The sequence below is a fragment of the Phocoena phocoena genome, chromosome 3 (assembly GCF_963924675.1).
Source record: "Phocoena phocoena chromosome 3, mPhoPho1.1, whole genome shotgun sequence".
Taxonomy (NCBI): Eukaryota; Metazoa; Chordata; class Mammalia; order Artiodactyla; family Phocoenidae; genus Phocoena; species Phocoena phocoena.
Window position 1 is genome coordinate 28,721,344 of NC_089221.1, and position 62,965 is coordinate 28,784,308.

General features: G+C 43.3%; 1 protein-coding gene across 1 annotated transcript; it reads left to right on the forward strand.

The window, feature by feature from the left end:
- Nucleotides 1-3,842: 3,842 nt before the first annotated feature.
- On the forward strand, nt 3,843-55,107 carry RAI14 (retinoic acid induced 14). The gene is made up of 15 exons (XM_065875453.1): nt 3,843-3,967; nt 22,986-23,074; nt 32,247-32,311; nt 35,970-36,027; nt 36,756-36,826; nt 38,380-38,486; nt 39,446-39,624; nt 39,884-39,912; nt 42,135-42,221; nt 44,647-44,701; nt 47,594-47,712; nt 48,376-49,911; nt 51,108-51,236; nt 54,131-54,196; nt 55,030-55,107. Exons 2-15 carry the CDS (start codon nt 23,032-23,034, stop codon nt 55,105-55,107), a joined length of 2,622 nt encoding a protein of 873 aa, XP_065731525.1. The 5' UTR covers nt 3,843-3,967; nt 22,986-23,031.
- The last annotated feature ends 7,858 nt before the right edge of the window (nt 55,108-62,965 follow it).

The window sequence follows — 62,965 nt, forward strand, 5'->3', positions numbered from 1 at the left end:
TCTCCGGGGACCCCCTAACCTGTCTGCTTACAGCCCCGGATGCGGGCCGGGGTGGAGGGTTCTGTCATACCAACACCCAGCTCTTCAACTTCCCTGACAAAGTGGGTGTCCAGCGATGCACTTCAGCTCTGACCCTAACGCCCTGGAGTTAGCGTCTGACCCCGCAGGTTAAGGTCTCAGTCCCACAAGAGTGCTCCCACTTCAGATGCCAGTTTCAGGTCCTGGGCCAACCATGCTTCTCACTGGCCAGCTATAAGGTCCAAGGGTCCCACAACCCCCCTCCTCAGGTTTTTTGTTTGTTTGTTTAAAATATTTATTTATTTCGTTGCACCTGGTCTTAGTTGTGGCAGGCAGGCAGTGTCGCTGGCTCCTTAGTTGAGGCATGCAGACTCTTTAGTTGCGGCATGTGGGATCTAGTTCCCGGACCGGGGATCGAACCTGGGGCCCCTGCATTGGGAGCGCAGAGTCTTAGCCATTGCACCACCAGGGAAGTCCCGCCCTCCTCAGGTTTGATGATTTGCTTGAACAGCTCACAGAACTCAGGAGGGCACTTCCCTTACTATTGTCAGTTTATTATAAAGGATACCATTCAGGAGCAGCCAAATGGAAGAAACGCATAGGGCAAGGTATGGGGTGTGTGTGCGCATGCGTGTGGGAGCTCAAGGCTCCCATGCCCTGTCCTGCGAAACCACCCTCCCGGCACCTTTGTAGCCGAGCGGGGACCCTGGACCCTCCCCGCGACAGACCCCTCTCCCGTATCCTCTGCTGTAGCTCCTCTCTGAAGTACTCAGATAATGGTATCTCCTACACATTGCCTGGGCTTTTCAGATGCTAAGAAACCACCACCAAATGGAAGAACTACTGGATGATCTTGAGCACATAGCCCCCCCAGACCTTCTGGTGCCTAAGCCGCCCATCGTCCAATCAGAGAATTGTGCCCGAGCTGATCACATACCCTGGGACGCCACCCCCCACCCCACCCCGCCTTTAAAAATGCTTTGCTGTCCGGGGTTTTGGGGGGCACGAGCCACCCTTTCTCCTTGCATGGCCCTGCAATAAACCTTTCTCTGCTCCAAACTCCCGACATTTTGGTTTGCTGGGCACACGAACTTGTGTCCGGTAACAGATCCACGTGTAACTAATTTTAGAGAGCCCCTGCAATCAGATTTTTCTCTGCCCGAGTTGAGGGCCTTAGCGGCACTGAGAAGGAAAATCCTTTCATGTGGCCTTTCTTTGCTTAGGTAGTTTCAGTCAGTCCTCTGAGATTTAATATCCTTTTGATCTGCCCAATCCAGTTTTAATTTGGTCAGTTTAAATTAGGGAAGGATTTTAAAAGACAACACTAATAATAATGCTGCGTTTGGGATAATGTAGGTAGGAGTAACTGGTCCGAAATGTACTTCAGTAAACTTTTTTCGTTTTGTCGTGGCTAGTAAAATGCAATGGGGGGAAATAAGCTGACCTGTTTCTTGGTGTTTGCTACGTTTTGTTGTTAAGTAAAGCTTGCTATTCCACTAACAAACGCTTGTGCCTTGGGCAGTATGTTTGTTTCTCCCCCTTCAATAGGAAGCCCGATTTGTAATTGAAGAGAAAACCTAATGTCTTCTTTGTGAGTAAATTGATTGTTGTAGGAGAATTGGGGATGATTTGGCCCAGACACACTGTTTCTTTGTTAAACAGTATTTAGAGAGCCTTCGTGTGAAGCTGTGCTGTTCTATATGGTAGCCCCTAGCTACTGGCACTTGGAGTTTAAAATTAAAATTAAAAATCCAGTTCCTCAGTCGCATTGGCCACATTTCCACGCCTCAATAGCCACGTGTGGCTAATTCGAGACTGGCGTTTGGGGCCGGATAATTCTTGGTTGGCGGGAGGGAGCCATCCCATGCATTGTAGGGTGTTTAGCAGCACCCCAGGCTCTACCTACTGGATGCCAGGAGCATTCTCTAGTCATGACAGTCGAAACTGTCTGTAGAGATTGCTAAATGTCCCTTGAGGGGCAGAGTCACCCCTGGTTGAGACTCACTGGCCGAGTGGCTACAGTTTTGGACAGTGCAGATATAGAACATTTCCATTATCACAGACAGTACTGTTCTCGCATAATTCCTAGCACTGTTTGGTGTGGGACATTTTATAGATTAAACCTTTTAAGCTTTAGAGGAATCGCAGTGGTCATCCAGTTCAAAGCTTTGGGAAACTGAGGCAGAGAGGCGTTTTTTTTCCAGGTGACTTTAGATCCATAGCATGTAGGTGTCCATCTAAAGTTCTGGACTTCACGCAGCCTAGAGGACAGACTTGTGATTTTCATTCAAACCTACCTCATGCTTGCTGTGTGCTTGCACTCAGTGATGGCAAGAAGAAGGAGGACTTCCTCCTTCATGCGGGAAGGAGGGAGTCCTGAGAAATGGAAGATACCCCGCCCTGAGCCTCTCAGAGAAGCAAATTCCTGACTTGAACCCTGGGTTATACCTGTTGCACTCCTCCCCGGCCTGTGGCATAAAGCCCTGCCTCTAGGCTAGGGTGGGAGGGGTGCTGCGGACATCTGGTGGCCTCGCCCTTGCTCTATGAGAGGGCACAGTCCTGTTGGGTTTCCCAGTTCCATGCGTACAGAGAGATGTGGACACACTTCTGGCCCGTGGAAGACTGCGGTCCTTTAAAAGAGTCCCTCTTGTTAGCTTTTAAATCTCCAGAGTCTCCTTGTGTCTTCCTGGAAGTGGTCCGTGGCAAAGCCTTTAATATGAATTACTTGGAGATTCTTATTTTTGGTGTCACAGGGAAGCAGCCAGCCCTAGAGACCTGTCTACAGAAAGCGCTGGGGAGGGAAGAAGTTTCTCTTTCAGGGTGGTGGTGTCCACAGCTGGAGAGGCCAGAAAGTAGGCTTAGCAAGGGCTGGGGTGGGGATGTGTCTGGAGGGCAGGCTGGGCCTGCAAAGTTTCCCAGGATCTCCTCCCCCTCGATGAACACCCCCCCCATGCTTCACATACCTCCCATTGACTCTTCTTCCATCGCCGAGTTTATTGTCTCCTCTGCTCTAAAATCTTCAATGGCTCACTGCTGCCTTTTCACGTTGGACAATTCTTAGTACTCAAGACTCTTTTTGCTCTTATCTTCTTTCCCGTCTAAGAGTAGAAACTAGTTTTTGTACAGCTGAAAGCTTTACTGTTACTGCGGTTTGCAGAATTGTTCTCTTGGGGCTGAGGGTCCGTGGTGGCGGACACTTTGCTCAGAGCTATTTGATGTGGAATAGTTTGCTCAGGAGGAAGTTTAGTTTCTGGTGATACTCTGTTGAGTCGGAGGCCTAGACCACTACTTAAAAGCAGCATACAACTCAAAATTCCAAGTCCAGTAAACAGGCCAGAAGCAGCAACTACCAAAGCAGATGGAGGCTCGCATGTGTAAATCCTCAGGTAACCTTGGGCTGGTGGCTGGTTGGTCCTGTAACATCAGGAGCCCAGTGAGCTGCTGACCAGGTCCAAGGTCAGTGTTCTGCGGCGCCAGCTGTCAGGTTTAGCTAGAAATAAGCTAATGTGTAAACTGGCCTCTTGGTCTTTTTAAGTTGCTTCATCTTCCCCATTTCAGTTGAAAGAAGTTGCTTTTCTTTCAGAGTGTGGTGACTGGCCGCTCTTTCATCGAGTTGTGGATGTTTTCTTTTGGGAAACCGGTCTTTTTGGGTGTGTCCATGGTGAAGGGAAAGGTATTTTTAAAGTCGTGCATTTGGGGGCAGGTTCTGATCTGAGCGATGGGAGGCTTGGGGAGTGGGGAGGACCAAGGTCCCGCCGGCTGCATGGCCGCGGCCGCTATATTGCTCACTGGCTCTGTGTCTCCCTTTTGCTCCACAGACCAACGAGTGGAACAAGAATGATGACCGGCTGCTGCAGGCCGTGGAGAATGGAGACGCAGAGAAGGTGGCCTCGCTGCTGGGCAAGAAGGGGGCCAGCGCCACCAAACATGACAGCGAGGGCAAGACCGCGTAAGCTAAAGAGATTGGCTTCTGACGGCCGCCTCTGGGTTCTCAACCCGTTCTCTGGAATTCCCGGGGTCCCTGGGGGAACTTTGCCAGTGCATCTGTGGGGACTTTGTGAAATTACTGCCCCTACCGCACCCCGCATGTTAAAATGTATAAGAGGATATTTTAATCCAGTTCCTTTCTCTTCAAGGTCCAAATTACATATTTGGGCTTTACCTTGAATGGCCACATTTGCTCCCAGGTGTGACCGGAGATTTTGCCAGAGAAGACATAGCACCAGGCTCGCAGTCAGTTAACTGATAGGTGGGAAAAGAGTTCTGCCCCAGATTAGAAACAGCGTAAAAGAGAAAGTAATTTTTTCATAACCCTCAAATCTTATTATTTATAGTATTATTTCTTATGAAACCCCTTCCTTCACATAGATCTGTAATTTTGTATGAATTTTGCTTTATGATTTGCCATATGTGGTACTTTTGTCCACCATAATTAAAACTATATATTTAAGTATTTGTGTGTGTGTGTGTATGTGTGTTTGCTTGTTTGTTTGTTTGTTTGTTTGTATCCATCCTTACTCTGGTCGTACTGTAGAGAGATCTTTAGACTTCTAATCTGGACTCTATCACTTAGGAGTTGTGTAGTCCTTGAATTTCAATTTCTTCATTGTACAGTGGAGATGACAGTATTCAACTGCTAGGGCAGTTATAAGAATAAAACAAGATACTGACTTTGGTTGGGTGCCCCCAGGAGCAGGCTGTGAGGTGAGGATTTGAGTGTAAGTAGTTTTTATAGCCCGTGATCCCGGGAAGTGCACGGTAAGGGAATGAAGCCTCTATAGCATGTTATTGACACGGTACTGCTCGGGGCAACTGAGACTCATTCCCGCTAAGGACCTCTGGGAAGCTGTTCAGATTTAGAGCAGGGTGTGGCCCACTGTCTTTTTAAATCAAGTTTTATTAGAATGCAGCCACACCCATTCATTCAGCATTGTCCGTGGCTGCTTCTGCACCCCAAAGGCAGATTTGAGTGGTAAGACAAGGACTGTATGGCCCACAAAGCCTGACATATTAACTAGTTTGCTTACCCCAGGCTTAAAGTATGCCTCAGAGCTATCCCACCTGAGGGGTAAGGAGACTGGGGTATCTATTCCTGATCTCCTGTCCCTCCCAGGGTTGAGTGCCTCTCCTAGGGGCCGTAATGCTCGTGGCCAGAACACTTCCAAGACGTTGAGGTAGGGGCACCTACAGCCATAGACACCGTATGTAAAGAGCTGCACAGTGCCCAGCCCACAGTAGACACTTGATAAAGCCAGCTCCCTTCCTTTCTTGTCCTAGATGAGTGGTTCTCAATCCTGGCAGCCCCTGCATTAGACTCTCCTGGGATGCTTTTCAAACATGTTGATGCCATGCCCACCCCAGATGTTCTGAGTCATTTGGTCTAGGGAGAGGCCCAGGAATCAATATTTTTTTAAAGTATCCCATGTAGGTTCAACCAGAGAGAACCATTCTCTGGAAGCTAAACTAGATTGACTCTAGATTGAAGGGTAAGTATCAGGCACGACTGGCAAATGGTCAGGAGAAAATGGTCACATTTTAGCATACTTTGCCAGTTAACCCTCTTCCCAGCACCCAGTGGATCCCGTAGTGTAGACACCGACCCTGTTGTTTTGGGAGCCGCAAGAGAGCTCAAGGGGCTGAGCTTTGTGTAGAGACCAGGCTAGTTGGTACACAAAGAGAAGAGGGACGCGTTGTCACGCAAGTCGGAGTCTGGTCCTCTAGGAGCTGGGCTTGTCCTCCGTGCCCGTCACGCCAGGTTGAGCTCCACCTCACAGCCTCAGTTTGACTTCCTCCTTGGCCTGTCTCAGGTGTGAGGACAGGGCCATATCCTCGTGAGCTCTGACTCGTTAGGATGCCCAGTAGTAGGTGGGCTTTGGGTGTTGGCTAATATTTTGTTGCATCAGTTGCCTACTCGGCCTTACGTAAATTTAGTTATCTCTCTTGCACTCTAGATTGTAATTTCCTTGCTAGAAGGGACTGTGACCTTGTAGTTCATGGCTATAATTATATCATCTAGCCAGCAGCTTGGTTTGTAGTAGATAGTCAATAAATATTTGTTGGATGAGTCAGTTAACCTTTTCCTGTGATGCCACATTTGGAGTCCTTGCTCTCTGAGCTACAGTGGCAGAGGCCATACTCCTAAGCCCGTCCTGAGGCTTTTGGCTGTAGGCATGGTGCTTTCGCATTACCCTTTGTACCACTCTACAGCTTCCCTGGCTCCCGTCCTCCTCCCAGTCTGGCTCTGCAGGTGTCTGCACGAGATGAACTTTGTAGCCATCTGAGAGAAAGGGGAGGGAACTGTTCATGATAGTTTTGTCCAAGACAGTACTCACTAAAAGAAGATAAAAAAATTTAGCTCAGTGGTTTCGCCACAATTGTGATCACCTTGATCCATTTGTGTCTTCTGTTAATAAGACATTTATTATGTATAGAATAGATGGCCAGACTGTTATTTTCGATCCCCTCTCTTTTTTAATTGTAAAATATACACATCATAAAATTTACCATTTTAACCATTTTAGAGTATACAGTTCAGTGACATTAAATACCTTCATAATGTTGTACAGCCATCATCATCTAGTTCCAGAAATTTTTCATCACCCCAGAAGGAAACCCATACGCATTAAACAGTGACAGTCCTCAACTTCCCCTCCCGCTCTCCCTGGCAACCATTAATTGGCTTTCTGTCTTTATGAATTTGCCTATTATGGATATTTCACGTAAATGGAATCATACTATACATACGGGGCCCTTTGTCTCTGGCTTCTTTCACTTAGCGTAATGTTTTCAAGTTTCATCCTTATTGTAGCATGAATCGGTAGTTTATTCTATTTTTTTCAACTGTAGAACTGCACACAGCAGTTATAAAAAATCACCACCTCCATTTGGAAGATGATAAAACTAAGGCCCACATGATACATCTCTCCCTGAATTAACCCTAGAACCAGTTCTCACATCTCTACCTTTGCACTTACAAGCCACCGTCTTTCCCTTCAGTGACACTTGGGTAGAAAACTAGAGGAACTCTATGGAAAAGGAAGAGAGGAGGTAATTAATTTTTCTGTGCAAGATTTTCCATAAGTCATCATCTGCTAACGTTTAACTTTTCTACTTGGGCTATTCCTTTTGATGATTAAAGTTACTAACTGATAACTATGAGAATTTAATTTTCAAAGGCACCGTGGAATTAAATCTATCTGGCTTCATATTTTCATTCACATCTAATGGCCCTAGTATTGAGAAGGAGGGGTGTGCTGCGACGTTGGAAACCATCTCTCCTGTCCCTTTTGGACCTCGTCATTCTGCACAGCCAAGCGCTCTGTTGTGAGCCCCAAGCAGTGTTGTTCCCTTGGCTTCTCACCTTGGAAGTCTGCACTTTGGGATTTGGGTTAGTCTAATCTGTGCGTTCCTGCCCGAGTGTACACGTGTCTCCCTCAAGCTGCGGAGACTTTGCAGTTCGTGCTCCTGTTCTTTCGCACGGGCATTTGGTTTGGTAGCAGGTGAATTGGGAACCTCCTAGGAGCAGTTCTAAATTCACGGCGGGCCAATGCAGTGTGTCCCTCCTGCCAGAGGTCTTGGCTTCACCAGCCCCGCGGAGCTCGCAGGGCCAGCATTTGTCGGTGGACGCGTATGGAATGTATTGCATTTATCTCCGAAGGGTGAGACTAAATCACACACCTAAAGTTAGGTCCTTGGCAGGACTTGGCCTCATTCTCTGCCCGCTCATTAGGGTTTACCCTTTGATTTATATATACCTCCATATCAAAATTAATTTGGAGGCCTATTTTCTAGGTAGCTTTTGTGATAACCCGTTTTGTCATCTTGCTTAGTGATACACCACGTTTTCCTGTTGCCTGACAGCCTAGAGTCCTGATTTTGGCTTTCAAGGGCCTCCCAGTGGCCCTGCCCTTACTTAGCTAACTGTTTTCTCACACATTCCTTCTGCTGGAGGTGGCGCTGTCTGCTTCCTGCCCTCCCCTCCTATAAGACCATCCAGGTGTTTGTCCCAGGTTTTCTGGTCCAGAATGCCTTCCTCCCTGATATTCTCAGTCCTTTTTTTTTTTTTTTTTGATTCTTCTTCTCTTTGAAATACTAGAATCTTGCTTTAGAACTTGATGTTGTTACAACAATAGAAAAGTCTCTACAGCTTAAATAAGAGCTGTGTTTTCTGAACGACTTGAATCCCTTACAACAGGGGTCCCCAACCGAGGACCCCCGGGCCGGGGACCAGTAGCGCTCCGTGGGCCTGTCGGGAACCGGCCGCACAGCAGGTGAGGCTTCATCTGCCGCTCCCGGTCGCTCGCGTTACCCCCTGACCATCCCCACACCCTGTCCTGTGGAAAAATTGGCTTCCATGAGACCGGTCCCTGCTGCCAAAAAGGTTGGGGACCGCTTCCTCACAACACAGAAGGTCCCTGAGGACAAGGATCGTATGATTTTAGTGTTTGTGTTGGTCTCTCCCACTGTTCCAGGCATAGAAGAGGCATTTGGCTGGTGTTTGTGGATGTGAACTTTTCAGCATGGTTCTAATGGAGAAAACACTCTCTTTCTGCTGATACTGTCTCACGGGTAAAGTTATTAGGGGCGAGTTAACTTGGGGGTTCGAGAGGCAAAAAGCTATCCTGGTGAATGTCACAACTTGACACTTGTCTCTCTCAGCTTCCAGTGAACTTTCAGTAGGGAAATACTCAGCCTTCATTACCTAGAGAACCAGACGACCCAGAAAGTCCCAAGAATGAGGCAGCCATCTCGGCAGACATTCTCCAGAAGCCTCCATAACCCAAGGTCAATAACCAGATGGGTGGTTTGGTAATTCTTCAGACTTTTCAGTTCTTGCTGGAATATTTCCTTTAGGGAGAGATAAGAAACCTTGTCTGAAAATTTTCTCCCTCTAAAACCGATCAAAGAGGGGTTAAAAAAAAAAAAATGTGAAAGCAGTCGAACGACTGGAATTCACTTTGCGAAGAGTAAAAGCAGGGTGGTGTCTGGGGTCAGAAGAGAACCAAATAGAGCAGGGCAGAGAGCCACGGCTGCAGGCTGTGTTTGTGGAGTCAGGCTTGGCTTCCTGCGACCCCTCCATTCTCTTTCCACCGTGGAGGTGAGGAAGGGGGAGGATGCCATTGCCCTAAAACCTCTCACCATAGAGCAGTCTAATTGTTTCAGGATGGTTTCCCCTACATTTGGATGTGCATTTCATTAAAGTTATGTGTGTTTGTTTTAGGAACAACCAGACTAAATAAAATCACTGCTGGGACTGTAGTATTTGAAGAAATACCACCCAGCCATGTGTATATATATATATATAATGTATATATATTGTCTGTATCCATAGCCCGCGTTTCAGAAACCTGATCTTTTTGGCTTTGAAAACAAGAACTTGTGCTAGTATTTTTAGATGACTCTGTGGAACTTACATGTAAAATAGGGGAGGTCGTCCTTGAATTCTGCAAGTCAGGACAAGAAGGGGCTCCTCTGGTGGGTGGCTTGTTGTACTTTTGACTCTTCCTGTTTTCGCAGAATAGGGATGGATACAGGCTTTCCTCAGTTCAGTCTTGGAAATCAAGTCGTACCACCTGGTCACCTTCCTCCAGTTCTTCCCACACAGCTGCCAAATTCATTTACCTAAAACTGCTGTATATTTTATGTCATTGCAGCCTCCTTCCCAGCAAAGTGACCTTCCAGACAAAACCACCCTGTGTCTTATCTAAATCTTGTTAATGTTTGGCAGAGGGATGAACTGAACGCTATAATTTCTATACAGCATATCTGCTCTGCTTTTGGTCAGGTAGATTTTCGAAGGTGACATAACGTCTGTCGCTGTCTTGCAAATGTGCCCAGATATTTGCTTCTAGTTGGGAGTTACTAAAATGTGCCAAACTCTGTTGTCTAAAATGCTCCAAACTCTATCGTAAGCACGTACGAAAGAAGGAGAAAATGTGCTCCTTGCCTACAAGGTGCATAGCATCTAGCCGAGAAGACAAGACCAGTGGATGTACTGGAGAATAATTAAGTGCTGAATCATAAAATACTAACTTGTAAGGGGTTCAAGATGGGAAGAGGTGATTAGGGGACAGTGTGGGTGCTGGTAACAGCGTGGTGGAGATACCTATGTAATTGGTGTGGGGTGCAGTCAGGGCGTGGGGTTGTTTAAAGCACCCAGGATACTTGAATGGTCAGTCCAAACTGAGAACCACAGCTCTGGACACTCTGCAGTGAGACCCCAGGCTTCTTAGCCCAAGGCTTCTCAACAGGTTTTCCCCATGATAGCTTACAGGTAGACTGAGGAAGGCCCACGGAGCCCAGGTGGAATTTTTCCTAGCATACACACACACACATATATGTATATATAACGCTTGTGCACAGAATAAAATTAAAACGAAAGGTCAATTTTGGCATAACGTAAATTATGTTAAACTAATTCACAAGGGTTTTAAAGGGGAAAATGGTGTAGGTTAAAGCTGAACAGATCATGTTGCAAAATTGTGCTTTGGAAGGAACACTTGTAACCAGGGAAGTGGTGCAAATTGATGAGAATAGATTTGGGGATTAAGAACTGCACTGATTAAAATATTGGAGGGATCACAGGATTTTTCATTTTAAAACTGTTTGCAAAGCAGGATTAAGTATATTGAGAAGGAAGGATTTTAAACACTCAGTTGGCTCACTGTTGCCCGGGGTTGCAGCAATCTGGCTCTTCCATGCCCTCCGCCGGCCCGGACCTGCCCCCGCATGCGGAGGTCAGGAGAGCCTGGGAAACCCCAGCCGACTGTGTTAGAGGGCGGAGCAGGGGCGGGTGGCCGGGAGCACAGGCAGGCAGTGACCTCCACTCAGCCTAACCCCGCGAGAGGAGGGGGCACCTGGGGCGGGAGGTTCTCAGGCTGGCAGTCACCAGACAGTTCAAGGGTGGAGGCGCATGAAATCACTCGACACGTGCCTGTCCTTTAGAAATACTCCTGCTTCCCTGAAATACACGCCTTCCAAAACGCTGCCACCGCCGCCCCACCATGCTGCTGGGTCGTTCGAGGTCCAGTTTTCCGTCTCCTTCATGAAGCCTTTTCTAAATTCCTAAGGGGGTGAGCTCGATCTCAACCACTGCCTCTCTTAAAACACCTAGGATTTGATGAGTCTCGGTTACCTCTGTACTTAATCTTATCCCTGTTATTAGACTATCGGGGTTAGAGCCCAATCTTATCCAGTTAATAAGAAAGGAATTGTTATTAATCGTGTTAATATTGGGTGCCCAACACTGGGCTAGGGGCTTTCATATGTGTCATTCATTCAACAGATCGTTGATTCTCTCACCCATTTTAAAGACCATGTCAGTTTCCCTCAGGTATTTCTTAGCTGATGCTCTCAATTACCCTGGAGTAATTTGTGAAGAGGAAAGTGTGGGTCAGAAAGGTTTGGAAATTGGTACAAATCACCCATTCTGGGTGGTGGAGTCTGGGGGTCTATTCTGAGCACAAGAGGCGAATCATTTGCCCTAAAGAGATTTCATACTGCCCAAGGGCTGTTTTTCCTACTGCATTTGTGAAGCCAAACAATCCCGAAGAAAAAGAGTTAGCAGAAAAAGAGCTAACTCTCAGCTTAAGTGTCACGGGGTTTCTTAGCTCTGAGTATGTGATCTTTCGTCTCAGCCTCTCCTCCTCCTGTCCCCAGGAGATCTCTGTCCCCAGAAGCACGGCTGATTCCATTAGCACATCGTGGGCACTTAAAGGACAGGAATCCTATTTTTACAGCCTTTATTTCTTTTATGCTAGTCACCATTTATTATATCTATCCGAAACGTTTAGCAGGAGAAGGCCACCAGTGTTCCCATTTCTCAAACTGTCTGCCCCCTCAGTCCCTAACAGGGGCAGTGATCAAAGTCCCTGTTGCAGCTGCCTTTGCAATAGCTGAAGGCCTGGCAGCCCTATTACTTCTCGGCCAGAGGCGATTTCTCTTAGGCCCATAGGGTTGATCCCAACTAGCAGAGTAGGATTCGTTTTTCAATGCGTTTTTGACTATAAGCTATTAGACAGTGATGCCTTCCTTACCCTCGGATTATAATCTGAAATGGGAATCCAGGTCTTTTAGGATTAAGGTTTGTCCCGCTGAAATACTCGGTGTGTGCTAAGCCTCTTTTGAGCTCAGTGACCTCATTAGAATTTAGATGTTGCGGCAAGTAAGTGCCAGGAAACAGTTGGTAGGCTGGGTTGGAATCATAGACTTGAGAGCTGAAAAAGGCTTCGGTGGTCACGTGGACCAGATGAATAAACTGAGGCCAGTGAAAGTGAGCGACCTTATCGTTCCGTACTTGGGGATGGCAGAACTGAGACCAAAACCAAAGAATACTGAATTTTAGTCCATGCTTCTGCCTCCTATGCCAGTGGTCCTAAAAATGGGACGTGTATGAGAATCACCTAGGGGGCTTGTTAAAACACAGATTGCTGGGCCCCTCCCCTGTGTCTGGGCAGGATCCTCAGAATCTGCATTTCTAACAAGCTCCCAGTGATACTGATGCTGCTGGCCCAAGGGCCACACTGTGAAAACCACCACGTGACATGATGTTGGGAAGCAAAATAAAGCTTGTAATAATGACATAAAGGACACAGCCTCTCCCTTAAGAACTTATAGTACAACCTGAAGAAAACATGGGTGTGCCTTGGCTGAAGGAAATGCAAAACAGAAACTTCAGATGGAAAAGGCAAATTCAAAACTGAAGACTTGCATTCTCCCCCCGCCCACCCCAGACCACTTCTCTGTGCTAGGAAAATTGCAATAGGCAAGGCAAAATCTCTGCCCTCATGGAACGTATGGAAGGTATAGTCTTAACGGGGCACTCAGACAATAACCACATGCCTCTTTCATGTAATATCAGGTGCGTTGGAGAAAAAGCAGCAGCCAGGGGCCACTTTGAATAAACCTGGGCAAGAAAGGCCTCTCTGAGCAGACACCTTCATTCGAGCAGATTCCTGAATTAGAATGAGGTGCCAAAGCTGCTCTTTTCTAGGACTGCTGTCCTGGTGGAGGGAACAGCAAGGCGAATGCTCTGAGGCGGGAAGGTACTCAATGTGCCCTCAGCGAACCGGGAAAGAGCTAGAAGGTGAGATCACAGTGGGAGCCGGGACCTCCTCATATAGAGCCTGGCGAGCCACACGAAGGCTTTTGGATTAAATCCTAATTCCAAATACTTAATTTCTCTGATTCATTTTTATATGATTTAATATCATTTTTCCCCCTCCAGAAAGATTGTCTTACAAAAGCAATGCAACTAAAGTATAGGCGATTATAGGTATTGGGAAATGCTGAAGCTCTCAAGGGATTATGAAAAGTTGGTTATTACCGTGAAGTATTTCTGAGTCACACCAACCATGGTGATCCCTCTTGTAAATAAAGGGCTTTCAAAGGAAAGAAGGAAGATGTGGGTTTCCCAGGGAGGAACTGCTCTTAGAGTCAGGGCAGTGAGCTCAAGTCCTGATCTTCTGCACATTTCCTAACCTCTCTGAGCCTCAGTGTCTTCATCTGTGAAGTGAGGATGTTGGGCCAGCTTATCCTTCTGGAACCTTCTAACACGCTGGGATTCTGGGTGTGTCTTGTGCTGGTAGGGTTTGGTGTATGGGTGTTTCTTTGTGGCTTGATTGACTTGGGGAGTGAAAAGTTGGTTGCCGAGGCTGCCAGTGGCCAGCCTGTTGCGTTCCCGACCTCACCCGGCCGGCCAGCTCCTTTGGTATCGGGAGCTGGGGTGCTCGTAAAGGGCGCAAGAAAGAGTTTGGTTTGAGTGAAATCTTCTGTGAATGAATATGCCTAAAAAATCCAAGTCTTCTGAAAGTAGCCTTGTGAGTTTGTGTTTCCTCCAAGTATGTGCTTCAGCTGGCAGTCAGAAACCAGAAGAACTCTGTTTGTTGTTACTCTGAAAGATGGAAGGAACTTTCCCAGCCATCAGTCATGGGCTTTTAAATAGTAATAGTTCAAATCCGCTTCGGGTTAAGGGCCTTGAGAAACATCCCGGCCTTGTCTCGAGGCATTGAAGGCTTGTACAACTTGCTGAGCGGTTTTGTAATAAACGAAACCTCTGTCGCAGGCTCTGTTTGCTGCAGTGCTTGGGTTACATTTCTTTCCATTGGAGACCACTGGCGACCCTAATCAGCCCCAATGAGAAGCCTGTGTTTGCTTTTTGGCCAAATACTTAGTTTTTTGTAGTTTAAACTTTGTTTATTAAAGAGCCGTACAGCTAGTAAGTTATATTATGTGGTATTTCACAATTTGCAGAGTGATCTAACAAATAGTGCAGTTTCTCAGCATGGTGTTGAAGGGCCAACTCTGCAGGCAGAATGCTGAAGTCAAATCCAGGCTCCCCTACTTACTGGTTCTGGGACTTCGGGCAAGCTTACTGGACTCCTCTGTGTCTCAGTTTCCTCCTCTGTAAAATGGGGATGATGATAATTACCCCTCCCAAGGCTGGTTGGGGGGTATAATGAGTTAAAACGTAACTAGTGCATTGTATTTCAACAGATAAGCTGCTATTATTATTGATGCCGATGTTTCTTAGTTGCCCAAACATGGTTTAGAGGTGAGGGAACCGAAGTTAGGTACCTCAGCCATGATGACACAACAACAACGCAGCAAACCCAGCCGTGGTATCCCGGCCTCCTCACTGGGTTTCTGCTGGTTCTTCCTCTGCACCTTCAGGATGCCATCCAGCTGCTGTCCTGGGGCACTCAAGGTCATCTTGGTCTTCTCTTGGGAGTGGGAGGGAGGGAGGAGGAAGAAGAAGGGGGGTGGTTAGTGGGGGAGAGATCGGGAGCCGCAAAACTCTGAAGCACAGAAACCTTGGGAACTTTCCAAGTGACAAAAACAGAGAAATTCCAAATATCAATAAGCAGCAGAGGCATCAAAGGATCATGATGTAAATCTTCAGGCCATTCTGCCTTTTAGTTACCCCTCTGTGAAAGGGCCAAGCTGAGTTTTATAAGCAAAGCTAAACATTGCCTATTATAATGAAACTTAAAACAGCATCGATTCCTTTTTTGTGGGATATATCCACAAGATTGCTTTCAAGGCTTAAGGGGATTATGTTTTCAGAAGCGGTTTGAAACAATAGGTACCTTGGTAAAAAGGATGGTGTGAGGTTCTTAACTCATCCTCCGTTTAGAGCAGCGCTTTGCAAACAGTTATGTGCACGGGAGTCAGCTGGGAAACTTGTAAAACACAGCTTTTGGGGCAGTGATGGGGGGGTGGGGTCTGAGAGCCTCCATTTCTAACAGCTTCTGGTCTGTGGTTCACTCTGTGAGTATCCAAGACTTTTAGGCTATTGAAGTGCGCTCACTTCGGCTGCACTAGAATCTGGACAGCCACCCTGCTGTATCCCTGGGCAGTGACAAGTGTCCTTGTCGCTGGGCCTGGAGTTAGAGGAGTGGATAAAGGATTTTATATCCCTTCCTCCTCCACTGAATTCTGAGACCTGTCCAAATGAAGAGGTAAACAAGCCAGTAGAACCTCTCATAAAATATATTGCTATTGACTCTTGAATGACATTTCTTGTCTTTGAGAGGAAGGGCCACACTTTTTAATTAGGTGTAAAAGCCTGCAGAGACAAAGCCAAAGGATGTTCTGAATTTGTTTTGCATTCACTCTTCTGTTCCTCTAAGGGGAAATTTCAGCTGACGATTAGTTGAAATAGCTACCTCAAAGCGTTCATTAAGAAAGACTTAAATGTTTCTTCTGTGGAAAATTTAGGTGCAATTAAAATTCTCATCGCTTAAAATTTGGCAGACAGTACCAAGTCCTGGCTAGGATGTGGACAGATTGGAGCCCTCATGTCGTTGATGGGGATGTAAAATGGTGCAGCAGCTTTAGAAAACAATCTAACATTTCCTTAAAGCCGTCAACATGGTTACCATATGGTTCAGCAATTCCACTCCTAGGTCTGTACCCACTAGAATTGAAAACAGGTGACCACGCAAACACTTGTACAGAAATGTTTTAGCAGCATTATTTGCAATAACCAAAAAGTAGAAACAACCCAAGTGTCCATAACCAACGAATGGATAAACAAAATGTGATATATCCACCCAATGGAAGGAATAACGTACTGGTACGTGCTACAACGTGGCTGAACCTTGAAAACAGGCCAAATGAAAGAAGCCAAGCACAAAAGACCACATGTTGTATGATTCGATCTTGATGACATGTCCAGAATAGGCGAATCCATAGGTACAGAAAGTAGGTTAATGATGGCCAAGGGTAGGCATGGGAATGGAGAGTGAATACTAATGGGTACAAGGATTTTTTTTAAGCTGATGAAAGTGTTCTGGAATTAGATAGTGATGTTGGTTGCACAACTTTGTGAATATCCTAAAAACAACTGAATTGTGCATTTTAAAATGGTGAATTTACGTACCTTAAAATATATCTCAATAAAAAGACTGAGATCTGCTCATGATGTTTTTTCAGCCTTTGTTTAATTTGTCTTGATAGAATTATATCGCAGCACCATGCATTTGTATTAAATGGTTTATCCCGGAGATCCTCAACCTGGGCACTACTGACATTTTGATATGTTGATATTATTGACATTTTAGACTAGTCAGATAATTGTTTATTGTGGGGCCTGTACATTGTAGGATGTTTAGCAGCATCTCTGGTCTTTACACGTTAGACACCAGGAGAATCTACCCACCCCCAACCCTGTGAATAATCAAGAATGTCTCCGGCTGTTGCCAGACGTCCCCTGGGTGGGGCAAAAATCACCCCCAGTTGAGAACCACTGGTTTATCTTTAGTCTTCCTACTAAAAGCTTAGATCCATGAGGGCTTTTTTTTTTTATTCACCATGTGTTTCTCAGTGCTTAGGACAGTGTCTGGCACGTAAATACCGTAGTATAGTAAGTATACGAGTGAATTAATATATTTAGCTATAGCAATTTATAAAAATATACAACTATAGAAATATCAAAATTATCCCATGCTTGGGTTAGGTCTAATGCCCTAGAATTAACATTGTCAAGAACAGTCTCTGTTTGGGGGCGAGGGGGGGCCTGTTAATGAGCCTACTACTTTGCCTGCCCGCCTCACCCCAGTCTGCAAACTGTCTTTATCTAGAGGTGTGTTGTTCTACCAGCTATCCAGGGCACGGGCCATTAAAGGCCACCAGCCATGCTCTTCATTAGTGGTGTGCTGACCTGGGGCGCCATCTGCTCCCTAAGCCTGAGGTAGCCCCACAGATGCCCATCTGCAGTCCAGACCAGCACCCACCAGTCCCAGGGTCTGCTGCCTTGAGGGGACTGCTGCCCTGAGGGGACTGCATTTGTCACTGCAGAGGAAGGGAAACCTACTCGCTATCATTTACAAACCTAGGTTCTGTCAGTGACTAATCATGTTTTCCCACCCAACTGAACCCAAGTTTCCACTTGAGTATCTTATTAAAAGTTGGCTCTGCTTCTCGTTCACATTCAGAGGCTAAATGCTAATGACTTGTTGCTGCCAAACCCTGCTTTGGGGATTATCACTTCTATGGAAGGCGCTGGAATGTTAGCAGCTCAAGTGTGAGCATTAGACAAGGCTGGTCTCAGATGGCTTTCTTTTTGGTCATCTGTGACTGTCTACAAGTCTCTTCTTCTTGCTTTCCTCTTCCTCCTTTCTTTCCTTCTTTCTTCATTTCTTAAGCAATGACGGTTCTGACCTAATTTCTGCTAACCTGTCTTTTCTGAACACTGAGACAAATCCTTTTATTAAGCAACATGTCTCAGACTCTGTGCCTTGTCTTGCGTTGATGAGGCTCTGATAATTGGTGGTATTTTCTTGGGTGTTTACTACATGCTTCACGTTTTGCTAGTGCTTTTACACAGACCTCATTGATTCCTCACAGCACATTTAACAGGTGTGATGATGGTACTGTTAGCACATTTTTGTAAAGAGCTATTTTATTTTAGAAATACATATTGAAGTATTTATGAATGAAATGATATGACATGAGATTTGCTTCAAAATAATGGTAAGGGTGTAGATGAAACAAGGTTGTTTCGCATTCAAGTTAGACATGGTATTGGATACAAAGGATTTCATTGCGTTATTATTTCTCCTTTGTAAAGTGCGTATCTTTTAAGTGTATGTGTAGACAAGTTCAGAGACAAAAAGTTAATGAAATTTGCCTCAAAATAATCCAGTTGTGGCAGGGGAGGAGGTAGAGTGGATGAGTTTATAGATAAAGTAAGATCTGTGACTTTGAGTCATTGTTGTTGGTTTTCTGTTTGTTTTCTTTTTGTTTTAGCTTTATAAAAGGTACTGTTTAATTCTTATCCTCTACTCATAAATAGGTCTTTTGCCTTGGCCAATATTTTAATAAACTTCTTTATGATGTTATTATGCCTGGCCTGAATTAAATAAAAAATCATAGGAATAAAGCAACTAAGAAGTAAAAATATCTAGTTGTCACTTTTTTAATACATTTTTAAAAAACTGGATGTTTGTACCTTTTGACTGCCTTCATCTAGTTCCCCTTCCCCCGATCCCCTCACCTCTGGTAACCATAAATCTGATCTCTTTTTCTATGAGGTGGTTGGTTGGTTGGTTGGTTTTTGAAGTATAATTGACCTACGACACTGTTAGTTCCTATTACACAACATAGTGATTTGATGTTTCTGTACATTCCAAAATGATCACAGTGATAAGTCTAGTTACCATCTGTCACCATACAAAGATATTACATAGTTATTGACTATATTCCCCACGGTGTACACTTCATACCCCTGACTCATTTATTTTGCCACTGGAAGTTTGTACCTCTTAATCTCCCTCACTTATTTCTTTCCTCCCTCCACCCCGCTCCCCTCTGGCAACCACCTGTATCTATAACTGTTTCTGTTTTGTTATGTTTGTTCATTTGTTTTTTAGATTCCACGTGTAAGTGAAATCATACAGTATTTGTCTCTGCCTGACTTATTTCACTTAGTGTTAATACCCTCTAGGTTCATCCATGTTGAAACAAATGGCAAGATTTCATTCTTTTTTATGGCTGAGTAGTAGTCCATAATATATATACACACCACATCTTTATCCATTCGTCTGTTGACGGATAGTTATGATGCTTTCATATCTTGGCTATTGTATATAATGCTGCAGTGAACACTGAGGTGCATATATCTTTTCTAATTAGTGTTTTCATTTTCTTCAGATAAATACCCAGGAGTGGAACTGCTAGGTCATATGGTAGTTCTATTTTTAATTTTCTGAGGAATCTCCATACTGTTTTCCATAGAGTCTGCACCAATTAATATTCCCGCCAGAGGTGTGCCAAGATTCCTTTCCGTCCCATCCTTGCCAGCACTTGTTACTTGTTATCTTTTTGATAATAACCATTCTGACAGGTGTGAAGTGATATCTCATTGTGGTTTTGATTTCTATTTCCCTGATGAGTGATGCTGAGCATCTTTTCGTGTGCATGTTGGCCATCTGTATATCTTCTTTGGAAAAATGTCTGTTCAGATCCTCTGCCCATTTTTTTTTTTTTTTTTTTTTTTGCGGTACGCGGGCCTCTCACTGTTGTGGCCTCTCCCGCTGCGGAGCACAGGCTCCGGACGCGCAGGCTCAGAGGCCATGGCTCACGGGCCCAGCCGCTCCGTGGCACGTGGGATCTTCCCGGACCGGGGCACAAACCCGTGTCCCCTGCATCGGCAGGCGGACTCTCAACCACTGCACCACCAGGGAAGCCCCTAGCATGTGAGATTTTGTGTGAACCTTTTAAGAGTGGAGTCTCTATTCCCACAGCCCTCTGGCTCTCCCGAAAGTAAGCCCAGCTGACCTTCAAAGCCAAACATTCTAGGGGCTCATCTTCCTGGTGCAGGGCCACTGGGCCAGGGAACCCAGTGTGGGGCTTGGACCCCTCACTCCTTGGGGAGAAACTTTGCAATTGTAATTATCCTCCTCTTTGTGGTTGACCCACCCAGGGTATGGGTCTTGACTATAGCACATCTCCGCCCCTCCTACCTGTCTCGTTGTGGTTCCTTCTTTATATCTTTGGTTGTAGAAGATCTTTTCTGCTAGTCTTCTGATCTTTCATTAATAGTTGCTCTGTAAATAGCTGTAATTTTGGTGTGCCCGTGGAGGGGAGGGTCTTTCTACTCTGACATCTTCTCTAATCAAAACATTTTTTAAGGCTGAATTTGCCCTTATAAATATTTAATCTGAAAATGTGCACAGAAACCTAATAGTTCTTCCTGTGGATGATCACACACAAAATACCTAACACTGGTATCATTCAAGGTCCCAGTAGGAAACAGGTAGCACTCACATAGGATAATTGATGGGTGGTTAAGAAAGGAACTCTTTATACACATGTGGTCAGATTAAACCAGCAAGGCTGGAAAAGCAGCCCTGGCTAGTAACAGTGGGAAAAATTTCACCACCACTGCTACCCACACCTGAAGAGGCAAGGAGAGAAATCAGTTACCAAAACCCAGAAAGAGCTGCAGCTGTAGCTTTGGAAGAGCTGGCCCACAGAGCTGTGAACTTCACAGAGGAAGTAGAGGAAGGCAGCCAAGTCATCCATAGAACAGCATGTCGTGTTCATCAGGGCACATTTATCAACATGCAGTCGTGGCCTACACTAATGCTTCGTTGTCACATGTGTCTGCAATTTCAATCCCCTGTTATTATAGTGTACAGCCCAGAGGTACTCCAGGAAGCCTCGGAGTAGAAAAAATATAAATATTACAGGGGGAAGAGGGTTAGTAACTCAAAGGGGCACATTGAAGAGATTCTGGGTTGCTAGCAGGAGATACGAGGAGGGATTTTGGGTCTCTGGCCAAGTTCTGTTTCTTCAGTATCAAAGTAAAAGGGGCACGTTCCATTTGTGAAGTTTTAGCAGGCTGTACAGTTACGGTATGTGTAGCTTTCTTTATACGGGGAGGGATTTTGGGTCTCTGGCCAAGTTCTGTTTCTTCAGTATCAAAGTAAAAGGGGCACGTTCCATTTGTGAAGTTTTAGCAGGCTATACAGTTACGGTATGTGTAGCTTTCTTTATACGTGTTAAACTTCAATCAAAACTTCTGCATCTATACATACTTTTATGTTTTGTGTGTGTGTGCACGCGTGTGCATGTGTGTGAGTGTGCTAATTACTAATCCTGGTACTTTTATCTTTAGCAAAAGATATGGCTGTCCGGATCATTTTGATTGAGGTCTCCCCGGTCATAGGAGATAGCAGAATGAATAGCTTAGAAGCAAACACATAGATATTAAGAAGATAAATATTAATAAATATTAGAGCTTAATAATGCGGGGCATTGAGATTCATAGCCTTGAAAGCAGAGCTCAAGAATCGAGGCTCTTAATGGTGATATCATGTCCTCAAGAGCAATCTAATTATGGAACATATCCTGTTACTAAAACTGGGGAGATTTTAGAAACCTTCCACAGTGATTGAACAATTCACTGCTTAAAGATGAACTTTACTTATGGTAAAGTTAAGTTACCCCAACAGTACTGAAAACAGAGGTGTCATTGTAGTGCCTTCTAGGGAGGTTCTTCGGGTTAAGCCGTATTTAATGAGGGATTCCATTTAAACAAGTCACCACGTTTCCAAGTCATTCCAGATGATCAGAGTTTCACCGTAGTGTGTAATCACCTACAGAGTGGATTTGGACTGTAAAGAAACGTTACACACAAACTGCTGCACAAATGCAGAAATAGTTGGTGTGACCAGAGCCAGGTAAGCTTTCATTATCATTTTAAAGAGTGTTAGAGCCAGAGGGACCATCAGATATCATCTGAGCCAATCCCCACATTTTACTGTTGAGGACACTTAAGCTCAGAGAGGTTAAACTGACTTCCCAAAGATACACAGCTGACGTATGGCTGATTTGCAACCAGGACTGACCCATCCCCAATTGCTGACCTGCCCACCTTTACAAAGCCTCGTTCTCCAGAGCAGAGGTGCTGGGTCAAGCTGACTTGGGTTTGAATCGGTTTAGCTCTTGGATTTGCTAGTTGAGTGTGACCCTGGGCCCCAGTGACAGGTCCTGTCCTGTGAACAAATATTGCCTGGGTATTAATTCAGAGGTACAGACACCAAGGTGCTGCATGGCAAGTATCTTGAGAAGTTAAGTCCCTGAGATAGAACTGAGGGCGGAGGAGAGCTGGGAGGCTCCTTAACCTCCTTCTATAGGAAGGAGGCTGTGAAGAGGGAAGACCTCTGCAGTGGAGACCTTCCTGGGGTTTTTGCCTTCTCAGCCTCTGGGCCTGAGTGCCCAGCGGAACTGTGCTTTCCTTCTGCCCGCAGAAGTGCACTTTACTCCGGGATCTGCGGGGACGATGGGTGCATTTGTGGGCCTTCTCTAATGCTGTCTGCACCTGACTAGTGTAGACACCTGCCGTCTAATGGAGATGGTGTTAGGACTCACCTCAAAAGGCTTTTATGAGAATGAAAAGAGGTAATGTATCAAACCGGGTAGTTGGCACACATCAGCCACTTAAAAGTTGTGTACAACTGTTGTTACTCAGCTAGAACACAACAATGGATTTGACCTTGATATTGTTCAAGAACCTTGACCGTTGTTTGACTCAGACAAATTTCCCTTCGTAGAGTGTATTACTTAAAAATAATGGCTTTGGTGAAAACACTAGACAGCAGAAAAAAGTTGATAAATTACTTCTTATTTAGGAATCCGATCTAGTTGGGACTGGCTCTTCTTCCCTAAAGGGACAAGGAATGTAGTTGTGTCTTACTTTTTTCAAGCTTTGTCTTTACGTTGGAAGACCTAAGAATCTAGCTCCTAATCCATTACTTAATAAAAAGTGTCAATGAGCAAATTATCAGACTGCTTTGGGCCTCCGTTTCCTCCTCTTTAAAATGAGGTTGATAATAATACCTACTCACAAGATGGTTGTGGAGCTTAAGTGAGAGAAAGTGTACACAAAGAGGCCAAAACATGGTCAGAGATGAACTGGGAAGAGTGGAAATCTTCAGGAGATTATGTTACCTCTTTTCCAGTTTTCATCTTGCTGCTACAAAAGGACACGTGGAATGCCTCAGGGTCATGGTTACGCATGGCGTGGATGTGACAGCCCAAGATACTGCCGGTATGTAGTCTTTTTCTCTTAAGTCAACAGGCCAGCAGGAAAGTAGGTATCACAAAAGTGATACATATTCACTGTGGAAAATTTACAATCTATACAGATAAGGCAAAAGAAGAACATAGAGTCTACTCCATTGACCAAGCTCTGACATGGTTTCATTATTCGTGCCTTTACAGGTGTTTTCATCTTATATGTGGTTAGTCAACTAGAGACTGTATGCTTTTTATCCCCCATTAAAATTTTTTATTTTCTAAGATTATTTGTATGGACCAAGCACCTTTCCCTAATTTTTGTTTTTATGAATCATGGTATGAAGTACTGAATGGAATGAATTGTGTAGGCGCTCATTTTGTCAACTAGCTGAGTTGAGCTCTGTGGACAGAAGCCAGGATCCTAATGTGGACCAGCTGCCCATGGTCTGCACCCCTTACTGTGGTTTAGTGTATCTGAATCACCTGGGAACTGGAGGGGAGGAAGGGAGGGAGCGAAAGGGGGAAAGGAGAGCAAAGAAAAGAATAAACAGTGCACACACGCAGACACACACAAAACCCCACACATATATACCCAAACTCTACCTTCTGAAATTCAGATTCCATTGTCCGAATGTTTCCAGCCAATTGGTATTTTTTGTAAAGCTCCGAGGTGATTCTAATGTGAAGCCAGTGTTGTTAGATGATGATTAAGGCAAACAGAAGAGGAAGTGTAGTCTTGTCTTTTATGAACGTCATTTTACAGGAAGGAGCCCCTGGGGTCTCCAGCCTGGGATTCTGCCCCTGTTGGCCACACCAAAAGATCAAAGCAGCTACTGATGGCTTTTCATTTCTATATTGTACATGGAAATCTGTCTTCTAATAGGCTTTTGGTGGTTTTTACTGGAATATAAAATCAGTCTATTTCATAGTCTTTATTTAGGCTTTTCATTAATCCGTAATGGTTCACTTTCCCTTCCCCAAAACCCTGACACCTCAGAGTAGTCATCTTGGGGGCAGATTAGTCAATCAGGTATTGTGAAAATATAATTTTTTCAAAATATGACTGGAAAACCGGTGTTTTGGAATTGTTTCCATAAAGGCTGTGGCATTAAAAAGAAATCATCTCAGTGTTTGGGAACCTTTATTCTTTGAGAATAGATTCGTTTTTTTAGGACAGGCCAAGAGCCACTTGACGTCAAGTCAGATAAATCAAGTGTCAACCTGGTAAAAACCATTTTTGGTCAAAAATAGTGAGTGATTGAAGTAACCGAATGATTTTCCTGAGCAGAAAGCTCCAGAAAATATTGTGAGAAATGGCAATACCAATAGAAGAAAGAATGGTTTCCCTAAGTGACCACCTTGAAGGAAACACTAATCTATGTTGCTAATTAAAATCATCTTTAATCCCAAGACCCAGTTATTTTGTTTTTAAAGTTTATTGTTACTACTTTTAAAGTTGTACCACATACACTCAGAGCAGTATGAGTGACTACAGTCGCCTTGATGAAACATATGTCCTCTTAAGTAGACAGGGTTTCTTCTCTAAGAAAATCACAATCTAGAAGAATTTTCTTAGACTGAATATATTTGAGCTGTAATACAGTTTTGTTTAACTGCATTTGATGTTAAAAAACAGATTAGACAGGAATCTGGTTATTTCCATCATAACCAAACATCTCTCCCCCATATTTTTATTAAAGGGAAAAAATGTTTATGGGCTTCCCTGGTGGCGCAGTGGTTGAGAGTCCGCCTGCCGATGTAGGGGACACGGGTTCATGCCCCGGTCCGGGAAGATCCCACATGCCGCGGAGCGGCTGGGCCTGTGAGCCATGGCCGCTGAGCCTGCGCATCCGGAGCCTGTGCTCCGCAACGGGAGAGGCCACAGCAGTGAGAGGCCCGCGTACCGCAAAAAAAAAAAAGTTTCTTTAATACATGCTCATTGTAGAAAATTTGGGAAATACAGAAAACTACCAAGAAGATAATGAGTGCTTCTACTCCAAGAAGAAAAAAATCTTACCGTTTAGCTATATTTCCTACCAGATTTTTCTGGCACATTTTTACATAGTTGAGATCACATTATATAATAAACTCTAAATCCTGCCTTAAAAAAAAAAAAAAGATTACCATGATCGTTTTCTGCACTAAAAGCTTTTAAGAAGCGTAGTTTTTTGTGGCCATCTAATACCACGTGGGTGGAGTTTGTATTTACTACCAGAGCCCTCACTCAGTTTCTGAGAGCCTGGGGAATTGGGCAGTGAGACCTGGACACCCCAGTGCAGTTCCCTCTTCCTTGCCAGCTGAGATGACAGTGCCCTCCAAGAAGCTGGAGGGGAGGACTTCCCTGGCAGTCCAGTGGTTAAGACTGCGCTTCCACTGCAGGGAGCATGGGTTCAACCCCTGGTCGGGGAACTAAGATCCCACGTGCTGCAAGCCATGGCCAAAAAAAAAAAGAAGCTGGAGGGGACACTGCAGACCCATCCTGGATGCTTCTCTGGGCTGGTCAGTGGGAACTGCCACAGCCCATTTCTTTCAACTCTGATTGAAACTGGTAGAATCCACAGCACTTTGTAGCCCCAGAACATCGTCCAAACATCCCATGAGTTGGAAATGTCTCAGAGCTGCCGGTCACTTCCCTCTTGCCTGACGTTAACAATGAGGTCAGCACTCTGGTCCTTGGGCTTATTGTTTTTACTTAGTCTGAGTGAGGCACTGACTTCTTGTGATTTCTTGAAAACATGCAAAGAGAACACAGGAACAAAAGAAGGAAAAGCGGCATGGATAAAAGTGCATAGAGAGTCTGTTGTGTTATGTAGAACAACACTTCTCAAACTTTTTTCTGTTACAATGAACCAGATAAACGTGATGGCCTTTACTGCTCACATCCTTCCTGTCGGCTCTATCACCCAGTCCCACCTCTCCCTCTCAAGAACACGTATCAGAATCCAAGGTTAGGACAAGGACATTAGTCACTGTGCTTTAGTGGTCGTCATTTGCCTAAAACATTTGACGAATGAACGAATTAAATGGCTCTGCTCTCATAGGTTGTCTTTTCAGTAAACCTACCTGAAGTATTGCCATATTATTACTAAGATATAGTTGTCTTCAATCCCAACAGCCACTGAGAACTCATATGAAAATCTGTTACCATAAATCCAACTGCCCTATAGAGTTTCTGAAAAAAACCTGCTTTCAAAATATATTACACTAACCCTTTTAATTCTTTTTATCCACAAAGTCTACAGGATGATTTTAAACTGGTGATTGGATTTAAGTTCAGAAGCAAAGGGTTTTTAGCATCTATTTCTTTATCAACTATCCTTCCACATAAAATGCTTGGAAGTCCGACCAGAGACTTTTTTTTTTTAATTTATTTTATTTTATTTTTATTTGTAGCTGCATTGGGTCTTCATTGCTGTGCGCGGCCTTTCTCTAGTTGTGGAGAGCGGGGGCTACTCTTCGTTGCGGTGCGCGGGCTTCTCATTGCGGTGGCTTCTCCCGTTAAGGAGCACGGGCTCTAGAGCGCGGGCTCAGTAGTTGTGGCACACGGGCTTAGCCGCTCCACGGCATGTGGGATCCTCCCAGACCAGGGCTCGAACCCGTGTCCCCTGCACTGGCAGGTGGATTCTTAACCACTGTGCCGCCAGGGAAGCTCCTGACCAGAGACTTTTCATAAGTGCTTTACAAACAATCTTAGGAGCAGAACACTGTCAGAAGATAAGGCCTTGGGTACAGTACAGTACATCTCAATCATCATTTTAGATAGCCTTTGAGGCTTAGGTGAGATAATACGTGTGGGCATCTTAGCGCCCAGCACGCAGTGAGTGCTCGCTGCCTTTGGCTCCTATTTTATGATGATTATTGCTACTTCATCCTCATCACCTTTATTCTCTTTTACACATCAGGCTTTTGCAGAGGTTTCACATCTTAAAAAAAAAAAAAAAAAAATTGTGATCATCCCCAAGCCAAATACTTTCATAGTACAAATCAGAAAAAGAAACTCCCAAACTGTCAGAAGCTCATGACTTATGTTTTTGGTTTGGGGGGGTTTCCCCCCATTCCTTATTGTCTGTTTGCCAAACAACGCCATAGGCGTATATATAGCAATCAGCTGGGAAAGTCCACACCTAAACTGGTAGCGCTGACTCTGAACAGGGCCTGCGTAATTGTCCAGCGCCTCTCGTTGCTTTGTTTGCTCTTGTTCTTCACTGATGTAGGAAGTGGCGTTTCTGTATGTTTCTTTAGAAATCACTTCTCCCAGATTTCTAGGCTTTTTTTTTTTTTTTTTTTAATGGCTGCAGTTAGCACCTGGGAGGACGAGGAGGTTGGATTAAACAGAAGCATTTACAGAAGATTGAAGAAGACCAAAGAATCTTCTGTTTGTTATCTCTGCTTATCTGAAGCATGAGCTTTCAGACTCCCTTTATTAGCAAGCGTATGCATTTGACACAGTGTGATCCAGTGGCTTAAACAAGATAGACTTTTCTGTCTCTCATTTGAAAGTCCCAAATTGGTATGGCAGGTTGGCTACACAACAAGGGACCCAGACTCCTGTTGGTCCACCATCCAGGGTGTTGCCTTGGTCCTAATGACCCAGGTTGGCTCCCCCTGAGTCTGCATCACAGTCACAGTGGGCAGAAGGGCAAGCCCAGCCCACAGAGTGATCTGTGGCCACACCTGGCTTTAACGGAAGCTGGGAATTCTGGGCAGCAAATTATCCAATTAAAAATATAGAAGGTTTTGCTGTAGAAGGAGATGGAAACAGATTGAAGGATGATGTGCAGTTTCTGTCACACTCCCATATCTAAAGTTTTCCCTGATTCCTTTGCACACAAAACTTCTTTTCTCATAGAAGAAGAGAGGCTTAGGAAAGCGAGAACTGAAGTATGGAAATACCCTAATGCACAGAGGTCTCAGGAGGGGGGCACTTGAGAACCCTTACTCTTTCCTAGGGTTTCAGGTGCTGGTTTAGCTTTTGTTTGGATTTCTGGGTGGCCCTCCATTCCATTATGCCCCTAATCCCACTCACATATGACACCATGTGAAGACACAGACGGTAATATTCATCTTAAAATTCAGGCACTTGAGAGAATGGGTCATTTAAAATGTTAATCGCAAATTATAGCCCACTAAGTGTATTCCGTATTTTCATTTGGATTAAAGGCGAACCAAAGAACGATTGTATGATTTATAGTCCTTTATTTGCTGTTCACGCATGTGTACGGGATGTCAGGAGGGCCAACCGTATAACCTGGCCGTGAAAATATTTCAGGCGATACACCCACACACAAAAAAATCTTTTGATTCTATATAAAACAGTATGCAAATCTACTTTGTGGAGATTAAGGGATAATTCAAAACTCTGTTTAATAGTAAGAATGGTTCTTAGAAATCTCCTCTATATATGTATGTGTGTTTGTGTAAAACTGAATCACTTTGCTCTACACCAGAAACTAACACAACATTGCAAATCAACTATACTTCAATAAAAAAATACAGATTTTTTAAAAATTATTTTTTATTGAAATATAGTTGATTTACAGTGTTGTGGGGTTTTCTTTTGTTAACTTTTATATTGGGGTATAGTTGATTAACCATGTTGTGTTAGTTTCAGGTGTACAGCAAAGTGATTCAGTTATACTATACATGTATCTATTATTTTTAATAAATAAAATTTAAAAAAGGAAATACATCTTTTATACCCTGATCTCGCCCCCGGAACTATAACTAGGTGAATAGACTTATGCTTCAATGATTAAAAACTTGATGTAAAGGTAAGCATTTCTAAGAACAGAGTTGTTTAAATATATTTGAAGTTGTAAATAAGAAACAAATTAATTTACACTTTTATTGTTTATATTCAGCATTCTGAAACTCTGGTTCTTAAATAGATATTTTAAGCCTTACCTAGTCGAGTATCATTTAATTCTTTCTTTTTCTAAATGTGTCCATGTTATAATCTGGAACTATAATTTCTCAAACTTCAGCCTTTTGGTGCTTGTTCATGTCTCTGTGTCTTATGACCTCGTCGGTTTAAAAATTTGTCACCTACACTTGAAGGCTGTGTTCTCAGTCCCATCAGTAGTAGTTCCTCCACTCTATGAGTGAGTTCTTCTCTGTTTCAGCAGCACTCTTAAATCACTGAATAAATGGTTGTTTTCTGAGGTGGGTTGGAGGGTGGTGTTCATGGCTACAATGGCTAGGTCATCCTTCTTAGACTCTTTCAATAACAGGATTCTTAAACCACCTGGAATAGCCCACGACTCTTGACTTATAAATAGCCCTGGTCTGTTCACGTATAGAGTTCTGCTGAGATGCACTTGAATTAGGGTTGCCCTGTTATTTTCCTATAGGGAAGTTGCTTCCTGATATTCCAGACAGATCCACAGCTGAGTGGGGGCCAGACTTATGCACTGGCTCGTTTCAGTGAGGTTCTGTCACTAACATATTCTCTCCAGAAAATTTTGCATTTGGAAAGAGAATTTTGTTTTAATGGTAGCAGTGCGAGACATCTCACTCCAGTGTAATGTTGTCCAGGGAGTGATGCGTCATTTGAATTTTGAGACTTTTAAGTGAAAAATGCTTTTGTGCTCCTGGTTAGGAAAACACATCACAGGGCCAAGGAATAAGAAAATTTTGTTTCTCTAGAAACACAGCGCTTACTTACTTCCAGGTGTGACTAGAACACTTGGAGTGAAAAATAAAAGCCTGTTATTTATTTTATGCTGAATTCTTTAAATCTCCCTACCCTCTTGTCTTTGGAGAACTGTGCCTTTTTCCAGTGGGTGCTATTTATGTAGAAGAGCTTTTGTCCACAGGGTAGACAAAAGTTAAGGCATTGCATACACGACATAAACAGTCTTCTACTTACAATCAGGATGGGTTCCAGAAGTTCATCTGTAAGGCATTTGTTTAAAACACAGAATGTGCTTGTCTTTAGAAACACTGGTATAAATGATGGTTGAGGGCCAGGCTAACCCACCGAAACCTATTTAACGCATAATGTAACTGAACTCACTATTGTGTGTTATACATCCTGAAAGGAGGGGGTCTCCTGCAGTAAAAGGAGGAAGGGGAAGAGAAGATCTTTTGTCTTCCTGCTTCCAAGGGTCTCAGTCCCTCATCTCCTGACCTTCCTCACCCTCATCCACTTGGGAGGAGGTCAGAGGATTCCTCGCGTCAGTGTTCTACCCCCATCAATTAACTCCCCTCACACGTACCCAGAAAATCTCTGTGCAGCGACTCAGAGAAGAAGGAATCTAATCTTTTGACCTCACACATGCTTTTGTGCGGCCCACTGTGGTCCTAAAACCCCCTAATTTGAAATATGGTATTTCCCAGCCATATGATAACCTAATAATCAGTGGATTTCTGGTCAGCGTTATTATAAAGACTAATTCAGAAAGGAGAAATGGTATTTGGAGACTGGACCACCATATAAAAGAAGCTGTTCCTCTAAGCCAGGGGTTCTCAACCGGGGGTGATTCCCACCCATCCAGGGGATATTTGGCGATGACTGGGGACATTTCTGATTGTCCCAACTGGATGTCCAGTGGGTAGAGGCCAGAGATGCTACTCACCGTCCTATAGTACATAGGACCACCTTCCACAGCTTCAAATGTCAAGAGCAGTAAGGCTGAGAAACATGCTTTAAGCCTGTTCCCAAAGTGTGGGTTGCTTACAGGTGTTACATTGGGGGTATCTTGGTCAAACAATTTACAGATGCAGGATTTAGGAGTTTCCTAGGTGTATTGGGTTGGCTGGCAGTGGTAACTTTGGTTCCCTCCCTCCAAATACCACTCCGCAGACACCTGTAGTGGACATACCCTCTAATTCAAATGAGCAAATGTGTATCGAGAGCCTATTATGTGCCAGCAGTGCTGCAGGCTTTTGGGATACAGAGTTTATATTCTAGTGGGGAAAGGAGAGCAGTTAAACATAAGAGTGTGTGTGTGTGTGTGTGTGTGTGTGTGTGTGTGTGTGTGTAGGGAGAGAAAGGAGTGGGGTGGAAAGGGAGAGTTGAAGGTGCTGGGTGCTATGAAGGATAAAAGAATGAAACAGGAAATAGGGTTAAAAGAGGTGGGGGAGGAACTGGAATTTTAAGTGGTGAGGTCAGGAAAGACCAGAGATGAGGTCAGAAGACTGTGTTTCGGTGGCATCCGAGGGAGGTAAGAGGGCAAGCTGGGTGGTTATCTTAGAGGAGGAGGGTCCAGGTCAAGCAAAGAGTAATTTGCCAGGGCCCTTGGGTGGGAGCCTGCTGGTCTAGTAGGGCTGCCTCTAAGCCCCTCTTCCATAGAAACTCTGAGGCCCATTCGGTGGTAGCGGGGAGGCGCCTGGGTATAGCATTAAAATTTCCTAAAGTAATCTGGTCACAGAAACGTCAGAGAGTCTCATGTTGTTGTAATGTTCTGTGAAGGGAGCGTGAAAAGATGCTACTTTGCTAGTGTGTTGTTTTTATAATCCTTTTCCTTCTGCCATGTAAGAACTTGGGACATCTGAACTCCAGGTAATATCCATGCAGAGCTGGAGCACATCTGGGGGAGGGAGAAACGAGAGGTGGAAGTGGGGTTTCGTCGGGTGTTTGGTGTGCTCCCTGCTGGCTCGCTGGCTGCCTTTGCTGGGTTCCTGGGATAGTGGCAGTCGTGGCCTGGTGTGACTGTTATGGACGTGGGGCGTCTGGCACCCGTGCTGACAGCTGAAAGCAGAACTTCCAAGGTGCATACCAGGAGTCCACCGCAAGCTTCTAGCCCAGAGCTCGATTGTACCCCAAGAGGACGGCAGCTGGCATGGACTCTGAATGTTATCCAGGGGACAGGATGCTCTGTGTTCTCCCCACTTTTGTCACACTGAACTTTGCAGAGAAGTTGAGGCCTCATTCTCAAGAGTAACAATTCCGGGCTTCCCTGGTGGCACAGTGGTTGAGAGTCCGCCTGCCGATGCAGGGGACACGGGTTGGTGCCCCGGTCCGGGAAGATCCCACATGCTGCGGAGCGGCTGGGCTCGTGAGCCATGGCCGCTGAGCCTGCACGTCCAGAGCCTGTGCTCTGCAACGGGAGAGGCCACAGCAGTGAGAGGCCCGTGTACCGCAAAAAAAAAAAAAAAAAAGTAACAATTCCGTCTTTGTTGGAGAACAATTTATTTCCTCATAGTTGTCTTCATTACAGAGATGAGAGATTTAAAAAACAATTTTTTTTAAATCCATTTAGGACACAGTGCTTTGCACCTTGCAGCTAAGAACAGCCACCATGAATGCATCAAGAAGCTCCTTCAGGTAAAGTGGAACAACAGAAAATTATAAATGTGTCATTTTTAAAATTTGAAAGTAACCTTGTGGGTGAAAGAACAAACACATACACACGTCCTCCTTCAAATATTATCCCAGAACCTGGGTTTCCTAAGAAGCTTCATTATAGCCAAGAAGATTATTTCCGTAGCAGTTGCGCTGGTAGAGAAGAAGATCCTAATAAAAATTTGGAGTGTCTTCCTGGGATCCAGCCCTTTTCTCCGCTTTATTCAGCTCTTTCTTTCTTATTGGAAGAACTTGTACCCTTTACATAGTCAGCTTGACAAAAATTTTTCATGCTGTTGGAGATCCTTATAATACAGGATCTCCAGTATCCTAGTATTTATTCTCTCTCAATCACTAGCAGAATGCAGCTTTTCTTGATAAGCAAAATTTCAACCACTGTTTCCTTGTATGTAACTTGATGAGCCTTTAGTTCTTAGTCTTTGTTCAGGTTCTTGGTTTTATTCTTCTTTATACTTTTAGGTCAACTCCCTGGTTTGATAACCTTGCCAGGAAATTTATAGTGATTGCTTAGGGTGACTGCCGTATTTCTTTAAAGATGAATATTTCGTGAAATCCCAACAGCAGTTTGTACAGTTACTTCCAGCTGATGCCAGTCAAAATGCAAGCTGGCTGTTTTCAGGAACAGCACAGAGCAATAAAATATGTGTTTGGAGTAATGTCTGTTCTCTTGAGCTGTTGTCTTGGCCCTCCTGAGCATCGTTTGGGACCCAGCATCTTGCTTTAATTTGGCTTTGCGACTCTAATGCAGCAACATGGGCACATTCTTCAACTTGTCCTGGTCTGTTGATCTCACAGCTTCTTGTCTTGCAATACCTGATGCAAGCTACCACCAGTGCCAGCAATGCTTAACCTTAACAGGTCTTTGAAGTGAAATTCAAGAAACGTAGATCAACATCTGTGATGATGATGATTTTTATTCTGAGGCTCCTCTCTAAAGACAGTTACAATAGAACTTTTCTTCCCTGCCTCCACACCCATGGTCTTAACCTTAAATTTTTGTTTAACTTATTTGTATTTTAAATCTCCATTCCCGTCCCGGCTTGGCTATCCAGACTTTGCATCTGGCTCTGATTTGAAGGAAGAATGAACTTGACAAGCTGGAAATCCTCATGGGCAAGGACCAGATATTCTAGCCTCTAATGTAATTTTATATCTGGTTATGCAAATGGATTGGTTTTTCCCTGGAATCTTTGAAGCCTTTAAACAGTTCCTTGTGCTGTTCTAAAATTAGGCCAAAACATGGTAAGCTGTAACATGATCTCTATTCTTCTTACCACTGAAGGGCAGACAAACATTTCCACCATTGCCTGCTCTCTGCAAACTGTCTGAATTCTGTTCCTCTTTCTGGATAGTTGTTAAAACTGGAGGCTTTGACGGCCTCCTAATGGGCTGCTTACCTTGGGTCCTGCACCCCTCTGGTAACTGCTTCACTCCTCATCTGGGTGACCCACGCCCTCCGTGATGGGGCCACTGCCATCTTGTGCCGCCCCTCACCCTGCGCCCTCTCTCTCCGGCCTTTTGCTCTTACTATCTGTCTGCTGGAGAGACTTCCCTTCTCCAGTGGCTACCATTTCAAAGTTCCACCTCCTTAAGGCAATGGGCACAAAGAGAGCCTTGTGAGAGTCTTCAGATGAACTCTCCCCCACTCTCTCTTGTAGCAAGTGGTCCCTGGGCACCATGCGCTCTGTCAAGCAGTGAGTATTTACTCACAGAGCAGCCCCTATCCTGCTGGAGCTTGCCGTCTGGTAAATGAAGACAAATACACATGACCGATTGCACATCACTGAGAAGAAATCTAACAGAGTATTGTGAGAGGGGAGTGAGGAGGGATGTTCAGGAAGGCCCCTGGGGAGGAGGTGATATTTAAGCTGAGAACTCAGCTGTGTGAAGAGCATTCCAAGCAGAGAGAACAGCAAGTACAAAAGGCCTGAGGTAGGAAAGTCACTAACTAGCCGGGGAGGAAAGAAAGCCAGTGGGTGGGCTGGGGGCAAAGCGAATGAGGAGCAGAAAGAAGGGCCCAGGGGGCTTCCCTGGCGGTCCAGTGGTTGAGACTCTGCGCTTCCACTGCAGGGAGCGTGGGTAATCTGGTCATGCCGTGCAGGGAGGCCACCAAAAAAAAAAAAAAAAAGAAGGGCCCAGGCTGCAGCCTTGTGTGTCACGATGGGCAGACAGTGATTCCTCAAAGTACAGTGTGGAACTGTGGAGGACTTTGCAGTAAAGAGCAACACTGACGGTTTAGAAGTTCACTCTGTTTGTATAGAGAATTGACTAAAGAGCTGAGGACAGCCAGGTGGCCGTCAAGGTTGTCCAGGTGAGCAGGTGTTGGCTCAGACCAGGTGGTGACAATGGAGGAAGAGAGGAGAGTAGATCGGGGTGTGTTTTGGGGACAGAATTGACAGGACGTGGCAGGAGGAAGAGGAGAAGAAATCAAGGATGACTCAGTGGTTTCTGGCTCAGTGACTAGACTGATGATAGCACTGTTGACAGAGGCAGGGATGGCTCGGGCTGCGTGGCGGGGAGGGGAAACCAGAAGTGTTGGCCGTGCTGCGTTTGAGACATCAGGCGGAAATGTGAAATAGGCTGTGGGTTGTCAAGCCGGGGGCTCAGAGATGCCATCTGCTGTGTGCAGATATGGACACTGGCTGTAGCCCAGCCTGTCTGGCTTTGAATCCTGGCTCTGCCACTTACTGTGACCCGAGCAAATTACTAGCTTCTTTGTACCTCAGTTTCCTCATCTGTAAATGGGGGTAATAACGGTATCTAACTAGGATTGTCAAGAGCCTTAAAACAAATTCTTTGAACAGTACCTGGCACATACTAATAGTCAATACTTACACAGTAGTGTTGTCGCTGTTAAGATATACACTCGGGAGGCATTAGCTTCTAGATGGGATTTCAAGCTATGGGTGTGGATGAGATTACTGAGGGAGAGAGTTTAGCGAAAGAACACTTAGGAGCCCCACAGTTTTATGTTTGGCTAAAGGGGCAGGCGTGGCCAGAGCAGTGGGGGGAAAACCAAGATCGGATGGGCCAGGCAGGGCTCTAGGGACTAAAGGAGAGAGTGTTTGGAGAATAGGGAGTGGATTGCCGGGGAGAGGTTGGTAAGAGGAGGGCAAGCATGTTTGCCATCGTTGGAAACACGAAGGTGGCTGGCCACTTGGATAAGGGCCATCCCTGTGGAGTCTTGAGGGCAGACGCCCAACTGCAGTGAGTCCAGGAATAAATGGGAGACGAGGAAACATGGCTTGTGTGGGACAGTTCTTAACAGGAAGTTGGTTTTGTGATGGCGGATAGAGAATTAGGGCAGGAAATGGGGGGGAAAGGTGGGATCAAGATGAGAAATCCTAGAGCATGTTTGTTAGCTGGTGGGGAAGATCTGTTGGCGACAGAGTTGATGGAAGAGAGAGGGGATGGTCAGAGCAGCCAAGAGGTGACAGTTCACCTGTGTCATGATTACTTGGAGATGAGTCTCCCTCCCCATGAGACCCTGGGCCCCTGGAGCACAACAGTTGGGACTTAGTCATGTTTATTATACTTTTCTTAGGAAGTTGCATCATACCTTGCAGGAAAAGGGTGAACTGAATTTTATTATACGTATTTATTGATTTTTGTCTTACAGTCTAAATGCCCAGCCGAAAGTATCGACAGCTCTGGGAAAACAGCTTTACATTATGCAGGTAATTTTCATTCTCTTATTTGTCTTCTTCTGCCATGAGAAACAGTAAGTGTTCGTTTTCCTTATTTAAGCCATTAACCTTGCCATTGTTATTCCTGATGCCGTTTTCTGTCGTCATTCCTAGACATCATTCCCATTTTCCTCAGTTTGCAGATTGTGTAGGGTTTTACGGAGGAATACAGCTAGAATTCGTCAGTCGCCTGCCAAACAACTAGTAAAATTTGTCCTGGTTACTATATTTTAATTAACGTTAGGTTCTTGTTTAAGAGATATTCGTGAGCATTTGTAGATTTCAGGTAATGTGTGGTACAGATTTTTTTTTACTTGGGGATCAAAAGGAACATCAATCAGTTTTATTTATCAACATTTGGTTTTACTATCTGTCACACAGTTTCAAGTGACGAAACGTTGGTACTGAAGTCCAGGATGATGAGATTTGCAAATTTCTTTTAGTGCTAGTTGTGGAAAAGCCAAGTCCCACGAAAAGCTAAACCAAAGGTTTGCCTAAAGGCAACAACTGGCAAGCACTGCCTTTAGGTCTGGATGACACCGAAATTAAACAGTAATTTAAAACACCACTTACTTAACCATTCTGCCATCGTTTCTCTTCAATGCAACGTATGCAAACTGGGTGGAAGGTGAACTTTTCCTTCATAGAAGTGTTTGATGCCCCTGGCTGTGAGAGTAGCTTTGTGATTGGCTGTGGTTTCTGTGTCTTCTTTCTCTCAGCGGCACAGGGCTGCCTTCAAGCTGTGCAGGTTCTTTGCGAGCACAAAAGCCCCATAAACCTCAAGGATTTGGTAAGTACCAGGTGACCACTAGAGGTGCAGATGGACACTGGTGTCTAGAGCACCATGGGCTACTTACTTCTGGGAGTCACGAAGACCTTAGAGACCCAAGCATTTGGTAAAAGTCTATTGCTTTCCGACCTAGATCCTCTTGTGCAAAACAGATTTAAGTATTATCCCCGTTGGTCCTTAAACCGTTAATAAAACGTTTTGCAGCATGCACTTCCTCTGTTTGTTTCTAACGATAGACACGTGGCTTACCAGCAACCTAAATACGAAGAAGGCTTAATTTCTTGATTTTTATAAATAAAAAATAAGTCTAAATAGAAGTTCTATTATTTTCTTTTTGCACCCCACGTATTACCTTTGGTACCAGGGTTTTCCAGTTTTAAAGACCACTTGTAGCCGATTTTGACCTTGCTGGGCTATTTTGAGAATAAACTGACAGGCCTACTGCTCCTGATTAGGGTTAAATTTCTTGCTGTAGCGTGGGACTTGGCGTGTGTAAGTTATACCTGATGGGGACATTGCGAAGTGAGCATTTAGAATCTGTAAATAAATTCACGCTCCCTGAATCTCGGTACTTTATAACCAGAAAGTATTATAACTTCACAGAGATAATTTTCTAGAAATTCTGAAGTTCGACTTTGAGTGGATACTTAATCCTTAAGCAGCACTTGTATTTTTAAATATCCCCATGTTAAAATAATTGGATATATTGTAACTTTTTTTTTCCTTTGCCTATTTGAATACGTCCACCTTAAAATTACTGTCGACCCCATTTGTGGGGTATGTTCAAGGCAAGAGCAGAATAAAAGCCTCTCTTTATGGTTTACATAATTTGAGTCAGACCCCACTTCAAATTAAGGTTCTGGAAATTATCACCTATAAATTCTTCTAGTATGTTTTTTTCATTCGTTTCATACTGTAATGTTGAGATTCTTAATCCATTTTACATAGTTTGTATGAGTTGGGATCTAATTCTTTTTTCTAAAGGAATTGCCAATTGTTATATTAAACAAATCACTCTTTCCATCAGTCCCTTTATCTAGTCATGTGTCAGTAATGAACAAATAAACTCTTAACATATGTTTCGATACCTAGTAAGATTATGAAAGGGTATGCTTTCTGAGAAGACTGGTGGCATGGCAGGATACTAGAATATGTGTAGTTCACTAGAAGAAACTGCTTAGAGCAGTGGGACCTACAAATGCCATATGGAAACAACCCTTCATTTCTCCAGAACCATGGAGAACCATTTCTCAATAAACATGGTATACTTGCCTCGAGCCTTTACATACTTTGCGTTCCACTCTCTCTCACATCATGGTTGCAACAAGCAGCCCGAGAGACTGACTCCTGAGGAAAAGCCCACAGTCAGTGGGATTCCATAACAAGGGTAGTGTTAGAGTGTGACGTTGGCCTATTAGGGGGCAGACTACTTTGGTGGGTCAAATGTAAGACCAGCAGGACAAGTCAGGAATAAATGTGGAAGGAATGAGGACCTTTGCAGTTCCAGCATTTGTCATCTAAGTTATAAATCTTAATCTGAATTTGTCTCCTAGGATGGGAATATACCGCTGCTTCTTGCAGTACAAAATGGCCACAGTGAGGTCTGTCGCTTTCTCCTGGATCATGGAGCAGATGTAAATTCCAGAGACAAAAATGGAAGGTACCACAGAATTAGAAAGCATGTTATTTCAGTGATATCCACATTCTGAGAAGCTTTCAAAATATCAGGGATGTATTTTGGATCATTTGTTTTAAAGCAGTTTTAATTTCTTTCTTTTACTGATTTCTGCCTTTTTGGATAATTAAGAATCTGTTTTGGGCTTCCCTGGTGGCGCAGTGGTTGAGAATCTGCCTGCTAATGCAGGGGACAGGGGTTCGAGCCCTGGTCTGGGAGGATCCCACATGCCGCGGAGCAACTAGGCCCGTGAGCCACGAATACTGAGCCTGCGCGTCTGGAGCCTGTGCTCCGCAACAACAGAGGCCGCGATAGTGAGAGGCCCGTGCACCGCGATGAAGAGTGACCCCCGCTTGCCACAACTAGAGAAAGCCCTCGCACAGAAACAAAGACCCAACACAGCAAAAATAAATTAATTAATTAATAAACTAAAAAAAAAAAAAAAAAAAAAAGAACAATCTGTTTTGACTTAAAAAATATTTTCCCCAGACCTCTGGGAGCATCATTGCTGACTGTGTCTGTGATGAGATTATTAAATGCTAAAATGAATAGGCCGTTTCCTTTGCCTTTTCATGCAAAATAAAAGTAAACATATTGGTTGTTTTTTAAAAACAGTCTTAATAATGTTATAGGTTGTTTAAAAAACTTGATTTGTAAAAAAGGCAAGATTTGTGCCAATCGTATTAAATTCCAGCATATTTAGAAGATTATGTCTATGTTATTTGACCTAATATTTAATGTTCTGATTTAATCTGAAGTTTTATAAAACAGCAACCCAATTTTATTTTGATAGCATTGCACTTTGAATTTCCTAGAAAATTAAGTGTCGTACAGGTTTAACTGCACTTAGTCTTCTTTCCTCTGTTTTTAAGACAAATGAAATGATTTCCTAGCAACAAGTTTTCACATTTTGTGTACTAATTTTTTGTCTCCTCATTCTTTAGAACTGCTCTCATGCTGGCTTGTGAGATTGGCAGCTCTAACATTGTGGAAGCCTTAATTAAAAAGGGGGCAGACCTAAACCTTGTAGATTCTCTTGGACACAATGCCTTACATTATTCCAAACTCTCAGAAAATGCAGGAATTCAAAGCCTTCTATTATCAAAAATCTCTCAGGATGCTGGTATGTGAAAGAAAATAGCCAGTGTTGTTTTAAATTTATCCACTCCATTTTCCCCAAAGGTTAAAGGAATTTGTGCAATATATTTTATTATTCTTTTAAATATATTTCTGGAGAAAAATAGTTTTGAATATTGTGTATGTTGTGTGTATGGGTATGTGTGTGTGTGTGGGTGTGTGTTTATATACCCCGCCACCCAAAGTGGATATGAGTCATTATGGTTCTTATAGTTTTTTTTTTTTCCCTCACTTTTCTTCTATAGATTTAAAGACACCAACAAAACCAAAGCAGGTATTTATCTTTGGGGATGGAGATTCTTTTTCATCATTGCCTGTGGGAGTTTGAACATGTTCTAATTAAACCGCTCTGTGGTCCATTAGGAAAGTGATAAAGACTATGCTGAAACTACTTAAGGAGTAAAATATCTTTGGAATAAATGATTCATTGTAAGGTGGTAAATATTTTCTTAATGATTTACCCTATTTCCAAAGCATGTAACTTTAAACTTGCTACTTATATATTCATCTTTTTCTGAAATATACTAATATTTCCTACTGGTGTGAAAAGGTTTGATGTGATTTTAACTCTGAGAACAACAGTATTTTAACTACTTGTAATATCACAGGAATTATAGAACTCTGTCCATAGCCATGTTAGTTAATGAAAGTAAGAGATTTAGCATTTTCTTTTATTTTAATTAGAGCTTTTCTAAAATGTCATTCATTTTACACAGATAGAAATTGAGAAGTTTACCCTGTTACTTTGGAGTTTTTCCTAAAAACATAGTCACCTCTGTTTATTAATGAGATATATATTTGGCTGTTTTATTTATTTATACATCAAGGTTCTTGAAAAATTATCATAATCAGCAAATACTTGATCATGAATTTCTTTTGTACCAATTGTGTTATATTTATCCATAACCTTCAGAGCTGAGGTTCTCCCTTTTTTCCCATATTTATGGTCATTCCTTGGTATCTGCAGGGAATAACAAAATCTGCAGAAGCTCAATTCCCTTATATAAAATAGTGTGATACAGTTGGCTCTCTGTATCTGAAATTCTGGGATATGCAGGTGGTTGAATCTGGATGTGAAAACTGTGGATATGGAGGGTCAACTGTATACTCTTTAAGAAAAGGACTGGAAGTAATGAAAAGGTCGGGGAAATACCACTGCTTTGCATTAAGATGGAAGCTAGACTATGAATGTATTCTGGGTCCTCAGTTGTGGTAAACAACCCCTTATTCTCTACTTTCCCAGTTCTCCATACCAACTTAATCTGGTTTTGTCTTGTGTTTTTTATTTTCTTGCTTTAAAGCATGGGCTGCTAGAAGAAAACTTGGAGCATGCCTATTACTTATTCTTATGTTGGTAGCAGATTTCAGATCTTGATAAAGTAAGAAGTGCATGAACTGTTGAGGTTTTTCTCATTTGTTTGATGAAGCTATTTACTCAGACTTTACTAACCTAACTAACCCACCTCCATTCTTTGGACTGTGACGACTTTCAGCATGATCAAGTCTCTAAAATAAGCTCAGAGAGAAGTGGAACTCCAAAAAAACGCAAAGCTCCACCACCTCCTATCAGTCCTACCCAGGTAAAAATAAAACCAACGATGAACAAACATATAACAACAAAGCCATAATTTTGTCATTTTGAGTTTAGGCCAGAAAGAACTGTTTTAAAATTGACCCTTAAATGCACATTTGACATTTTCTGTAGTGGTTTCAAATTACAAGTAGTGGTATGAAGAATTTTGATTATTAGTATGGAAATAATGTTGATTCTTATTTCAAAACTGAAGAATCGAACCGTATCTTTTTTAGAAACCTCAAAATTCTTAAAATCCATGACAGGAACTTTTTGCTCGAGATAATGAGCTCAGTGCATTTTCAGAGCTCGTATTAACAGCTCTAGTAAAGTGGGGGAGAATGTGTAGCTGGTGAGGCGCTAGTTGAAAATGAATATTAGTTGGTTTATTAAACGTTGTTACAATACATTTGCCTTTCCTGTTACACTTAAGGTTGACTAATATTAAAAAACAGCTTTCATTTCTGAGCTTACGGTGATTACTGAATAGAGGAGGAAGCTTGACTATCTACGAAATGGTAAATAAAAACAGGCCGGGGTTTGTTATTAAAAGAATCATAGGCCATAAAAGGAATAATCCATATCAAATATTTGAGCAGAACATCTCACCCAGTAAGTAATGTTAAATACGTTAGCATATTCATTAATAATATTCTCAATCAGCAATAGAAGTTTTACAAATTTTTCACGTTAATTCTCGTGAATATAGGAGTGAAGTTCCGTAGTTAATTCTACCGGGCAAACTTTCAAAAAGTATTTGAGGTAGCTGAATTACACTGAAAATATGTTACCCTTGAATTAATTGAAACTAAGGATAATTATTGTTAGATTTATTTGCATTGGTTAAATAGGCTAATTCTTTGGCACTGTAGGAGACTTTGAAAAAGGACTCTTGATTGATGGTTTTCATTTTGTTTCTTTAGTTGAGTGATGTGTCTTCCCCAAGATCAATAACTTCAACACCACTTTCAGGAAAGGAATCAGTATTTTTTGCTGAACCACCCTTCAAGGTATTTCCTTTCTGTGTCCAACTTATTATTGAATTTTAAGATACATAATAGATTTAATTTAAGTTACACAACACTGGGCGAAACAGAATATATTTCTCAGTCATTGGTTCAAACCTTTGCATCATAAAGCACCCTTTGATTATTTTTCCTAGCATGGGCTCCATACAAAAAGAGTAGCGTGAATCAATTATATTTGTTAGCTAATATTTAATTTTCTTCATTAAAAAAGGACAAAGATAAGACTTTAAGATCACCAGTCATCTTACCAAATTGAGTTGCTATAATACTAATCAAAAAGAAAGAAATGGTTACTCTCTGATGTCTTACTAAGAAGTAATTGTATATTATTATTTTTAATTGTATATTTTTAATTAAACTTTTTACTGACTATAAAAGTAATATGTATTTATTTTAGAATTTTAGAAAATCCATTAGGTCTTATCCTACCTGATCCTCTAGACTTGTGGTTGGAAAGTATTTTAAGGAATGGGAGGGTATTTCAATTTAATATCTGTTTACCTAACAATCACTAGGAAATTGTACTCGGAAAGAAAGTAAAATCTATAATTGTTAAAATGAAATTTCAATGGCATAATTGTTTATTCTTTTCTCCCTTCTAAGAATTACTAAAAATGAATTTTCTTTTAACTTGGATGCACATTGATGTGGAAAAGATTCTATCAACCTATCACTTCCCTTGCTTTAACTAGATTTTATTAAAATACAAGGCAAGGCAAGGAAGTTATGCTCTTATAATTACCACCCTAGTATCTTCTAATATGATTGTGGCTCAAAGGAGGCAATGCGTTCCAAAGAATAATATCACAAATTATGTTTTTCAGAAATAGAGTGTAAAAAGACTTTTATTTCTTTAAAAAAAAAATCACAAAGAGATAAAAAGGACACAATTTAGAATAGCTAAAGTTTAAAAAGATTAAAAATACAAATTGTTGGTGATGACGTGGAAGAGTTAGAACTCTCATACTCTGTTGGTAGGATGTCAAATGGTACAACTACTTTGGAAACCCATTTGACAGTTTCTTGAAAAGTTCAGCGTACCTAACACATGATCTAGCCATTCACTCATAGACGTTAACCCAAGAGAAATGAAAACATATGTTTCAAAAAATCATATACACAAATGTTTATAGCATCTTTATTCAAATATCCCCAAACCAGAAACGATCCAAATGTCCTCCAACAAATGAATGGATAAAGATAATGAGATACATACCTATAATGAAATATTACTCAGCCAAAAAGAGAATGAAGTGCTGGCCAAGCAGCATGATGGATGCATCTGAAAACCATCATGCTGAATGAGAGAAGCCAGGCTGAAAGAAATTCATCCCCTCTGACATTCCATTTATAGGAATTCTAGAAAATGCAAAAAGGAGAGTAGTGGTTGCCTGGGAATGGCAGGGATTGGCTGTGATGAGGCTGTGATTAGCTGTGATGAGGAAACTTTTAGAGATAATGGGAATATTCTGAATTTTGACTATAGTGGTGGTTCCTTGGGTGTGTATCTGTCCAAACTCCTCAGATTGTAAGCTTCCAATAGATGTAGTTTACTGTACCTTAATAGAGTTGAAAAATAAGCATTTATTTTTTAAGTGAAAATACAGCTATTTTTATGATAAGCATTGCCAAAAATGAGCCACTTCATTTTTAGCATTTGAGCCTTTAAAAAGTCTCTTTGCTGAACAGTTCTCTCTCTTATCATGGTCTGCGGCTCATCTAGATAAAACATGGCAATTTCTGGCAAGTGACTGTATTTTGTTTTGGAATGAGAATCTGGCTTTGAAGATAAAGAATTTTTCCAATATGTTAATGGACAGAGATATTCAGGGATACAGGTTTAGAGGAAATCTTTAGGGGATTGTCAATCCACAGCCATAAGAATTTTTATTCCCTTATAAAATTACCTTTATTTCCTGTGACAGGTCTCATTTACTACCATTTCCCTTAAAAGTAATTAATAATAATATATTAATAGTTAATTTATGAAATGATAAAGCTGAAAAGTGCTTCTAATGTATTTTAATGTATTACCCAGATAAGTGAAACTTCTATTTGACTCTGTTATGAAAGTAGTGTTCACCATCTCAAGCTTTAGCACGTAGCCCACTAAATTAGCTGTTATGTAATTTTATTATAATCTTCAAAGATATTTGTAATATACTTACTGAAATTTCTGAAAAATATTTTGAGACTATACCCTCTGGAACCTCTAAGTAAAAATTGCACCTTAGGAGATAACTGTCACTTTTATTGTATTTTTAAATATCTTCTTTCCTAGAGATTATCTGTTTTTCTAGTAGGATAGCACCAACTTGTATAAACTCAAGGAGGAAAATTTGCTTGATTCTTTTGTAGAGTGTTCCATTCAGGAATATTCTTTTAAGTCATTTTTGTGTTCCAGCAGGCTGAGATCAGTTCTATACGGGAAAACAAAGACAGACTAAGTGACAGTACTACGGGTAAGATGAAGGGGCATTTTTGTTCCCTTGACCGATCTCTATTTCATGTTCCTCTAAGAGAGCAAAGGCCAAGCAGGGGGACCCTGTCTGGGGAAGTTGGAGAACCCAGGGTGCCACCCTAAGGCTGGCCAGCGGTGCACAGCCTGGTACTCTCTACTTGAGGGGGCTTTCACCTAGATTAAGGAGTCCCTGAGCTTGGGTGTGGAATATATCTCTGTTTTCATCTGTTCCTAATTTAGCATTACTACTTCCTTCAATTATGAAGATAGGCAATAAGCCCCAGTGGTATTAGCAGATCAGTGATTCTGACACCAAGAAAATTCACAGATAGCATCATATCCCCTCGCTGTTATTACAGATACCTTGAAAGATCACTTACAGTATCTCTGCTAGAAATCATGGTCGTTATTAGACCTGCTTCCAGATCTTGTTATTTGGTGTGTTACAAAGGTCGCCAATTACTGTAACCTGTACATTCTATTTTTTTTAAACATCTTTATTGGAGCATAATTGCTTTACAATGGTGTGTTAGTTTCTGCTGTATAACAAAGTGAACCAGCTATACATATACATATATCCCCGTATCTCCTCCCTCTTGCGTCTCCCTCCCACCCTCCCTATCCCACCCCTCTAGGTGGTCACAAAGCACCGAGCTGATCTCCCTGTGCTATGCAGCCGCTTCCCAGTAGCTATCTGTTTTACATTTGGTAGTGTATATATGTCAGTGCCACTCTCTCTCTTCGTCCCAGCTTATTTTATGCATCTTAAAACATCGTTTTGAGATGAGGTCCATAGGCTGTAAGCTGCCAGCTAGCGGCCCTCCTCACAACTGGGCAGCAGGTTATTTCTTGAAGGGAGAGCCAACTGAGCACCTCCACGGCTGCCACAATCTAACTTTTCTACTTTTGACTCTTAAAAGACACATACAAAGAGTGTTAATGAAATCACAGTGAAATCACACACTATCATATTGTCTTCACCAAGACACGGTTTAATTCATTGTATCGAGTCCATCCTGTTGCTTTATCCTCTAAGAATGTAGGACGGTATATGCAGAATCAATTTGAAATGTAGAGTAGATTACTTCAAAGGCCCCTTTTTGCTCCAGCATTCAGTTTCTTAGTCTGTTATGTATTTCATATGTGTTTGGAGCCCTTAACTTACAGAATTGAGAAATATTAAGAAATATTCCTGGCAGAGAACAATGTTAATATAACTGAACAGTTGTTACACTGTATACTTTAAAAGCCATCCATCATGGCTTAGAAGGAATTTTTGTTGCTTAGAATTACCCTCATGCTCCCTCCCAACCCCCTGGTTCATTCCAAGCTGACCAGACTCTTTGTCAAGAACACTCATAAAGCTGTGGTTTAGACACCAGACATGATTAGTAAGCATTTCTATGAAGAAATGTCATTTTGTATCCTTCCAAATTAAGATTAAAGTTTTCAGGCTTCCCTGGTGGCACAGTGGTTGAGAGTCCCCCTGCCGATCGATGCAGGGGACACGGGTTCGTGCCCCGGTCCGGGAAGATCCCGCATGCCGCGGAGCGGCTGGTCCCGTGAGCCATGGCCGCTGAGCCTGCGCGTCCGGAGCCTGTGCTCCGCAACGGGAGAGGCCACAGCATTGACAGGCCCGTGTACCACAAAAAAAAAAAAAAAAAAAAATTAAAATTTTCATCCTTGCATTAAATGGCTTGAGAAAATTTTTAAATAACAGTAGAAATTTGGATCAGTGCTATTCAGAGTGTGGTCTCTAAACTGTTGCCAGTCTAAAATAACTAAGGAGTTTAGAGCAGAAAGTCATCCAGCCAAGCACACTGTTTTGCCCACCTGACAATTTTGTTTCCATAGGAAGACTTTCTGGATGAAGGAAGCAGTACATTGAGTGACATTCTGGAGGACGTTTCTTGTCTTGTCTCAATGAGAACTTTGAGTAGCACAGCTTTAAAGGTTATTTCAGCACGATAATCAGTAGAATCTCAGATAGTTCTGGTTTACCAACAGTGTTTACTGTGGGATTCAGAGAAGGCTGTTTCATGCTGGGGTGGTCAGAGAATGCTTTAAGGAAGAGGCAGAGTTTGCCATGAGTCTTGAAGGATGCCTAAGAGTTATCTAGCCAAAGAGATGCTACAAGGGCAGTCGTATGGATGAAGAATTAAAGCAGCAGCCTTGTGTTGAGAATATAGAGGATGTGATAGAAGCGTTGAATCTGATGAAAATGGGATACTAGAGAAAGACATCAGGAGTTATAAACCTGAAGAAAAGTAGATTGGAGCCAGATCCTGTTGGCCTTAGTCCAGATGAAGGAATTTGGAGGTTATTTTTAGAGGGAGAGCAATTAAAGCACTTGAACCAAAGGAATGACCCTATCAAAGTACGTTTTAGGAAGATTAGTCTGACAGTGTTGTTGGTACAGGCTACATTTTCACGAGAGGAGAGAGAGAGAGATTTGTTAGGAAGCCATTTGTAGAGTTACCAAGTATGGTGATGAAGTTTGAACTAGAGTGGTGGATGTGGGAATAAGAAGTGAACCAGATTCCAGAGATCTATCTGAAAGGATTCACAGAATGGGATGTATTAGGCATGGGAGGAACAAAAAACAACCAAGGTGTGGCACTTGATTAAGAGAAGGGAAAATGTGTGACCGAATCCATCAGTTTTCAGATGTGCTTATTTGTATCCAGGCACCTAGTATATGTGTTAGGGGAACGCCAGTAAGGAAACCCCAGTACCTGAGAATTGCTATTCATCTATCCAGCTGCAGGGGGCTTTCATTCATAGTCTGGACCAGGAAGAACTGGATTGGGTAGAAAGTGAGTTTGTAAGAGGTCAGAGAAATAACAGTTTAATTTTTAAAATATTATTTTAAATTGCCTGTCTCTTTTCCAAGGCGCTGATAGCTTATTGGATATAAGTTCTGAAGCTGACCAACAAGATCTTCTGGTCCTACTGCAGGCCAAAGTTGCTTCTCTTACCTTACACAATAAGGAATTACAAGATAAATTACAGGTAGGTAAATAGATTGCCAACACAGTCTGTTCTGTAGGGTTCAAGCTATTGGGTTTTTCAGGGTTAGTCGGGTGATATTTTGTTTTAGACATCATTAGTTTCTTCTTTTTAAAATATAATCAGCCTTAAGCATTTTATAGTTTCAAATTGTTTGTTTCTTGAGGGAGTTTATTCATTAACTATTTTTGTAAATTGGTAAATTATATATGATTATATACATAGTATGATATATATGACAATATATATACATATATGTGCACACACATATATATGATTAGTCAGTTATTCACTTAGTAAAGTTGATCATTTAGCAGATTTAAGAACTTGATAAGAAGTAGCTGTACTAAGCCCATTGTCCCTCTTGGCAACTACAATAATATGAGAAACAAAGGAAAAATTTGAGTCAGAGGCTCTTCAGCCAAAACAAATCTCACATTTTTAAAGTGGCACACATAATCTGTCCTGAGAGAGCACAGAAGAAGCTTCGAGTCATTAGTCCGATTCCCGCGTCCCGGACCGTATTTTTTCACGGGGCAAGAGGACGCGTGCAGAGCCATCCTGCTGCTCTCCCACGTGTAAGGTTTGGAATCACTCTCTCACTGCAGTTGCTTGCTCACCTAACCCCACCTTTGGTGCTATTTCATTCTTGCCTTTTTCTCCCAGGCCAAAAGACCCAGGGAGGCAGAAGCAGACCTGAGCTTTGACTTTTACCATTCTGCTGAAACTGACTTGGCCCCGTCCCTGGGCAAACCTAGTGAAACCCCTCCTCCAGACTCCAAACCATCTCCATCTGTCTTAACACATTCCTTGAGTAAATCCACTATCGACAGCGATGTCAGAATCCAGCAACTCCAGGAGATTTTACACGACTTGCAGAAGAAATTGGAGCGCTCTGAAGCAGAGAGGAAAGAGCTGCAGGCCGAGCTCCAGGCCAGAAGGACAGAGTCGGTGTGCTTAAACAACTCGGAGATTTCAGAGAACGGCTCCGACCTCAGCCAGAAACTTAAGGAAACTCAGAGCAAGTACGAGGAAGCTATGAAAGAAGTCCTGAGTGTGCAGAAGCAAATGAAACTAGGCCTGGTCTCACTGGAAGGCATGGATACTGACTCAGGCCTCCGTGAGCTGAGGATCACAGAGGAGGAAATAGATGTGCTAAAGCGGGATCTCCAGAACGCACTGGAAGAAAGTGAACGAAATAAAGAGAGGGTGAGAGAGATGGAGGAAAAGCTTGTAGAGAGGGAGAAAGGGGTGGTTATGAAGCCACCTGGGGAAGAGTACGAGGAAATGAAAAGCTCATACTGCTCGGTGATTGAGAATATGAACAAGGAGAAGGCATTTCTGTTTGAGAAATACCAAGAGGCCCAAGAAGAAATCATGAAATTAAAAGATACACTGAAAACTCAGATGACCCAGGAGGCGGGTGATGAAGCTGGGGACATGAAAGAGGCCATGAACAGGATGATAGATGAACTCAACAAGCAGGTGAGTGAGCTGTCCCAGCTATACAAAGAGGCCCAGGCCGAGCTGGAGGATTACAGGAAGAGGAAATCTCTAGAAGACGTCACAGCTGAATATATCCATAAAGCAGAGCACGAGAAGCTGATGCAAGTGACCAGCATGTCCAGAGCGAGGGCTGAAGAGGCACTGTGTGAAATGAAGTCGCAGTATTCCAAAGTGCTGAGTGAGCTGACCGAGCTCACACAGTTGGTGGATGCACAGAAAGAGAACTCTGTCTCCATGACGGAGCACCTGCAAGTGATAACCACGCTGCGGACCACTGCCAAAGAGATGGAGGAGAAAATAGGCAGTCTTAAAGAGCACCTTGCGAGCAAGGAAGGGGAGGTGGCAAAGCTGGAGAAACAACTCCTAGAGGAGAAGGCGGCCGTGACCGACGCGATGGTGCCCAGGGCTGCCTATGAGAAGCTCCAGTCGTCTTTGGAAAGCGAAGTGAGTGTGTTGGCCGCAAAATTAAAGGATTCCATGAAAGAGAAAGAGAAGGCCCATTCAGAGGTTGCCCAGATTAGAAGTGAGGTCTCACAAATGAAAAGGGAAAGGGAAAACATTCAGACTCTCTTGAAGTCCAAAGAGCAAGAAGTAAGTGAACTTCTGCAAAAATGCCAGGACGCTCAGGAAGAGCTTGCAGAAATGAAGAGAGATTCTGAAAGCTCTTCAAAACTGGAAGAGGATAAAGACAAGAAGGTTGGTGAGACTGTATTGCTGTTGAATTTCTAGCTAGTATACGCTAGGACTTTCAACCTTCACTTACTGTGGTTAACATTTTTACCATTTGTAAGCACTAACCTACTGTGAGTGGGCAGAGGCTCCACACATGACTCCCTCTGTCCCCAAAGCCACGTTAAAAATAGTAGGGTGGACATTTATTTAAAAAAAAAAAAAATACTCATCTTCTACTGCTTCCCTCATACCAAAGCATTTTCACATGTGTGGTACATGTTTTCCCTTTAAAAATTATTTTACAGAAGCCCTGCCAAGTGTCAGGGATCAGAAGTGAACCCACCAACTGAGAAGCATTTGTGACCCATCTTGAACTTCTACTCCGTTGGAATCCAGACAGATTCCTCTGTCATATGAAAACCCAATTACTCCCAGACTTGATATTGCTTCCCTAAACCCCACGAGCTTTCCTCTGAGTCAGTATAAAAACCCTCCCCGGGCCCCATTTTCAAAGGTGTACAGGATAATAAGGCAGGAAGTGTGAGGGGTAGGCGATGCGAGATGGGCTGGGCGGGGAGGAAGGAGGAAAGTAAAGGGAAAAGTGGATGATGCTTCCGTGCCTGGATCTGCTCTGCATTCCCGGTCTCCTGGGTCAGATGTTCTGAATGGCATTCATTAGAGCATTTTTTATCTTTTATTCCTTCATTATAATGAATGTTTCAAAAAGAGCTCCTGAGGCCAAGAGACGGGGTGGAGGTGGGCGATTGTCTTCACTACGAGGCAAGATGCCCGAGATTCCGGGGTTTCTAAAACTTATTCCTGACTGCCCACGTCAGCAATATGGAGCAAGACCTAGCTGTCTCCAAATAAGGAATACCTGAAACCCTGTTTCTGATTTATTTTTTCAACCGTCCCCCTTTTAAGGGTGAACGAAGGAAATCCACGTCACAGCTTTTGTTACCTTTTCAGGCCCCAAAACACAGTCTCTCATTCGGGGGGCTCTTGTCTGCATGGAATGGCCTTAGAGGGCTTTGTTCGGTTTGCCTGATTTTTTTTATCTGATTTTGTGTTTCATTTTATGGCTTTTCTTTTAAAAATAACAAAGGGGTTGCTGCAGTCCCAGAGGCCAGGAGAGGCTATGTTACAGTTTGAGAAATAGGTGGAGTCTTGCTTCTGCCGTCACGTTCTTGCCTACTGATAGAGCTTTCCTTTCTCGCCAGATAAACGAGATGTCGAAGGAAGTCGCCAAGTTGAAGGAGGCCCTGAACAGCCTCTCGCAGCTCTCCTACGCCACGAGCTCGTCCAAGAGGCAGAGCCAGCAGCTGGAGGCGCTGCAGCAGCAGCTGGCTGTGAGTGGGCGTGTTTCTGCGGCCTGGCTGGGGGTGTGGGGAGACAGACGGCACACCAGGGGGAGCGGGGAGCCAGCGGGCAGACGCCCAGCCTGAAGGCGTGTTGCACCTCAGTGAGCAGCTGACTACAGACTTCTGTGATGAAGGCCAGAGAGGGAGCGGATGGATTTCTCAGCCATTGCCTGCAGTGCGATGGGTAACATGTATCAGTGAGAAGGAAGGGAGGAGTCCACAGGACAGTGGGAGGAGGCCTCTTGTTCGCTCTTCCACTCGCTTTTTACCCTTTCTCCATTTTTCTGCCATGGTCGTCACTGTCTCTGGCAGCGGCGAGAGCTGTTTCTTATTAGGGGCCAGGATCTCTGGTAGTTGTATGTCTACATGTCTGAAGCTGCTTCTTGGCCTCTCTCCTGATTTCACCCAGGAAAGCACTTTCATGTCTGTATTCGTTTCCGATGGCTATTGTAATACAGCGACACAAACTTGGCTTAAAACAACACGAACTTATTACTACAGTTCTCGAGATCCATACGTCCGAAGAAACCAGTTTCACAAAAGTAAAGGTGCCAGCAGGGCTGGTTCCTTCTCGAGGCTTTAGGGGAGAATCCACTTCCTTGCCTCTTCCGGCTTCTAGAGTTTGCCTGAATTCTTTGGCTCGTGGCCCCTTTCTCCATCCCCAACGCATATCACTCCAGCCTCTGATTCCATCCTCCCATCTCCTCCTTCCACCTTTGACCTTCTTGCCTCCCTCTTATAGGACCCTGGTGGTTACGTTTTAGATCCACCCAGATAGTCAGGATAATCTTCCTTTCTATCTCAAGATCCTTAATCTGCAAGTCCCTTTGGCCTTATAGGTCACTCTCCCAGGTTCTACGGATTAGGACGTGGGCATCTTTGGAGGGCTATTAGTCAGTCTATCACAATGTCTGTCAAGTTTTAGTTCTTGAGGGTATGTTACATTTTGCACGTGAAGGTTAGTCTATCCTGGACTGTCTCTAGCTTCCATTTACAAACAGGACCTGGATTTTGTGTTCTTCAGTACAGACTCAATACTGGTGAATGCAGTTTTCTACAGTCCTTACTCCGGCTGGCCACAAAGTCCAAAACCAGCTTTGCTTGTGTCGCCAGCTCTACTAGAGCAGTGGAGGAGTAGTCAGGGAAGGAGAAGTTGTTCTTGACTGTGTTTTGCAGGTCATTTTTCTGATTAAGTGATTATCACAGACTTGTAGATAAAGTACTAATGATTTATACAGTCATTCTTACTCAATATGCATTTAATGAGCTTTTATGTATCAGTAATATACAAGGTGCTGATGATATAAAAATGAATAAGACACAGTCCCTGCCTTCAGTGTAGTAAGTGTCCATTGATAGGTGCCCAACGTGCTGTGGGCATAGAGAGGCAATGTGCTCACCCAATCTGGGTGAGTCTCTGAAGGCTTCCTGCAGGAGGCGATGGTTGTGCTGAATCTCAAAGAGATGAGTAGGAGGCAGCAGGGACTGGGATGTGGCATTTAGATGGCCCGTGGTAGCCATGGCAACCACAGTTCCAGTGGAGGGGTGGAGTATGGATGGCCAAGGCTGGCTGCTGGAGAAGTGACTAAGGAGCTAGGCGTCTGCCGGGGCTGAAGAGTCACAGCAGGAGGCAGGGGAAGCCTAAAGCAGGTTTGCTACAAAGATGGGAGATGGTGGTGAGGGAGTGGGATGCTTTCAACTGAGATCTCAGAGGTAATGACTGAAGCAGGGCTCTGACCATAAGAGCGGGTGGCTGGAAGGAGGGGACAGGTCATGAAGCTGAGGTCGAGGGACTGAGAGGCCAGGGTGGTGGGTGGCTCATCCACGTGGATACTGAAGTCAGCCAAGTGACGACAGAAGCAGAACCGGAAAGGAAGACAGTGATCAGAAGACAAAGCTATAAATGATGGAGTGGAGGCAACCAAGAGGTGGGAGGAAACTGCACAGAGAGGGCTACCAAGCGTACCTTCTACTGGCAGGAACTTCAAAGACTGATGTTTCAAAGGGTTTCCTTGAATAGGAAGGACGCCTCACATCTGACACTGTTGGGGAGGAGGTGAAACTGGCTACTGATAGACTTCAGTAGATTTTTAAAGTGATCCATATATGATAGCCTAAATTTCCATCATGACGTAGACAGAAAGGCCTCTTCTTAGACGAGTTAAGAGCTGAGTTGAGATCCTTGAAATAGTCACTAGGAGGAATTGGAATTATAGCTCAACAAGGAGAAATAAAACCAGTAACAGCTGTGCTGAGGGACCATTTGAGGTTGGTGCCGTCACCCTGTTCACCTCCTTGGTACGCTGACAGCTAAATCATTGAATTCCCCAGGCATTATACACCACTTGGCTATATAGAAGGTGATCGATAACTCTCTTTAAAAGAATAATTTTTTAAATTAATGAATATTTGGTCATTGTATATGATAGAAAAGTTGGAAGATACAGAAAACTCTGGAAAAGCTACCATAAATTAAAACTGCCTATAATCCAACCACTCAGAGACAATAACTTTTTGCATTTGATAAAGTAAATAGTTCCTTGCACTGTTTACTTTGTGCGAATATATCTGTATTCTTTGCCTGAGTATGTATATATATTTTTAAACAAATTCGGGATTATCATATCTACTTCTTACATGAATTTTCTTCTAGGGTTGACATACCAAGATGTGAAACAGGTAGTTTTTTTCCCTAAGAATACTGACAAGCATTCCAAACTACACAATCCTCTGAGTCCACGGCAATTTTGAACGCTTCCTATGCTGGTTGGTGGAAGGAATCACTAGGGTAGCGTTTGGCCGCAGCTTTCTCCTAGTATTTTGTTTTTTTGTTTTTAAAGGTCTCCTAAGCTCTTGAACAATGTCAAATTGTCTCTTTCTAGGAGTGCAAGAAACAACACCAGGAAGTGATATCAGTTTACAGAATGCACCTTCTGTACGCTGTGCAGGTATGGTGTCTGGGGATCCTAAAGAGATACCACAGCAGGTCTTGCCCAAACGCCCATCATGAAACTAGTAGAGCAGATGAGAATTTGAGAAGACAGCTCTTCATTGGAAAGTTTTTTAAAACACCTTCTGCTTTGCTTTGGATTTTGTGTTGGGAGCCCCATGCCCTGTTAACCAGGAGCAGCCTCCTTTGTTGGGAGCCTGAAGGAGGGTGTGGGGGCAGCTTCCCATCAGGAGGAGGGGTCTAGGTGTTATTTTCCGGGTTTGATGATATTCTCAGAGCTATCCGTGCCATCTCACTACTGCAACTGTTGGTGCTTTGGCTGGCTGGGCTCACGTTCGCTACTGAGATGCCAGAAACCCTTTGCTGAGGAGTCTGGTAGGAGACCCAGCCCCCTCATCCTCCGGAGGAAAAAGAGCAGGGTTGTGTCTTTGACTCAGCTCCTCCTAGAAATGTGGGAATGGGTAGGGCCAACATTTCCTTGAAGATCGGGGAGGGTGGGAGGGCAGTGGGAAGCCAAGGGCTCATCCCAGCCAGCCATCTCACTCCCCAGGTGAGGCAGTGCCAGGATTTAGTTTCTGAGTGTTGTTTTCTTTTGTTTTGGTTTACACCTTTTTGATGTTATTTTTCTAACAAGTGCTTTAGCTTTTCAGTGTTCAGCGCCCCCCCCCCCCGCCACCTCTGTTGTTTTCCGCATTTTGAAGTTCCTGTGGGGCAACAGCCTCTGCCCTTCATTCACCTCCTTCCTCGCTCCCCCATGGTCCTGCGTGATTTGTGTCCAAGTCATGATATCGCAGGTTATTCTAATGAGTGTCTTTTGTTGGAATTTCCTAGGGCCAGATGGATGAAGATGTCCAAAAAGTACTGAAGCAAATCCTCACCATGTGTAAGAACCAGTCCCAGAAGAAGTAAAGTGGATTCCTTGGCAGGACACTGGCCCCTTGTTGTCCACCTTATGTTAGATCCGGAGTTGCTGGCAACCACTGCCATTGTTCTCATTCGTGGTATCACTGTGACCCTTGTAATGGAGCTTCTTCCCTTTCCAGAGGCTTCTTTCTGAGGATGGGTCCCAGGAGAAGACTGTCTTCCTCAGAACCGCTTAGAAACTTCGAAGCAGCAGAGGTGAAAGACGCTGTCATCCCTTCTGATTCCAGAGCTGGGATCGTCCACGCTGGTGGCAGGCATCCTCCTTGGTACCTGCCCAGCTGAGGGACTTCATCACTGAGTGACACATCGATGCTCCACGCAGCCGTGCTTCCATTCCTACACTCAGGCTGTGCCGTTCAGCACAGCAGTGTTCTTTTTGCCTTTGGTTTCCTATCCCCCAAACGTGACTTAATTTCTAACCAAATTAGTATGGCACTAGTTATGAGCTGCATGCTTTAGACGCTTTATCCTGGTATCTTGTGGATTTAAAAATGCTAATTCCATCTTTTTCTTCCCCATCTGCCTTATATTTCTCACCACCCCGCTTATCAATCTTATAGTTTGATGAGCACTGTTAACTTAGATATGAAGTTTTAAAACAAAAGCAAATTGCCCTTAAAAGTTCTTTTTAAGTAAACCGCTGACATACTGCAAATTTTCTATGCAAACTTGCCTCCTGCTGTTTCTTATGCACGAAGCTCAGGAAATCCAAACATTTGTGTTCAACAAGGGATAGTAAATTGCGTGTTTACAGCCAAAAGAAATGCCTCATCATTTTTAACCTCAATTTTTTAAAAGTGTTTTTTTTCCTCTGCAATATTTTTATTGGCTCTTAAAGATGTTTTCATATCTAAATCCCTAAGTAAGTGAAATTTACATTAGACTGTATCAGCAAAATATTTTCTAGGTGATCATGTTTAAGACTTTAAAAAGTATGTAACTTTTTCCTCCGGGTTTTCAGCTATAGCAGGAGGTGGTTCTGTATTCCAAACTCAAAATGAGCTGCCACCAACACCCCTAGACTTCCTGCCATCGTGTTCTCAGAACTGTAGCACGTCTCTGAGTATAGTAAATCCTCTTTTACCCACTGAATATTTTTGAATGCCCCAACTCTACCAGCACCTGTAAATTATCTCTAGAAGGGCTGTTAGTACCAACGAGTTTTTCAACTTTGAAGCAAAAAATCCTGGTAAACATTATGGTGCCTGGCTGAGGTCTTGGGAGAAAACATTCCTGTTCACTTTACTTTCAGGTTAACTTGCTTGCAGCTTCCCTTACAGCCTTGATCTTATTGAGAGATGTAAACTGAATTACGGAAATCTCTGAAGTATAGAACTGAAAGCATAGGCCGGCTCCGACAGGGCCGCCTGGGCTCAGAGGCCACTTGGTAGCACTGTGTTGGATGAGGACCAACGACAGCGAAGCAACACCGGCTTTCGAGCCTGGTGTTACCTTTCTTAAGTTGTTTATAGTTCGGCAATTTCGAACACCCTCCAAAGAAAACTGTGAAAGGACTTTCTGTCACAGCACTTAAGAAAACACAAAACCATCCCCCTCCCAGCTCCACACAGAAATGCTGCAGAGTGTAAAACTTGAGATATTTTGTAGGACGCCTGACAAAGTGTAGCCTTTTATCTTGTTTCAGGATGCATATTTATTACAAGTACTCTGGTTAAATATTGAAAAGTTACATGCTGTAGTTTAGCATTTTGCCTTTGTAATTTACAGAAAGTATTGCAGAAAATAAACTTTTGTTTCATTTTGCATCTCTGTGGTTGATTTGGGGCACCTTCGTAAGCATGCCTGTACAGCTTCTGAAGTTCAGCTAACTAGCATTTCGGGGCAAAGGTTTTTATACCTTGTGTTGTGCTCCACCGGTGGCCGTTGTCCGCAGTCTCTCACACAGTGTGTCATATCATTTCGTCCCCTAGCTCCTGGGGTCACCTTGAACTCTACCCCAAGCAACACCCACTTTTGGGCACTTGCATCACAGTTCTTTCATTTAAAATTGCCTCTCAGTTGATCTGTAGTCTTTTTTTTTTTTTTTAACTATTTAAAAGCTTCCATTAGATTTTTTTTTTCTCTTTTTTTCTTTGCTTTTTTGAAAAAGTAATACATACACGTGGTTTTTCTTACATTATCCTATCACATTACAAGGTTAATTCATTCCTGAAAAAAACTCCTGTAGGGTGAATTCTTCCAGGTTGAAAGCATAATTAAAACACCAGACGACAATGAAATGGGTGCAATTATTTAAATAGCTAACATGGTTCTTCATAACACAGCATAAGTAGGCCATCTCCCTTCATTAAGGCCATTTCCCTTGCTAACAATATGATTCTACTGCCTCTCTCTCAGCTCCTGTTGCCAAGGCATACCATACATACTCAACTAAACCCTTCCTCAAGCCCCACCTCTGGGAGGAAAAAGGACAAAAGAGATCAATGAAAATAATGCAAATAGTGTCTGAGGTTATTACTATTTTAAATTATCGAGTGTGCACCCTGAAAGGAGAACTCACCTCAAGAGAGGCCAACCATTCAACTCAGAAGATGATTTCTTTTTTTTTTTTTTTTGCCACGCCTCCCAGCATGCGGGATCTTAATTCCCATACCAGGGATCGAACCTGCGCCCCCTGCAGTGGAAGTGTGGAGTCTTAACCACTGGGCCACCAGGGAAGTCCCAGAAGATGATTTCTTGGTGACACTCAAATGTGCACTTAACCTAGATAAATCCAAACCAGACTTCTTAAATGAAAAGAACTGCCTCATATGTCAAAGGCAGGGTCTGAAAAGAAACTCATCCTGCAGCAGTGGTTATATATCACGGGATATAATTGTAGGATAAATGAGATAAACTGAAAATAAATCTCTCCTCCTGATTCTTAGTTTACCACCCCAGAAGCGACAGCTGTTAAGTTTCTTGAATGACCTAACACATTCTATGTCTGTATGTACATGTAGGCATGTATTTTATTTTCCCCTTTAAATATAGAAATTTCTGGACCATACTTTTTCCACTTAAAACATCCTGGAGATTGTTCTTTGTCAGCACACACATCCTTTTTAACTGCTGCATAATGTTTCATAGTACGTGCTTTTTTTTTTTTTTTTTTTAAACTAACTCCTCATTGATGGGCAATTAATCTGCTTCCAGTATTTTACAGCCCTAAAAATGATGTGATGACTATGCTATGTATGCATATGTGTGAGGATCATTTGGATAATTTTCAAATTGCCCATTTTCACACTAGCTTCCATCATGTGATACAGGAATGCGGAGGATAAAAGTAGAATAGCGTATGGGTCATCACAGTGAGTGGGCAAGAACGGCCTTTTTCTTCACATTGGTTACATAAGGGTCATCAACTTGTTTTTCTTACACAGACTTCCAGACTGACTCCAAAGCCTTTAATAATTAAACCCACCAATCTTGAGATAAACGCATGATATGCCACGTGGGGAAAATGCTCCCAGCACATGTTGATGCACAACCTTTTGCCATGTGGCCTAACTGTGGAATGCTGGGTGCTGACAGCAGTAGAAACACCATCCAGCAAAGATGGGGGTGAGGCAAGGTTTAAAAGGCAGACTGCAAGGCCAAGAGTGAGCTGGAAAAAGTAACAGACGGAGGCGTTCACAGGAGCAATTTCTGTTCACCTGTTCAGGGCAGAGAGCTGTCCAGCATTCGGGGAGCGTGCGGCATATTTGTGAAACGGACAAAAGCTCAACTATGACGGTCGCCATAACTGGGCCATAGGAGCTGGTTGAGGGAGCGATCAAAGTGGGTTCCAGGAGATGGAAAGGCTCCCTTGAAGAGTAAATCCCCAAGAGATGGAGGCGAGTAGAAGAGAAGGGAAGAGACGTTTCTGTATATTCAGTATAAACCAAGCCCTAAAAATGGGAAGAAACAATATTTCAGGAACGGCGACTGGATGTACCAGATTATTAGTGGAGGGTGTGGAGGGGGGGGAGAGCAGGACACAGCCAAATAACGTAAGCTTTTAACAAAGGAGGGGGGTAGTAAGAGTTACCTATCTGTCACCTTCAGATGTTTTTAAACCTATACTTTTATTTTTTTTTCAAAAAAAACCTTCTTGAGGGAACGTTATTGAGATCAATACTTCAGTTTCAAAATCACAGTAAAAATGGAGAGTTTGTTGTTCTGGTTTTGAATTTTTCAAATTTTAGGAACATTTTTAAACAAAACTTGAAAAGATTTTACACTGAACACTCATGTGCTCATCACCTAGAGTCAAGCATTAACATTTTACTAGACTTGCCTTGTATGCATGTCTATCCACTTATCTATCCCAATTTCCATCCATTAGTCTGTTTCTTTTTGAGACATTTTAAAATAAGTACAGAACATCCACACAGGCTACCCTGAAAATTTCAGTATACATATCATTAACTAGGTTTTAGTATTTGTTTGAAATTCTTTCTAGGTAAAATTTACATAACAATGAAATGCATAAATATTAAGTGTACCATCTGATAAGTTTTGACAAGTAAATATGCCTGGGCAACAAACCCTATCAAGGTATAGAACGTTACCATTAGCCCAGAACATCCTCTCATCCTCCTTCCTTAAAATTAGCAAAGCCTGAAGGTATATGGGACAAAATCCAGGAGAAACAAGGCACACACTTCCAGGCACCCTCTTCCAGTGGAGTTACATGGATATAGCTAATTGTCCCAGCAGTGATGTGTGACAACACTTCGGAAGTCTGGCCAGTCAGATTAGCCCACCCAAGCCTGGGTACCCGGGACTTTATTGGGGATCTATCAGGAAGGCTGAAGTACCTGCATAACAATTTCAGCTATTCAGATTCCAGACCCCCCAGAGCAAAGACATGCATTCATCATACATCACATTTTAAGAATGAACTATTTAATCGGATTTGTACCACTTCGCCCAAAATGTCAAGCATACAAAAATGTTCTCAGACAGAATATTCTAATGGATCAGAACTCATTTCCCAGGAGCCAGTCTGAGGCCAGTCCTGAAGATAGGCATCTGTCATGAATATGCAGGTTCTGAGCAACCCAGACGTGTAAATTAATCCTTTAAACCTATACATTTAAATCAAGTTAAACACTCTGGTAGGTAGGATAACACTCCCCCAAAGAGGCTCATGTCCTAATTCCCTGGAATTTAAATAGTTTATGTCTTATGGCAAAAGAATAAAGTTCGCACATAGAATTAAAGTTATTCAGCTGACCTTAAGACAAGGAGATTACCCTGGGTTACCCTGGTAAGGCCTGATGTGATCAAAAGGGTCTTTTAAAGCAGGAGAAGGAGTCAGAGATTTAAAGATGCTACACTGCTGGCTCTGAAGGTGGAAGAAGAGCCATGAACCAAGGAAGGCGGGTGGTTTCTAGAAGCTGGAAAAGGCGAGAAAACAATTCTCCCCGAGAGCCTCCAGAAAGAACCGGTCTTGCTGACACCTGATCTCCAGGCCAGTGATGGTCACTGCAGACTTCTGACCTCCAGGACGAGGAGATGATAAATTCTTGTTGTTTTAAGCTGCTAAGTTTGTGATGACTTGTTACAGCAGCAATAGGAACCCAATATACACAGAGAGGCCAGAATCTCTACTAATGGAGAGTTCCTGAAGATTACTCCGTTTATTAAGTGTTATTGAACACTAGTTATAAGCCAGGCACTGTGCTGACCGCTGAAGGCTCAGTGGTGGATATAAATCTGCTCACAAGAACCTCACATCTGGTCAGACAGGGCCTGCCACCTAGCAGATATTCAGTATTCACTGGGTGGGTGGGTAGGTGGAGATTTAGATGGATGGATTGCCCATAAGGCCCTGCATGACCTCCTCTTCTGCTGACCCACTCTCCTGTCTCTCTTTTCATTTTTTTTTTAAATTTAAATTTATTTTATTTTTTGTGGTACGCGGGCCTCTCACTGTTGTGGCCTCTCCCGTTGTGGAGCACAGGCTCCGGATGCGCAGGCTCAGCGGCCATGGCTCACGGGCCCAGCCCCTCCACGGCATGTGGGATCTTCCTGGACCGGGGCACGAACCCGTGTCCCCTGCATCGGCAGGCGGACTCTCAACCACGGCGCCACCAGGGAAGCCCGACTCTCTTTTCATTCTTAATTGAAACTTTTTCTGTTCTTGAATCCATTAAATTTGCTCCTGCCTCAGGGCTTTTGCACTTGCTATTAACATCTTACAATGCTCTTCTCGACATCTGTGTCATTCGCTCCCTTATTCCCTTGTGGTCTCTGCTCAATGCTACCTTGTCAGAGAAGCCCTTCTTAACAACACTGTATAAGCCAGTATACCCCTCCCCACATCCACATCACTTTCTAGATCCCTTGCCTGACTTTATTTTTCTCCATATAATTTGTTACTTCCATGTCAGGTGGTTCATCCCTTTCCCAAAGCTGGACCCCCTAGCAGGGGCCTGAGACTGGCTGCAGGAAGAGGCGTTTTCCTAATTCACGCAAAGTTGCTGCCTATTCCCTTAGCCACCTGCCTTTTTCTAACTTGCAGAGATGTCATATTGTTTACTAGCAGCCCTGGTAGAACAGAAGCTCTAGGAGAGTGAAATCTTTGTCGCTTTGTTCGCCGTTGCTTTCCCTAATGCTTAGAAAGAACAGTGTCGGGCACATAGCAGGTATTCAACGGTATTTTTCCTTGGATGGATGGACAGATGCATGGAAAAATTCAAAAGTAAATGGAGTGCCAATAGACTTGTGTCACTATGAGACTCACAAGTGGATGGGATACCGTGGGAGCTCAGAAAGAAGGTATCTAACCCTGCCTTGAGAGGCTGGAAAATGTGTTTTAAGGAATTACACAGTCCAGGGACTTGCCTGGTGGTGCAGTGGTTAAGAATCGTCCTGCCAATGCAGGGGACACAGGTTCAAGCCCTGGTCCGGGAAGATCCCACATGCCGCAGAGCAACTAAGCCCGTGCGCCACAACTACTAAGCCTGCGCTCTAGAGCCCATGAGCCACAACTACTGAAGCCTGAGAGCCTAGAGCCCGTGCTCCACAACAAGAGAAGCCACTGAAAGAGAAGCCCACGCACCACAGGAAGAGTAGCCCTTGCTCACCACAACTAGAGAAAGCCTGTGCACAGCAACGAAGACCCAATGTAGCCCAAAAAAAAAAAAAAAAAAAGAAATCACACAGTCCAAGAGAAAGTTTATTTGGATTTCCTTGTTCTTAGGTTTCACAGTCCTTGCGTTTGGAATCATTTGGAGCTAATCACATTTGATTGGGGGTTGGAAGAGTCTAGAAGTACCCTATACACATGGTTCCTCTGTGTGATTTCTGCAATAGCAAAGCTTATGGTAATCAGGATCAAAGGAGGGTACGTGAACCCGCTGTAAAAGCACTATCCCCAGATTACTAGCATTCCATTCCAGAGTTAGTGAACAGAACTAAAGCACACTTACCATTGAGACAGGAGGGAAAGGAGCAGCATACCAATGCTAGATAATGAAGAAAGGGGGCAGTTGTTGGGACGTGATAAAGACTGGCTGGAACCAGCTGAAAACAAGGTGGCTTTGAGAACAGTCCAGTCATTGACCTTTAGCTCATTATACCTTCACTGTAATCCTAAAAATCACTCTCCGTTATGCCATGACGGTTCCGAGGTAGACCATAAAATGCCAAATAGTGGGCAGTGATCCAATTCCTGGGAAATCCCCACCCTACCCCAAAATAGCGAGAATATTCCTCCCACTCATTAGCCTATGAAATTACTTAATCCATAAAAACCTAGGACCCCAGGCCCCAGAACAACTCTCACTTTCCAGGATGACCCCATGCCCTGGGGCTGCTCTCACTTTCTAAAGCAGTCTGCATTCTGCCT

Bases quoted from the DNA above. Each gene is read 5' to 3' on its own strand.
- RAI14 (XM_065875453.1), top strand. From the start codon at position 23,032: ATGGTTACGCATGGCGTGGATGTGACAGCCCAAGATACTGCCG. The intron at 23,075-32,246 runs GTATGTAGTCTT...AAATCCATTTAG, and splicing joins GACAGCCCAAGATACTGCCG to GACACAGTGCTTTGCACCTT. The intron at 42,222-44,646 runs GTATTTCCTTTC...GTGTTCCAGCAG, and splicing joins TTGCTGAACCACCCTTCAAG to GCTGAGATCAGTTCTATACG.